Source organism: Hibiscus syriacus, unplaced genomic scaffold (assembly GCF_006381635.1).
Source record: "Hibiscus syriacus cultivar Baekdansim isolate YM2019G1 unplaced genomic scaffold, ASM638163v2 tig00116938_pilon, whole genome shotgun sequence".
NCBI classification, from domain to species: Eukaryota; Viridiplantae; Streptophyta; class Magnoliopsida; order Malvales; family Malvaceae; genus Hibiscus; species Hibiscus syriacus.
In genome coordinates, this window is record NW_024063476.1 from 71941 (window position 1) to 144029 (window position 72089).

The 72089-nt window shown below is 34.1% G+C and overlaps 2 protein-coding genes and 1 pseudogene across 2 annotated transcripts; all 3 read right to left on the bottom strand.

The window, feature by feature from the left end:
* Positions 1-1405: 1405 nt before the first annotated feature.
* Positions 1406-2590, bottom strand: LOC120188096 (annotated as a pseudogene).
* A 2896-nt stretch (positions 2591-5486) lies between these two features.
* On the bottom strand, positions 5487-5938 carry LOC120188097 (putative lipid-binding protein AIR1). The gene is made up of 2 exons (XM_039191621.1): positions 5844-5938; positions 5487-5747 (listed from the first exon to the last, which is right to left on the bottom strand). Exons 1-2 carry the CDS (start codon positions 5922-5924, stop codon positions 5487-5489), a joined length of 342 nt encoding a protein of 113 aa, XP_039047552.1. The 5' UTR covers positions 5925-5938.
* Positions 5939-11667: 5729 nt separating this feature from the next.
* LOC120188101 (putative lipid-binding protein AIR1) lies at positions 11668-12119 on the bottom strand. The gene is made up of 2 exons (XM_039191622.1): positions 12025-12119; positions 11668-11928 (listed from the first exon to the last, which is right to left on the bottom strand). Exons 1-2 carry the CDS (start codon positions 12103-12105, stop codon positions 11668-11670), a joined length of 342 nt encoding a protein of 113 aa, XP_039047553.1. The 5' UTR covers positions 12106-12119.
* Between the last annotated feature and the right edge of the window lie 59970 nt (positions 12120-72089).

Sequence of the window (72089 nt, forward strand, 5' to 3'; positions counted from 1 at the left end):
CCATAAACACAAACTTAAATCACTAAATCTAATATCCAAATTTCTAACTTTGATCCTAAATTTATCATTCTCGCCTTAAGTTAACTTTAGGGAATTATGGGGAGAAGGCATTTTTTTCTTAAAATATATATTTTTAAATAATATTTTAGTTTTTTAAAAATAAAAATTATGTGTGTCGCCTTAAGTTAACTTTAGGGAATTATGGGGAGAAGAAATTTTTTTCTTAAAATATGTATTTTTAAATAATAAATTATTATTTTTAAATAAAAATTGTGTGTCTGAAAAGTGTAATGTTGGAAACATTACGGACCTATTCTTAGCGAAAAATTCTTTATGCACATAAAGTTAGGGTATAGTTTGGACACTTATTTTTACAGTACATCAAAATATAAACATGACACGTGTTACTTAACAAATTTTTTTAACGGTCGTAATTATGTATGCACCTAAAAGTGTAATGGAGAAAACATTAGACACTTATTTTTAACGAAAAATTCTTTATGCACCTAAATTTAACTTATTGTATAATTTGGGCACTTATTTTTGCATTAAGTTTACATTTAATTAAGAGTTAACTGCATCATATGTCTTCAAACTATAAGTCTCATTTTAAATTGGTCCTTAAACTTTTGAATATTTTAATTTCATCCTCAAATTATAACTCTCATTCTAAATTAGTTCTTAAACTTTTGAACATTCTAATTCCATCCCTAAACTATGAACTTCATTCTAAATTGGTCCCTAAACTTTTGAATTTTCCTATTTCATCCCCAAATTCTTCCAAATATGTAATTGGTTTCAAACATAGTTCAACCTAAAATTTGTTTTTCTCAAACACATAACAATATAATTTGGCCTAATGATTTTATTAACGAGGGATGTAATTAGTATATAAGTATAGTTTGGATGAAATTGGAATTTTAAAAAGTTTAGGGACTAATTTAGTATGAAGGTAATAGTTTGGGGATGAAACTGCAATGTTAGAAGTTCAAGGACTAATTTAGAATGATAATCATAGTTTAAGGATAAAATTGGAATATTGAAAAGTTTAGGGACTAATTTAAAAAGATGGTCATACTTTGAAGACATATGATGCAATTAACTCTTTAATTAATAAAAACAAGGTTTGGTCTAGAATTTTGTTCCGTACACGTGGTTTCTTTCATAGATCAAAATCTGCTCAATGGTCAGAATAAAATCTGCTCTATAATTTATTGAACAAAATTTGATTGATGAAAAGGGTAACATACTAAATTTCATAATTGAATGAAAAATATTGATCTAATGTGGTAAAGTAGAAGTTGACATTTATTTAGAATTAGTGAGATACAGTAAAAAGACTTGGTGGGAAACGAATTATAAGATACAACAAATAAACAATAAAATCGAAGACCGGAGAATAACACTATTGAAGGCTGCAAATGTATTCAGCAGGAACACTTCGTCCACAATTATTGAGAACAAGGCTCAATGAAACAGGAAGGTTGATGCTAATGCCTAATACTCTTGCTCAGACAGTTGTGCAAAGGCAAACTGCAGCCTCAAGATCAGCCAAACCTTGGATTAGGCTACAACATGGTTTTACAGGAACATTACCAAGCTCAACGTTCACCAAACCCAATACATCAAGACACACACCGAGATTCAGGGGATTGCATGTACCGGACTGACCCCGGCCATTAGGGACAACATCTCCGGGATGAATAACAACGGAGATTCTAGATTTTGTTGCACAAGAAGAACCTTTTAAATTATTAGCAACAGTTTGAGAGCTTACCAAAGCAAAGAAAAGAAGGTTGAGGGAAAGGAATAGAGCAGTTGGTACATTGACACTTGAAGCCAATTCTGAAATAAAAAAGATTTTACGTAAAAAATATGAAACCGCTTATTACAAGATGATATTGTTGATGATGAAGTGAGCAAAGGGTTTTTATAGCTAGGACATGGATGATCTTTTAATTAAGATGTTCTACAACTAGAAAATGAGAGCCACTAAGTCAGATTTATTGGACAATTTTGATCTTGAAATATTTGTTTAGTTGGCAATTATATATAATAATAATTTGAAAATGATCTTTTAATTAAAATGTTCTACAACTAGAAAATGAGAGCCACTAAGTCAGATTTAATGGACAATTTTGATCTTGAAATATTTGTTTAGTTGGCAATTATATATAATAATAATTTGACTGTCCCAAAATGTTATTACGCTAAGCAACCTCCTGCTTTACATGTGTGATGTGATTCTCTTTTTGAACTTTGTTAATCTGCTTAATTAAAGGGTCTGAATAAGTACCCTTGTATAATTCTGATTTATTTTTGGTGCATGCAGCAAGGCTATTTTTCAAAGTTCTCAGTGGACATTGGACACATTATATGCTGCAAATGATCTTATTCTTAGCCATCATTGTGCACCGTTTTCCCTGACAGTTCGTTTGTTTGGTTAAAGTTAAACGAACGAACGAACATGAACATGAACATACCCTCGTTCGTGTTTGTTTAATTCATTTACAGGCGTAGGTTTAGTTGAGTGATTCATACGTAGACTTAGCAACTGGAATGTCCCAGGTTGAAAACCACTATAGTGCATTTTATGTCATTTAATTTTTTCTTTAAGATGCGAGATTTTACATTTCGCAACACGAATTTTTCAAATTCGTAACTCAGTTTTCAAATTGTCGAATTTAGATTTTTTACTGAATTTTTTCTACCGTTTTTACCTATATCGGTAATTGAGTTGCGAAATTGGCGAAATTCACGTTGCGAATAGTTGTGTTAACCTATATCGGTAATTAGCGTTACGAAAATTTTCATGTTCGAGTTACAAATTTCAAATTCGCGTTGCGAATAGCTGTGTTTACCTATATTGGTAATTAGCGTTGCGAAAACAAAATTTGCATTGCGAAAATTTCCATGTTCGAGTTGCGAATTTGGAAAGTGTGTTGCGTAATAGGAGTTTGCGTTGCGAATTTATTGGTTGTTTTTACAAATCTAAAAAAAATTAGTTAAAATCGTATATTATAAGACATTTTCGATTACTGAAGTTATTTTTTCTTTTTATTATTGCTGTTTGAATATTTAACAAGGGAAAAGTACCTATTCACTCATTAAAGTATAGGTTCGATTTTATTCTGATTGTTGAACATGATTATTTTTTCAATTAGGTCACTAATGTTTTAGTTTTGTGCAATAAACTCATCGACCATTATTAAGCTTTCGTTAGTCATTACAGGTGAGGTGAGATTGACGTACCTTTCTTTCAATTAGGATAATAACAATTTTAATCCTTCATATTTACACATTCAATTGATTTAATTCTAGTTATAAATAATTAACAAAATTAGCAACAACATTTTAAAAAAAATTCATTTTAGTCCAATAAACTCTTTCAAATTCTCATTGTTCATCTTCATCCCATTCGACACGTCTTCATCCTTATCCAAATTGAAGGTTATAAATTTACTGTTTCCAAGTTCATTAACGGCATTTAAGTGCAAATAAAGTAGATTCATAATATGTACATTGAAATATTCATGTGAAAAATTAAAGGAAAATAAGATAATATGTATATTGATACGATATTGATGAGAAAAAATATAATATGAGAAAAATAATAAAAAATATATTCATAAAAAAAATGAAAAGATAAAAAAAATACTATGTTAAACCATTTTAAAATAATAAATTAAACAAAATTGAAGTACACCACTATTACAAATTATTATTATTTTTTTGCTCGACAATGTTTATATTAAGACTAAAAACCACTAATAAAGCTAAAATTGGTCAAACTGGTATCAAATATGCATTGAAATAACCAAAAAAAATTAAATAACACCAAATACGCTTAAAATCAGGGTACACTATAGAAGAGAACCTACTTCCCGGGCGCAAAACCTACTCTGCGAGAGACAATCAACTGACATTGGTCCCACATAGTAACAATCTAAACATACCATCGTCAGATAATATATGTCACGTTTCACATCAAACTATCACAAATCAATTGAATCAAACCTCTATCATGTTAAAACAATTAAGTAAGCAACACCATATGAGATCAAAATCTTCTATATTTGACCATCACGTAAATTTAAAATAAATATAATCTCTGTATCAAATATAAAACCAAAACATATGTTAAACAACACATGTGATCAAAGCAACTGACCAATATGAACTTCACGAATAATACGTTCCAAGAACCATAATTACCATAATTAAAACCAATGACTTCTTAAAGATTTCATAATGCTTTGGAAAAAAAATTTAGGGTTCATTTTGATTAAATTTGAGTATTATCTTTAAATGAAAAAATAGTTCGACGAGTCACCATCAATATATGTTTAAGGTGTGATTAAATAACTCAAAAATATTTAATTTATTTAAGGGCATCTAATGTGAAAAAGTTGGCATTTCATTACTTCTAACTGAATAGTAAAAACCACCTAATATGAAGTAAGAAGGTGTTTCCTCCTTCCAATCGAAGTAGACAAATGTCAGTTTTCCCTAAAAATTTAGCATTACTTTTTGTTTAAATTGAAATAAAACACCAAGAATTCAAAAAGCTAATTAAAATTACCCATCCAATCTAAGACGAATTAAAAAAATTCAATTATTTACAAATATCAAAATCGAACTTTCAAGTATATTCAAACGGCTTTTTCCTGATATATTTAAATAAAAGAATATTTTTTCTGTCATCTTGATTAATTTTAAGCGTCATTATTTTCATTTAGTGTCATTGGAGGATATTTTCCTATTTAAAATTACAAAATATGACTACCAATTGAATAAGGAATTAATAGTATATGTGTGTTCTTCCCCATAAATATTTATGATTTGCCAATGCTTTCCATTCTCTCCCTTCTCATGGATATTGTTTCATTAATAGTTAATTTTTGTTTTTTCTTCAATTATTGTTTGCAAAATTACATGTATATTTTCATTTATGAGGATGAAGATGATGCATTTGTGTAATGAATTGATAGAATTCTTATATAAAGCGGATTAGGATTTGAGAGAGGTTATGTAGAAGAAAGAAATAGTAAATCGATTAAATGTAAAAACATGTAGGGTCAAATATAATGAGTTATTTTGAATCAAGATCATGTTGATAGGATGAGGACTAAAAACAATATTTTATTGGGTCATGGCACTTTCTTCGTTTGGTTTTGGACTACTAGTGGCTTGATTGACACCAAAAGGAAAATTTAGCGACCTTATTAATAAATGTTTTTCCTCAATGGTCAGAATAAAATCTGCTCTAAAATTTATTGAACAAAATTTGATTGATGAAAAGGGTAGCATACTAAATTTGATAATTGAATGAAAAATATTTATCTAATGTGGTAAAGTAGAAGTTGACATTTATTTAGAATTAGTGAGATACAGTAAAAAAACTTGGTGGGAAAGGAATTATAAGATACAACAAATAAACAATTGCACACTCAACACACAATAAAATCGAAGACCGGAGAATAACACTATTGAAGGCTGCAAATGTATTCAGTAGGAACACTTCGTCCACAACTATTGAGAACAAGGCTCAATGAAATAGGAAGGTTAATGTTAATGCCTAATACTCTTGCTCTGAGAGCTGTGCAAAGGCAAACTGCAGCCTCAAGATCAGCCAAACCTTGGATTAGGCTACAACATGGTTTTACAGGAACATTACCAAGCTCAACGTTCACCAAACCCAATACATCAAGACACACACCGAGATTCAGGGGATTGCATGTACCGGACTGACCCCGGCCATTAGGGACAACATCTCCGGGATGAATAACAACGGAGATTCTAGATTTTGTTGCACAAGAAGAACCTTTTAAATTATTAGCAACAGTTTGAGAGCTTACCAAAGCAAAGAAAAGAAGGTTGAGGGAAAGGAATAGAGCAGTTGGTACGTTGACACTTGAAGCCATTTCTGAAATAAAAAGATTTTACGTAAAAAAATATGAAACCGCTTATTACAAGATGATATTGTTGATGATGAAGTGAGCAAAGGGTTTTTATAGCTAGGACATGGATGATCTTTTAATTAAGATGTTCTACAACTAGAAAATGAGAACCACTGAGTCAGATTTATTGGACAATTTTGATCTTGGAATATTTGTTTAGTTGGCAATTATATATAATAATAACTTGAAAATGATCTTTTAATTAAAATGTTCTACAACTAGAAAATGAGAGCCACTAAGTCAGATTTATTGGACAATTTTGATCTTGAAATATTTGTCTAGTTGGCAATTATATATAATAATAATTTGATTGTCCCACAATGTTATTACGCTAAGCAACCTCCTGCTTTACATTGTGATTCTCTTTTTGAACTTTGCTAGTATGCTTAATTAAAGGGTCTGAATAAGTACACTTGTATAATTCTGATTTATTTTTGGTGCATGCAGCAAGGCTATTTTTCAAAGTTCTCAGTGGACATTGGACACATTATATGCTGCAAATGATCTAATTCTTAGCCATCATTATGCACCGTTTTCCCCCGATTCTAAATGAAACATGTCATTGGGCAGTTATAATAGAGGCTGGTTTTACCAAAAGGAGCACCGTTTCTGGCTCATAAGGTTCCCAACGTTGAGCCACCGGTCAAGACAAGCACGTACTAGAGGGTTCTTATCACTGTTTTGATCAGACCACATTTTGAACAGTCCGCAAGCTCAAACTGGGTCCGGCATTATTTCCAGAGTAAAGACTGCAGTAGAATATGTGGGTCACAGTTCTGTACAGCTAAATTAAGAAGAAGACAAAGTCTCACGTAAGACTTCTGTTAATGGGTTAACGGACATTAATTGTGGAGGGACTAAAATCGAATGGATCGATAACGTTACTGATCATTTACTCTGAATTTTTAAATTTGTGAAAAAGTCGATCGTACAAAAAACAAAGAGGACTATTCGCATAGTTTACCCAAAATCACAATACCTCATTGCTTGATTTAATTAATGTTTGATTTAATTATTTATAGTTTCTATTATTATTCTTTTATTTTATTATTTTTTTGGGATAAATTTTTATTTTATTATTGATCTCTCGAGACGGGCATTTTTATTATTGCTGTTTGAATATTTAACAAGGGAAAAGTACCTATTCAGTCAATAACTATGGGTTCGATTTTATTCTGATTGTTGAACATGATTGTTTTTTCAATTAGGTCACTAATGTTTTAGTTTTGTGCAATAAACTCATCGACCATTATTAAGCTTTCGTTAGTCATTACAGGTGAGATTGACGTGCCTTTCTTTTAATTGGGATAATAACAATTTTAATCCTCCATATTTACACATTCAATTGATTTAATTCTAGTTATAAATAATTAACAAAAATAGCAACCACATTTTAAAAATTTGTCATTTTAGTCCAATAAACTCTTTCAATTTCTCATTGTTCATCTTCATCCCATTCGACACGTCTTCATCCTTATCCAAATTGAAGTTGATAAATTCACTGTTTCCAACTTCATTAACGGCGTTTAAGTGCAAATAAAGTAGATTCTGACATCCGAAAAGTGTACGATTTTCTCTTTAGGAAAATTTTATTGTGCAAAGATGTGACCTTATACAATTTGGTGAGATGAACCCAAATCTCATTGGCTATCTTCTTCTCCTCAATGCTCGACAATACTTCATCTGGTACTGTTAGATGAAGGTTTGCCATAGCATTCCCGTCTATCTCATTCTATTTATTATCATCTGTGAAATTTGTCGATCTTTTAATGATAGGCACTAAACAACTATCTTTCCTTATGATAGCTTTTATCTTTAATTTCCAGAGTTAGAATTTCTCCCATTAAACTTTTCAAAATCAAATTTCTTTGCCATAACTTCTATCACAGATAACTCCCACTATTTCACTATTTGACGTGAACAGTTCCCTGGAACCTTCGAAGAATAGGTAATACATTCTTACTTTTTTATGTTGGAGGATCAATCTTTTAGTGGTAACCACAAAGACAAAAAGTATATATTACACACTCAAATCAAGCTATGATACCAATTGTCGCGGAATACAGTCGTCGGATAGAGCAAAATCGTAATTGATAATTTGAGAAAATAATAACAAAGATAAATAAGACACAAATTTTACATGTAAAACTCCTAAACAATATAGGGTAAAATCCATAGGAAAAGGTAGAAGAATTTCACTATAAGAAAATAGGAGTGAGTTACAACTTCTCTAGATTTAACAAGGAGAAAACAAGAACAATTTTCTCTTGATAAAAAGGAGAAAACAACTTAATAGAAACTCTATAAATTTCTCTAGTATAGGAGAGAAGAATTGAATGATTTTAAATATATGAAAAATGGAAAATGGCTAAGCTATTTATAGTTGAGTTTTAGGGACGTACTTTGTGAAAATTTTATGGACTAAATGAATTATTTTCCCTTTCTAATTTTCAACCAAAACTGATTCAATTATGAAGTTGTTTGAAACCTTTAATTTATACCAAATTGTGCATTAATGCACCTAAACTGTTTTTTAGTTTCAACACATAAAGCCAAAACATATGTTAAACAACACATGTGATTAAAGCGACTGACCGATATGAACTTCATGAATAATATGCGCAAAGAACCATACATATCATAATCAAAACCAATGCCTTTTTGAAGGTTTCATAATTTTTTGGAAAAATGAAAAAAAATGGTTTTAGGGTTTGTTTTGGTTACATTTGGGTTTTCTCTTTAATTAGAAAAAATGGTTCGATGAGTTATCATAAATAACTGTTTAAGGTGTGATTGGACCACCCAAAAATATTTAATTTGTTTAAGGGCTTCTAAGGTGAAAAAGTTACATTTTCATTACTTCCAAGTGAATAGTAAAAACCACCTAATATGAACTAGGAAGGTGCTTCCTCCTTCCAATTGAAGTAGAGAAATGCCAGTTTTCCCTAAAAAATCTAGCATTACTTTTTTTTAATCGACAATAGAATTTTATTAGAAAAGACTAACCTCGACTATACGTTTCATTAAAAACCTCACTAATCCTAAAAAGAGCAAAAGAGTACATATAGTCCGGCATTACAGAACACACAACAAAACATAAAAACCACTTCCAACATAACCAAAAAACTATGGAACACCAAACTGCTAACTCTCAGAAGTCAAATATAGAAAGAGTTATACAACGTTACTCGAAAATAAGAAACAAAAAAATATGGCTCCATAGGGAACACAAAATCCACCAAACCGAGAAGAGGATGAATTCTCGATAATCCAACATGCCAACCAAGTATTCATCATGTTGAGAGACCTCACCACAAATACAAAGAACACATTCCAAAGAATTCGACAAGTTCAACACATAGAAGCCATAACAAAATAACCAAGCACCAAACAGCTAAAAACCATAATACTCCAGCTCAAGACTGTCGAACCTTTATAGAAAGCTTCCACACCCACAAAACGACGGAAAATAAGACCGCTAACACCACCACGCTATGAACAAGGATTGTCTTTCATTTCACTACACTTTGAACAGCTCGCACCTTAACAATACAACATTTCAAGATGTTCTATGCTGCCATTTCGATTTTTTGGGATAATCTTAGACTACACCATAACCAACTCCCACGCCAACTGAACAAACTCAAAGAAAATTATTCACCATCGCCAAAGGAGAAGAAATAAAATATTAAATTTACACCTTAGATCAAAGCGATCGACAAAAAAAAATTCCCTTTACAAATTACGACACCACCAAATCTAGTAAAACCCGAAGCATAAGAAGTCAAGCCTTTAATTTATCTAGATCATCTCCTACATGAATCTATAACAGCCAAAGATTGAGATAACCTCTCATTAGACCCTCAAGCTTAATTTTTCATGTTAAAATACCTCATAGACCATCAATAAATTCCAAAATCCCATGTACCACTATAAACAAGCCAGTAAATCCACCCTTCCAACCTATAGAGAGAATCCAAAACCAAATGAGAAACACCCTTAAAAGCAACACCAATTAAAATTGAAGAAAAACACCATTTTGGGCTAGAACGAATCCAAGACCCATGATAAGACATTTTTTCAAACAAACCATTACAAGCAGAAAAATATGAACTCTTCTTAAGAGATAGTCACCCTTACAAGCATCACCAACCCCTTCAACACAACAATTATGGATCACCAATTAGAGTAAAACACTACTACCAAATAAGAATCACCTATGATCTGAGTTTACTTAATACCCCATCCTCGATGCAACTCTTTCTCTCTCACCCTGCCAAAACGACTGAAACAAATCGCCAACCCCATTAAAACTTTACATAACATGTCCCCTGAGGAGACCATACTTAACTTTTGCCCTCGATTCGTATTATATATACAATCCAATACACTCCAAGAATTAACCCACCATGCAACAAAGATTGGCAAAAAGCCTTATACTCTATATTCATATTAATTGACATACAATGTAAGTGACCACATAGTTTCTGAGAACACCTCCTAGTTTTAAGGCTTATGAATTCTCTTCCAAAAGAGTTATATCCCTCACCGCCTCGCTTTCATCACCTATGATTTGGATACCAAGTTTCTTTCCTAATTCAAGGGTTTTTCATACCTATCTAATTTTCATTTTCCACCGAGATAACATATCTGAATCGGAAAGGGAAGTACTTGATAATTCTGGAGATACATTCCCCTTTGTTTTTTTCTTCTCCTTTTTGGTAGCCCAGTCTCTCTTTTTCCTTTCCCGAATAGAAATAACTCTGTCTAAAACACCAAGAATTCAAAAGACTAATTAAAATTACTCATCCAATCTAAGACATATTAAAAATATTCAATTATTTACAAATATAAAAATCGAACTTTCAAGTATATTCAAACGACTATTTCCTTATATATTTAAATAAAAGAATATTTTCCGTCATCTTGATTAATTTTAAGCGTCATTATTTTCATTTAGTGTTATTGGAGGATATTTTCTTATTTTAAATTACAAAATAAGACTACCAGTTGAATAAGGAATTAATAGTATATGTGTGTTCTTCCCTATAAATATTTATGATTTGCCAATGCTTTCCATTCTCTCCCTTCTCATGGATATTGTTCCATTAATAGTTAATTTTTGTTTTTTCTTCAATTATTGTTTGCAAAATTACATGTATATTTTCATTTATGAGGATGAAGATGATGCATTTGTGGAATGAATTGATAGAATTCTTATATAAAACGGATTAAGATTTGAGAGAGGATATGTAGAAGAAAGGAATAGTAAATCGATTAAATGTAAAAACATGTAGGGTCAAATTTAATGAGTTATTTTGAATCAAGATCATGTTGATAGGATGAGGACTAAAAACAATATTTTATTGGGTCATGGCACTTTCTTCGTTTGGTTTTGAACGACTAGTGGCTTGATTGACACCAAAAGAAAAGTTTAGTGACCTTATTAATAAATGTTTTTCCTCAATGGTCAGAATAAAATCTGCTCTAAAATTTATTGAACAAAATTTGATTGATGAAAAGGGTAGCATACTAAATTTGATAATTGAATGAAAAATATTTATCTAATGTGGTAAAGTAGAAGTTGACATTTATTTAGAATTAGTGAGATACAGTAAAAAAACTTGGTGGGAAAGGAATTATAAGATACAACAAATAAACAATTGCACACTCAACACACAATAAAATCGAAGACCGGAGAATAACACTATTGAAGGCTGCAAATGTATTCAGTAGGAACACTTCGTCCACAACTATTGAGAACAAGGCTCAATGAAATAGGAAGGTTAATGTTAATGCCTAATACTCTTGCTCTGACAGCTGTGCAAAGGCAAACTGCAGCCTCAAGATCAGCCAAACCTTGGATTAGGCTACAACATGGTTTTACAGGAACATTACCAAGCTCAACGTTCACCAAACCCAATACATCAAGACACACACCGAGATTCAGGGGATTGCATGTACCGGACTGACCCCGGCCATTAGGGACAACATCTCCGGGATGAATAACAACGGAGATTCTAGATTTTGTTGCACAAGAAGAACCTTTTAAATTATTAGCAACAGTTTGAGAGCTTACCAAAGCAAAGAAAAGAAGGTTGAGGGAAAGGAATAGAGCAGTTGGTACGTTGACACTTGAAGCCATTTCTGAAATAAAAAGATTTTACGTAAAAAAATATGAAACCGCTTATTACAAGATGATATTGTTGATGATGAAGTGAGCAAAGGGTTTTTATAGCTAGGACATGGATGATCTTTTAATTAAGATGTTCTACAACTAGAAAATGAGAACCACTGAGTCAGATTTATTGGACAATTTTGATCTTGGAATATTTGTTTAGTTGGCAATTATATATAATAATAATTTGAAAATGATCTTTTAATTAAAATGTTCTACAACTAGAAAATGAGAGCCACTAAGTCAGATTTAATGGACAATTTTGATCTTGAAATATTTGCTTAGTTGGCAATTATATATAATAATAATTTGAAAATGATCTTTTAATTAAAATGTTCTACAACTAGAAAATGAGAGCCACTAAGTCAGATTTATTGGACAATTTTGATCTTGAAATATTTGTTTAGTTGGCAATTATATATAATAATAATTTGATTGTCCCACAATGTTATTACGCTAAGCAACCTCCTGCTTTACATTGTGATTCTCTTTTTGAACTTTGCTAGTATGCTTAATTAAAGGGTCTGAATAAGTACACTTGTATAATTCTGATTTATTTTTGGTGCATGCAACAAGGCTATTTTTCAAAGTTCTCAGTGGACATTGGACACATTATATGCTGCAAATGATCTAATTCTTAGCCATCATTATGCACCGTTTTCCCCCGATTCTAAATGAAACATGTCATTGGGCAGTTATAATAGAGGCTGGTTTTACCAAAAGGAGCACCGTTTCTGGCTCATAAGGGTTCCCAACGTTGAGCCACCGGTCAAGACAAGCACGTACTAGAGGGGTTCTTATCACTGTTTTGATCAGACCACATTTTGAACAGTCCGCAAGCTCAAACTGGGTCCGGCATTATTTCCAGAGTAAAGAATGCAGTAGAATATGCGAGTCACAGTTCTGTACAGCTAAATAAAGAAGAAGAAGTGTCATGTATCTGTCAATGGGTTAATGGACATTAATTAGAGAGACTAAAATAGAACGGATCGATAACATTAGGGATCATTTATCCAAAATTTTTAAATTTCTAAACAAAGTCGATCAGACAAAAAACCAAAGGAGACTATTCGCATAGTTTACCCAAAATCACAATACATCACTGCTTGATTTAATTAATGTTTGATTTAATTATTTATAGTTTCTTTTATTGTTCTTTTATTTTTATTATTGTTGTTTGAATATTTAACAAGGTCAAAGTACCTATTCAGTCATTAATGTATGGGTTCGATTTTATTCTGATTGTTGAACATGATTATTTTTTCAATTAGGTCACTAATGTTTTAGTTTTGTACAATAAACTCATCGACCGTTATTAAGCTTTCATTAGTCATTACAGGTGAGGTGAGATTCACGTGCCTTTCTTTTAATTGGGATAATAACAATTTTAATCCTCCATATTTACACATTCAATTGATTTAATACTAGTTATAAATAATTAACAAAATTAGCAACCACGTTTTTAAAATGTCATTTTAGTCCAATAAACTCTTTCAATTTCTCATTGTTCATCTTCATCCCATTCGACACGTCTTCATCCTTATCCAAATTGAAGTTGATAAATTCACTGTTTCCAACTTCATTAACGGCGTTTAAGTGTAAATAAAGTAGATTCATAATATGTACATTGAAATATTCATGTGAAAAATTAAAGGAAAATAAGATAATATGTTAAACCATTTTAAAATAATAATTTAAACAAAATTTAAGTACCCACTGTTACAAATTATTATTATTTTTTTGCTCGACAATGTTTATATTAAGATTAGAAACTACTAATAAAGCTAAAATTGGTCAAACCGGTATCAAATATGCATTGAAATAACCAAAAAAAACTTAAATAACACCAAATACACTTAAAATCATGGTACACTATAGAAGAGATGTAACCCCCCAGACCCGATCTGTAAGTTAGACCCAAACCTAAGTGGTCACATATCCCATTCAGAGGTTTTTTTTTTTTTTTTACAACTTATAGATATTAAACAAAATATAATATTACAGATATGTCCAAAAACGATAGCAATACATGTCACCAAATACTTAAAAAACATATAGAAATATATGTTCGTACAAAATAAGTATTGATCTCCCCTGATGCCAAATCTGCTAGCTTATGATCTGCTATTATCTGAAAAAGGTAAAACTATAGAATGAGCTAAAAAGCTCAGTGTGCTCCAAACAGTGTATAAAACGTACTAATAAATATTCCAGTAAATCAGTTATCAAACATGTTTTATATATATATACTACCCCCATCCATCAAGTCCAAATTGTGTAGGTTCCCCAGAACCATACACCCACCAACAAGTCCAGTAAGGTCCTGAGCACACAGCAGAGGAGCCGGTAAATAAGGTCCTGAGCACACAGCAGAGGAACCTCCAGGTATACTTCCTCCAATATTATTCCCCCCAAAATAATCATATTCCGCTTATAACAGATATATGTATATCAAAAGTAAAACATAATTCACGTCAAGTACAAAACAGAGTCCATGTCAAGTATCATATAAAATTCAGATCAAATATCATATCAGAATCCAGGTCAAAAATAAATATTTATATGATAGTTTAAAACAGTAAAAATAACACTGTCAGAAAACACACCTGTAACAGTCTGAGAAATCAGATAGGGAAGCCTATTACTGGGTCTGTCGATCACGTTCTGCTTGCAGCGCTAGATCCTACGAATTTGAAAAACCCCATATTGGAATCCTAATATAAATAATCTAAATATTATTTAAATAATATACAGAAACCTACGGTAATTCTCGTAGTACGCGGTTCAGGCTGATCTAACGAACGGATAATACGGACCTAATTGATCCTTGCTCAGGTGAAACACGAGTACCTTCATAAAATATTTTATGAATAAATCCTTGACCAAATCTCTTTAAATAATCAAAATATTAAAATATTAAGCCTTTGGGTTTACAAGCTCGATTCGGGAATTTCGGGTCAAATTTGGCAAAACGGACATCGGAATCAAATTCAGGACGTCGAAAAAACATAAAGTATGACCTTCCGAAATTCGAATTCTTGGTCAAAAATAAAGTCAACGGTTTGACTGACGATTTGGAGACTTTCGGGTTTGAATTTAGTAAAACGGACCCCAAAAACGGATTCGGGACGTCGAAAACTATCAGGATAGGTATTTGTGGACGGAAACAAAGGTCGTTTAATAGCCGGTCAAAGCCGATCAAAGCTGGTCAAAGGAGGTCAACAAACTGTCAAACATTTATACAAACAGCACCCTTTTTTTTTAAATTACCAAAATAGCACCCATTTCGAATTAATTCTCATAATAGCACCAAAACCGAATTAATTCCCATAATAGCATGGTCAACGGTCAAACGGGTCGGGTCGGGTACGGGTCGGGTCAAGGGTCGGGTAAACGGGTAAACGGGTCGTGACGGTCAAACCGGTTCAAAACGTCAAAACCAAAAACCGGTTAAACCGGTCAAAACGGTTTCCAGCGTTCACTCGCCTGCGGCGCGTGTGGGCGCGTGCGACGTCCTCCGGGCTCTAAAAATCACGGAAAATTTCCAAAAATTATTTGAGCGATTTCGAGATACTTACAAAGATCGGTTCAAATTTTTGAACGGCGGAGAGCTCGATTTCGACTCGGCGAATCTTTGACTGATCCACCTCCCCACGCGCGCCGTCAACGGAGATCGAGGATGACACCGGCGGACTCGGAACGGCACAAGGAACGATGGTGCGGGATGGTGTCGTAAAGAAGCAACGATCGGCGATGAATTTAGGTTTTTCTAGGCGATTGAGCTTAAAAAAAACGTCGATGCTTTGACTTGAAATTCACGACGTTTGGCAGCGTTTCACTTCAATTAAATTGAGGGGATTGTTCCTGACTCGATAACGAACACGATGGTACTTTCAAACGACGATCGGAATTCGGACGGTGTCAGAATCGTCGTCGGTCGGAATTGAGGTGCGTGGGGTAAAAAACTTAACAAATTGTTCTGTTATGAAACCAGAATCAATTTGCACGCATATAAGAAAAAAATCTGCGACACTCCTTGGAAATATTCAGTGATTGGTCATTGATTTCCTCCACTTTTTAAAATAGGCTACAAGTTTTAAAACTTCCATTAAATCCTCAAATTTAACCAATTAACTTAATTAAAACCTCAAATTATAATTATATTTTTTTTTCATTTTCCGGGTTGTTACAATTCTCCCCCTCTACAAGAAATTTCGTCCTCGAAATTTAACTTATGAAAATAGATGCGGAAATTGAAGCTCCATTGACTCCAAAGTCTCCCAAGTAGTTCTGAGGGGCTACGATTACTCCACTGCACTTGACCATTGGAATACCCCTATTCCGAAGAACTCGCTCATCCCTCTCTAAAACCTGAACAGGCTCCTCTCATATGACAAATCAGGGTCAGCTCTACCTCATCAACCTGAATGATGTGATTGGATCTGGACGATATCGCCTCAACATAGAAACATGAAAAACATCATGAATACGACTGAGCTGGGAAGGCAACTCAAGCTGATAAGCAACAGGTCCAACTTTCTTCAGAATACGATACGGCCCAATAAATGCGGACTCAGTTTACCTTTACGTCCAAATCTCAATACCTTCTTCCATGGAGATACCTTGAGAAAAAACTGATCTCCAACCTCAAACTCGATATCCTTACGTCGCTTATCTGCGTATGACTTCTGCTCAAATGCCTCTCTTAAGCGATCCACGGATCAGTCTGACAGTATCTTCAGTCTCTCGAACCAAGTCTGGACCAAAGTTTTCTATCATGCAACTCTGTCCAACATATAGGAGTACGACATCTACGGCCATACAGAGCCTCGTACGGTGCCATACGAATACTCGCCTGATAACTATTATTGTAAGCAAACTCAGCTAACGGCAAGAAATCTTCCAACTACCACGAAAATCATCACAACCCCGTAACATATCCTCCAACACCTGAATCACTCGCTCAGACTGTCCATCAGTTGAGGATGAAAAGCTGTACTGAAATTCAAACGAGTACCCAGAGCCTCGTGCAAAGCTTTCCAGAAACCTGGAAGTGAATCTCGGATCTCGATCAGATATGATAGACAACGGAACACCATGAAGTCTAACGATCTCAGAAATGTACCAACTAGCCAGTTTATCCAGAGAATAATTACCCGAATAGGGATAAAGTGCGCTGATTGGTGAGTCGATCAAAATCACCCAGATAGAATCCTTTTTGGAAGGAGTTAGAGGAAGACCAGTAACGAAGTCCATCGTAATACGCTCCCATTTCCACTCAGGAATCTTAATTGACTGTAACAATCCAGACGGATGCTGGTGCTCTGCCTTAACCTGCTGACAAGTCAAACACCTTGCCACAAAATCTGAAATCTTCTTCATAACAGTCCAAAAGTAGCGCTCTTTGAGATATTGTACATTTTGTCCCCACCAGGATGCATAGCATAAAGACATATGAGCCTCCTGAGAAGAATAATCTGTCTCAAATCATCTTTAGGGACGCGACCGTGAAAACACAAAATACCATCCTGGTCCACAGTATACTCCGAACTCGATCCTTGCTTAACTTGTTCAATAATGGAAAGCAACGAGTTATCAGGAGTTGTTTAGCCTTAATCTCGGCTAAAGTAGGTTTAACCTGTAACTCTGCTAAAAAACTATTATCATCAAATAAGCTCAAGTTGGCAAGTAAGGCTCTGAGATCTGATATCGCCTTACGGCTCAAGGGTCTGCCATACATTAGCCTTCCCTGGATGATATTCTATCTCAAAATCCATAGTCCTTTAAAAGCTCCAACCAGCGACGCTGTCTCAAATTTAATTCTTTCTGAGTAAGCAGATACTTCAGACTCTTATGATCAGTATATATAACACTTTTCTCCGTAGAGGTAGTGTCTCCAGATCTTTAAAGCAAAAACCACCGCAGCTAATTCCAGATCGTGAGTAGGATAATTACGCTCATGCGGCCTTAGCTGACGTGACGCATAAGCGACAACCTTCTTCTCTTGCATCAAAACACATCCTAATCCAGAATGAGAAGCATCACTGTAGACAGAAAAATCCTTCCCAGATTCAGGCTGAAATCAACACTGGGGCTTGAGTTAAAACAGTCTTCAATTTCTCAAAGCTAGCTTGTTGGTCCTCAGACCAGACAAATGGAACATCTTTCCTTAATAGTTTGTCAGAGGAGCTGCAATAAGGGAGAACCCCTCAACGAAACGACGGTAGTAACCAGCTAAGCCAAGAACTACGGATCTCAGAGACGTTTGGGTTGCTTCCAGTTCATAATAGCCTCCACTTTGCTAGGATCTACCTGAATACCATCAGCAGAGACGATATGTCAAGAAAAGTCACTTCGCTGAGCCAGAATTCACACTTGCTCAACTTAGCGTATAGCTTTATTCTCCCTTAGAGTCTGAAGAACAATCCTTAAATGCTCCGTTATGCTTCACTTCTAGATACACCAGTATGTCATCAATGAATACAACTACACAACTGGTCAAATAAGGTCGAAATACCCTATGCATCAGATCCATAAAAGCAGCAGGGGCATTAGTTAACCGAAGGACATCCACTAAAAACCATAATGCCCATATCGAGTACGGAAAGCAGTCTTCGGAATATCGAATCTTTCAATTTTAGTTGATAATAACCAGATCTAAGTCTATCTTTGAAAAGATAGAAGCCCCTCGAAATTGGTCAAATAGATCGTCGATTCTGGGCAGAGGATATTTGTTTTTCACCGTGAGCTTATTTAGTTTCCTATAATCGATACAGAGAAGTCCCACTCCCATCTTTCTCTTGACAAAGAGAACTGGGGCTCCCCACGGTGATACACTGGGTCGGATAAATCCCCTGTCCAACAACTCCTGGAGTTGGATTTTCAGTTTTTAAGCTCCTTTGGGGCCATACGATAAGGAGCCATTGACTGGGGTGGAACCAGAATAGACTTCAATCACACAAAACTCGACTTCTCTATCTGGAGGTAATCCAGGCAACTCGGGAAAAAACATCGGGAAATTCCTTGACAATTCGGATGCCTTCAATATCGGATTGCGATCTCCTAGTGTCCAAAATATAAGCAAGAAATGCCTCAGAACCCTTCCTGATCATCTTCTCCGCTACTAAAGTAGACACAACATTCGTCAGAAATCCACGTCGTTCCCGATCATTACAATCTTTCGATTATCTGAGGTCTTCAGAACAGCTCTCTTAGTCTCAAAATCAATATTTACTCGATGTTGTCCAACAATCTACGCGAGAATCAAATCGAACTCTTTAAAGGGTAACTCCATCAGGTCAGCCAGAAAAATCTCCCCATTGATCTCTATAGGGCACTCTCTAAAAATACGATCCAACACGATGGATTGGCCTAAGGGACTTTGAACTATCACTGAACGCTCAGTATTCTCAACAGGAATATTTAGACCCTCAGAAACGGAATGTGATACATAGGAATTGTAGAGCCACTATCAACAATGCAAAATATGGAACTGAATGAATAGTAACAGTACCTGCAGTCACATTAGGCCCATCTCGATCTTGTCGAGTCTAGCAGTGTAAACCAATGCAGGTTGTCTGGCCTCAGATCTGATTGGACCCGTCTGGCCTCAGATCTGATTGGACCCCTACTCTGAGATGCTCGGCCTCTATTAGCCGATCCAGGTGCTCTCTCCTGAGTACGACCACCTACAGGAGTCTGAACAGTACTCTGAGTACGAGCGGGAGTACGAGCTGGTGTCTGAAATGAACGATCTCGCTCTGGACAGTCCCTCAAAAAATGGTCACCAGAACCACACTTATAACATGTGCCCAATTTCATTCTGCATTCTCCAATATGATGTTTTCCATAGTAATCACATATCTTCAAAGGTTGCAACCCAGATGATCCACCATGTCTAGAAGAATGTACAATTGAAGAACCGGATGCAACAGGTCTGACACTCGCACCGCCTCTCTGAAATGAATCACCCCTGCCTCTCTTGCTAGGATGTGCAAAAGAATTAACAGAACCAGAAGGCCTCTTGAATCGGGTTTGAGCTCGATCACTATCTCTCATGTGCTCCATACCCAGTCGCTCTATTTCCTCAGCAGTCTTGGCTATCTCAACCAAAGCATCAAAATTCTTCTCTCGATGGGTAGCGACTCGACTCCTGATCTCATACCTGAGTCCATTCTCGAACCTCAAGCATCGATCTGTCTCAGTGCCCACAAGTCCAGGAGCATATCGGCTCAATCGGATGAACTCAACCTCGTAATCCATAACAGACATATTACCCTGCTCCAGATTCTGAAACTCCTGGCGTCGCTCCTGCAGATATCTCTCTCCGATGTAGCGACTTCGGAAGCGCGTCTTGAAAAGATCCTATGTTAATTGGTTCCTCGGAATACTACCAGAAATGGATTGCCACCATCTGAAGCTTTCTTTCTTCAACATAGTTAGGGCCCCCTTTAACTTTTGCTCAGGTCTGAGGTCCATCTCATCCATAATCCTTTCTGTGTCCTCAGCCAATACTCAGCGTCTGTCGGAGGTCCACCAGTAATACCCTCGAATGGTACTACACCAGCAGCAACCAGAGAATTTGAAATCTCCACTGCAGTCATGTTACTAGGGGCTCTAGCAGCTCTCTGAAACATGCGGAAGATAGCTCTATTAATGGCGTCTTCATTCATCTCAGAATCCTCATCTTCAGGACGGGAGGGTCTCTCATAGGAGTAAACTGATCATCATGAGAAAGAGTCGGATCTACTTGCGGAACAGGAGGATCACGTGCTGACAACGGATCGTCTATCATAACAGAAGGTCGAGTGACTCGCCCTCTACCACGTCACGTCCTGTCCTACGACCTCTAGCAGCATTCATCGTTGGATCTATAAGGCTCTACAGAAAGAATTTGAAACATGTGTCAGATTAGCATCAGGGATCTCGATAAAACTTTAAATCATAACATAAGGTGACATTTTTTTTATTTCTTAAAAATCAAGTTTAGGACCCATATACAGTCCGAGTGTTTAAAACCGAAAGCTCTGATACCACCAAATGTAACCCCCCCAGACCGATCTGTAAGTTAGACCCAACCTAAGTGGTCACATATCCCATTCAGAGGTTTTTTTTTTTTTTTTTTTTACAACTTATAGAATATTAATAAAATATATTAATATTACAGATATGTCCAAAACGATAGCAAATACATGTCACCAAATATAACTTAAAACATATAGAAATATATGTTCGTACAAAATAAGTAGTTGATCTCCCCTGATGCCAAATCTGCTAGCTTATGATATGCTATTATCTGAAAAAGGTAAAAACTATAGAATGAGCTAAAAAGCTCAGTGTGCTCCAAACAGTGTATAAAACGTACTAATAAATTCCAGTAAAATCAGTTATCAAACATGTTTTATATATTATACTACCCCCATCCATCAAGTCCAAATTGTGTAGGTTCCCCAGAACCATACACCCACAACAAGTCCAGTAAGGTCCTGAGCACAGCAGAGGACCGGTAAATAAGGTCCTGAGCACACAGCAGAGGAACCTCCAGGTATACTTCCTCCAACATTATTCCCCCCAAAATAATCATATTCCGCTTATAACAGATATATGTATATCAAAAAGTAAAACATAATTCACGTCAAGTACAAAACAGAGTCCATGTCAAGTATCATATAAAAATTCAGATCAAATATCATATCAGAATCCAGGTCAAAAATCAGATAAACTATTTATATGATAGTTTAAAACAGTAAAATAACACTGTCAGAAACACACCCTGTAACAGTCTGAGAAATCAGATAGGGAAGCCTATTACTGGGTCTGTCGATCACGTTCTGCTGCAGCGCTAGATCCTACGAATTGGAAAACCCATATTGGAATCCTAATATAAATAATCTAAATATTTTTAAATAATATACAGAAACCTACGGGTAATTCTCGTAGTACGCGTTCAGGCTGATCTAACGACGGATAATACCGGACCTAATTGATCCTTGCTCAGGTGAAACGAGTACCTTCATAAAATATTTTATTGAATAAATCCTTGACCAAATCTCATTTAAATAATCAAAATATTAAATATTAAGCCTTTTGGGTTACAAGCTCGATTCGAGAATTTCGGGTCAAAATTTGGCAAAACGGACACGGAATCAAATTCAGGACGTCGAAAAACATAAAGTATACCTTCCGAAATTTCGAATTCTTGGTCAAAAATAAAGTCAACGGTTTTGACTGACGATTTGGAGACTTTCGGGTTTGAATTTAGTAAAAACGGACCCCAAAAACGATTCGGGACGTCGAAAACTATCAGGATAGGTATTTGTGGACGGAAAAAGGTCGTTTAATAGCCGTCAAAGCCGGTCAAAGTTCTGGTCAAAGGAGGTCAACAAACTGTCAAACATTTTATACAAATAGCACCCTTTTTTTTAAATTACCAAAATAAACGGTTAAACCAAAAATTTTTTGAGCGATTTCGAGATACTTACAAAGATCGGTTCAAATTTTGAACGGCGGAGAGCTCGATTTCGACTCGGCCGAATCTTTGACTGATCCACCTCCCCACGCGCCGCCGTCAACGGAGATCGAGGATGACACCGGCGGACTCGGAACGGCACAAGGAACACGATGGTGCGGGAGGTGTCGTAAAAGAAGCAACGATCGGCGATGAATTTAGGATTTTCTAGGCGATTGAGCTTAAAAAAATGTCGATGCTTTGACTTGAAATTCACGACGTTTGGCAGCGTTTCGCTTCAATTAAATTGAGGGGATTGTTCCTGACTCGATAACGAACACGATGGTACTTTCAAAACGACGATCGGAATTCGGACGGTGTCAGAATCGTCGTCGGAAGTTGAGGTGCGTGGGGTAAAAAACTTAACAAATTGTTCTGTTATGAAACCAGAATCAATTTGCACGCATATAAGAAAAAAATCTGCCGACACTCCTTGGAAATATTCAGTGATTGGTCATGAATTTCCTCCACTTTTTAAAATAGGCTACAAGTTTAAAACTTCCAATTAAATCCTCAAATTTAACCAATTAACTTAATTAAAACCTCAAATTATAATTATATTTTTTTTTTCATTTTCCGGGTTGTTACAAGAGAACCTACTTCCAGTTAAAACCTACTCTGTGAGAGACAATCAACTGACATTAGCCCCCACATAGTAACAATCTAAACATACCCTCGTCAGATAATATACGTCACGGTTCACACCAAACTATCACAAATCAATCTGAATCAAACCTCTATCATGTTAAAACAATCAAGTAAGCAACACCATATGAGATCAACATCTTCTATATTTGACCATCACGTAAATTTAAAATAAATATAATCTCTCTATCGAACATAAAATCAAAACATATGTTAAACAACACATGTGATCAAAGCAACTAACCAATATGAACTTCACGAATAATATGCGCAAAGAACCATACTTACCATAATCAAAACCAATGACTTCTTAAAGATTTCATAATGCTTTGGAAAAATGAAAAAAATAATTTTAGGGTTTATTTTTATTAAATTTGAGTATTATCTTTAAATAAAAAAATGGTTCGATGAGTCACCATCAATATCTGTTTAAGGTGTTATTGGATCACCTAAAAATATTTAATTTGTTTAAGGGCATCTAGCATTTCATTACTTCCGACTGAATAGTAAAAATCACCTAATATGAAGTAAGAAGGTGTTTCCTCCTTCTAATTGAAGTAGAGAAATGCCAGTTTTCCCTAATAATTTAGCATTACTTTTTTTGTTTAAATTGAAATAAAACACCAAGAATTCAAAAAGCTAATTAAAATTACTCATCCAATCTAAGACAAATTAAAAAAATTCAATTATTTACAAATATCAAAATCAAACCTTTAAGTATATTTACAAATATTCAAACAATTTTTTCTTGATAAATTTAAATAAAAGAATATTTTTCCTGTCATCTAGATTAATTTTAAGCGTCATTATTTTCATTTAGTGTCATTCGAGGATCTTTTCTTATTTTAAATTATCAAAATATGACTACCGGTTGAATAAGAAATTAATAGTATATGTGCGTTCTTCCTCATAAATATTTATGAATTTACCAATACTATCCATTCTCTCCCTTCTCATGGATATTGTGCCACTAATAGTTAATTATTGTTTTTTTTCTTCAATTATTGTTTGCAAAACTACATGTATATTTTCATTTATGAGGGATGAAGATGATGCATTTGTGGAATGAATTGATAGAGATGGATTAAGATTTGAGAGAGGTTATGTAGAAGAAAGGAGTTGTAAATCGATTGAATGTATAAACATGGAGGGTTAAATTCAATGAATTATTTTGAATCAAGATCATGTTGATAGGATTTTTATCATGTTGAACCGATAACTTGGATTTTCGGGGTTTACAATTTATCTTTCAACTTATCAAATAATTTCAGTAGTAAAAAAATCTTTTTAAAATATTGAGTTTGAGCAAATATTACCTTATAATCAAACATCTTTTTTTAATAAAAAAATTATCTTTCACCGCATGTTAGCATGACATTTTGATTTATAAGAAATAAAATTTTTTTATGGTAAAATTATTAGAAAGTAAGTAAATTTATTTAATATATTATTAGATATATTATATACTTTAATTTTATAGTTGAAATAAACTATTGCTATTTGATCAAATACATATAAGGGTAAAGTACATAAATGGTCCTTCAACTATAAGACATTATTTTCTTGAGTCCTCTGACTATTAAAAGTTATAAATGGTCACCCGACTATTTATTATGTTCCAAACTCGTCACTTTCTATTAAAAAATTAACGGTTGTCTGAACTGGACGTTAACATGCCGACTGATATATGATAGTCGTTTGAGATTATAAGATTGAAACATCCCAAGTTTAATGAAATTACGGACTAAATTGAAAGTTTCGGAACCTTGTAACCTAGATTTGAACTTTTAAGGAGTTCATGGACTAAACTTAAAATCATCCCATTTTTTCTAGTCAGTGAAAAATGAAAATTTTAGAAATCCCCCGTGTTTGTGTTTCAGCCCCAAAACCCCAAACCCAACCAAAAACCTTTGATCGTCGATTTGCCCACCTCCGGCCAGTTGTAGACAGCACCGACACCACCGGTATCTCCAGCATCCTCCCGCAACCCAACCCTGTCTGTTTGCTCACCAAAATCGGCCACCGTTTGGCCTGTTTTGAGATAGCAGCCATTTAAAACCCCTCACCACTCCTCTGCCTCTGCTCATCGGTGAATGACACCAACCCTCAGGCGAATCACCATCGAATCCCGATCAAAACCCACTCACCAGATCGTTGAAAACAACTGTCATTCATAGTGGAAAGCCTGCCAAAGCATCGCCAAAAAATTACCCCATCACCTCGATTTCTCACGAATTTCGGTCACCTTGTACGTTGGCTCGTCTCACCGCCACCTTAGCTAGACTCCCCGCATCTTCCCGGTCAAGGCCCAACCGAAAGTCATTGTGTCGTCGTTGATTTCCCTTCATTACTGGCATGGGTAAGTCCCATATGTTTTCAGTTATTTTGGCTTGGTTTGGTTGTTTTTTTAGTTTAATTTTGGTTGGTAATGGTGTGTAGCTGCTCGTTGAGTAATCGAACGACTACCCCAAGCTCATCATCGCTATCACGCACCGTTACATGCCACCATACGCGTATGTGGCTCGTCCTCCAATTTTGGTATATTCTAGAACCGATCCAGTCGGTCTGGACCGGCCTGAACCGACTAACCCTATATGAACGAGTATGTTTGACCCAAACCGAGTCAACACGACCCGTTAACCATTGATCAGTATGCCTATTAAATTTGATCGGTCTGACCGTTTACCGTTGACTTTGACCCTCTGTTTTGAAAACCGGACCGGCCGGTTCAACCGGGAACCGTTGCTTAGTCCGGTTCAATCTAAACCAGTTGAACCGCTATTAGTGAACCGGCCAGAACCGCTGAACCGTTCAAACTGGACTGACTGAAAACTGGAAAAAATTGGGAAAAACAGAGATTTTTGTTTTTTTTAAAAAAAAATTAAACCAAACAACGTCGTTTGTTAAACGAGCCAAGTCGAACTCGAGTATTGCTGAGCTCGACTCGAACTTGAAAACTTTAAAAGTAAGCTCAACTCAACTCAAACTCACAAGCTAAAAATTATAAAGTTCAACTCAAACTCGAAATATAATATTGAAACTTGAACTCAAAAAAGCTTGAACTCAAAAAAAATTTAGAAGCTCGATTGAAGCCTAAAATTCGAGCTTGATTGAAGTGAAAGAATAGTTCACTCAATGCTCACCAAAAGGCTCCATGATTTTGAATGCCAAATTACCTCTATTATTTATAGAAGTTAGTTGTGATGCGCTTCTATGTTTCTTAGCAATGTGAGATTTGTTTTGTTCTCATATTTTTACTCTTTAGACTTTTGGGATACTCTTCTATGTTTCTTAGCCATGTGGGATTGTTTTTTAAAAAAAAATTAAACCAAACAATATCATTTTGTTATGAGTTTTTTTAACCAAATTTATTTTTTAATTATAGTTATAATTATATTTATTATTTAATATGTTTACCTTAATATTATGGATTTTATGGTTTTTAACTTATATATGTTATGACTTGCTTTGAATAGACTGTGATATAAAAATTATTTTTATTAAATATTTTTGGTATTTTTATTTAATTTTTTAAATAATTATGACATCGTTCGGTTCTTCCGACCGGTCGGATCGGTCGACCGGTTGAACCAGTGAACCGGTAGCATGACCGGTTCGCTAACCGGTCCGGTTCTGAAAACCATGCTTTGACCGATCTTACCGTTGAGTTTGACCAAAAAGTCAAATTTTCTAAAAGTCATATTTGTTTCGACGTCTTGAGTCCGAATCTGTAGTCTGTTTTGCCAAATTCGCACCTGGAAAGCCGTTTTTCAGTGCTTTATCTTCGAAATCAAATTTGGTTTTCTGATTAAGTTCAGTTTCTAACGTAAATTTGTTTGTTATGTATCTGAGAAATTATTGGACGTTGGATTCAAGTTCGAGAGTGATCGAATTAAGTTTAACTATTCAATCGATGGAGTACAGAAATCAAAGTAATACTTTATTACCTCTTTGCATGTTTTATGGAACATGTTGATAATGGGTGAATACATGGATGTATATGATTGGTCTATTATGCATGTTTGGTTATGGATAGATTCGAACCGAATACGGTTTAAGTGATAAATTGGTTAAGAGTCAATTAAATTACATAAAGGAATTGAAAGACTGATAAGAAATGATTTCAAGTACAATGATTAATCTGAAGAGCAAATAACCTCAGAATCTCTAAATTCTATTTATAATCTCTAAAAGCTTTAATATTGAAATCACTTGAGTATAAAATTAAGAAATTGCTCCTATGAGGTAAAAATGACCCAGATTGACCTGAGTGCGAAAGTACCATGAAAATTTGTATTTTAATTCGATAAATCACTATTTCATATGTTAAATTTCCGATCTGCTCGGATAGTCACTGTTAGGAAAGGTGTAAGACATATAATTTTATATTTATCAGAAAACACCTAAAGAATAAAATACTGGAAGTACTATTCATGTTTGAATTATTTAGAAAATTGAATTAAATGGAAATAGTAGATGGAAGGAAATGACTGGAATACCCTTGAATTATAATTTGACCAAAATGCTCTTATATTGTAAAAAGACCAAGACTGCTCTTGAAGGTGAAAAATAATCCAGAAATGACATTGACCAATTATCAGTAAGAGTGCATATGTTTAGATTGAAAAGAAGTACTGAAATGTCATCGAGCTGCAAAATAACTAAAATAACCTCTGTTATTCAAATTACTAAAGCTGAACAAAATGGAAGTGCTATATGTATCCAAATTGTGGAAAACGACTAAATTACTATGGAAACTCCGAAGTGATCGGGATAAACTTAACTACTAAATGAACTAAGTACCCTCAAAGACCTAGAATTAAGTGAATGACTTAGATAAGTCGGGAAACATTGATAAACCTATATGTTGTACCATCCATAAGGGGTTTGAACCAAGAATCAAGCATGCCGACATTTCATGATACCTGTTCGTTTCCGTAAGATCCATTCAACGATGATTGTGATGATGATCAATTCAATAAGAGTTGTCAGTATTAAAGCGTGAATACCCTTGAAGTGCATCGATTTGACCAGTTGATAGGTACCACAGTGTTGGGATTTGTTCAGTTCGAGTTAACTCAATATCATGATAAATCGACACGAATCTTAAATACCATGAATCATCATTTCACCCTTATTAGATCAAATTACAAAGAATTATCTAAGAACTAAATGTCCAAAATTCCCTTGATTTCCTGAATAATGGAATCACTCTTGTCATACATGAAATATCAAGTAGCTCTTATGCAAAGATTCTGAATACCTTCCTAGTTACTTAGTATCTACGAAAAATACCCAATTACTATATGATCTTAATAAATTACTTCATGAATGACTGATGGATCTGTCAGCTATCAAACCCCTTTTCAAACCCCTTTTTGTAGGGATATTATTTATAAATTTAATCAGTTTGGAGAAGTTTCGAGTTCCCTCAATTGATAATTGCTAAGTACCTTCGAAAAATAACTTGATCCTCTAGTGTGTTCCCTACGTACTACATGACTATTTTATCTGTTTTTTAAATGTGTTTCATCAAAATTTATGATTTACTGGCTTATGAACCATGGCTACATGGTATATGTTCTCTGATTACCATTTTCACTGGAAAATATAATCATTCATGATTCATGGATCATGTGATCTACTGGTTACTACTTGAACTATTTTATTGAGACATCATTTAGGTAGGATGGAGTATGAAGGTTCAACTCTGATCAAGCTGGTAATTCCTTACAGACCTAAGGTGACCCTTGGGGAGGCCCCGAGAAACTTTCTTGGGTAGGCTCTCAGGCCCTTAGGCACTCCATTGGGTAAATCATGGGACTGCATATGGTGTACGGGTAGAGGACTGTTATATGGTTTATTTTATTGTCACTCTTATGAGATTTTACTAGATCACGATCCTAATATTATTGTTTACTGTTAAATCTAATTTCTACTGGTTACTGTATGGGTAGGATTCTGGAGTATGGAGGTTTAGCTCTTATCAAGCTGGTAAATCCTTACGGTAGCTCATGTAACACCCCCAACCCGTACTCGACCCAGATACGAATCCGTGTCACATTGATTATTCAAAACATGTACATTTATAAAAACATAGAAAATTTAAAACTTCCATTCTATAAAGTTAATATTTTACATAAACATGTTCAAAACCTTATCAAATCCATCAGAGCGTATATTCTTAATAAGTTTGTTTACATGCCAACATACTAATTTACATAACAAAACATACTTTACAAAATATTTCTGATCTGACCTTCGAATGTAGATATGTTGTTCTGCTGGTACTACGCTTGATCCTCTTGCTTACCAATACCTATGTGTAAGACACTTACACGCTAAGTCGTAGACTTAGTGAGACATGTAAATACATAAAGTAACTAATAAATGCATGAACATATCATGTAATACACATCATTAACATATTATCATTATTTATTTCCTTGTCATTAATTCACTTTTATCATATGAGCATATGTTTGACATAAACATATAATATAAACTCCGACAATACATGAATAAATACTACTACCATATCATACATAATTATATATCATCTCATATCATATATACACATAAACACTTATTATTATTCTTATTCCTATTATCATATGATTCAGAACTTATTATTTATACATGTCATATAACACAAACACCATTTCACAAAGAACACATATATCATCATAACAAGTTATTTATTATCTTTAAAGCCCATGCACTCTTTTGAGAACTTAAGGTATGTGAGTACATAGAGATTGTGCACAAATGCTTTCACCACAGCTCGTATAATTCCCACTAGGGGCGCGTAGAATTTGTCCCGTAGGACCACTATGTCCCGTAGGACCACGTAGAACCCTCGACTCTTGGCATGCCAATTATACTTATAGCTATCATAACACATGACATGGGCATTATCTCTTATACCATTTCACATCTTCACATAGTCACATAGTTTACTTTCACATAGCATATTTCCATGTGAATCACATTCACGTATCATATAGCTTTTCACATTCACTTGTATTCTCTTTCACATATCCCATAGTCATAGGTCTTACCTCATAACATATACATGTTTTCATATATAATTTATATAATTTCTTATACCATCATATAATTCATTATAACCTTTAACATAACTTATTATACTATCATATATTCACATAACTCATTACATAGCATATCATGTAACATTATAATAAAACACATATAAGTCATATCACTTTCATATATCTTCTATCATTTATTTTATCTCTGACGATCACCTAACCTATTATCACACATACATACATTCACATAGTTCATATATAACAATGCACTCAAAATTAGACACATGCATTTACTCATATATACATCTAGCACTATATCACTATATGATTATACTCCGGAATTCATAAATATCATATCACCCCATGCTTGTATTCTTATACTCATGTCATCTATTATCGGAATTAGACTCATCGCAAGTCTTAATTCCTAGACATCACGTACTCTTAATATCATGTACTCAGCTGGTCTCAATGACCACTCTTAAGCTCTTGTTATTTCTTGCGTATCTCACTCTGCCGACCTATCCGAACCTTGCTTTCGATCAATGTCTACATAATTATTTATTGATACTTATCAGTATCCAATTGATATACTTTACTCTATCATTTCTTAGACTAAAAGAAAGATACATTTATATTTTCCCCTTAGAAGTGTATCGATACACACTATAGAGTATCAATACATCCCTTCACTGGTGTATCGATACACTGCCTATGTATCGATACAATAATTACATTTGATATTTTAAGGGTATCAATACACTCCTCAGTGTACCGATACAGATTCATATACTTACGCATATTCAACTCATGAGGTATCAGAGCTTAGGTTGATTCGAGTCTTTGGGTAGAACGGTCGATCGACTATTATAGGATGACTAGTCTGTACATGCCCCTAGATTATGATCGTACTCTCTGAGCCGAAACTCTGATGTTAAGAAATCATTTTGTAATAAGTACACTAAATATCATATATGTTATGACTTAATCTGTGCAAAAAGGGAATAATATCAATATTTGTCCCAATTTTGGAAGTTACCCTGCGAGTAACGTAGGAGATTATTCGTTCGAGAATTTTGACCTGTATGAGATTAAAGTAAATATTCGAATACTTGGTAAAAGTGTAAATCTAGATGTGATGCTGTTTGTATAGAAGAAAACTGTTATGTATACATGTTGCACTGAAAGTAAGCAAGTGTTGTTCTGATGTAGGATTTGTAATTAAGGTAAGTTTGGTTCTACGAGGAGAATTCTGTTCAAATTCTAAAATCTTGATAGGGAGCGTTTTACCTATAACTCTTATTTAACTGGTTAAGGTCTAGTAGAGAAATCACATACCTAAAAAGGATACCTGAGAGAATGAAGACTGGATGCAAGCTCAGTTTCTACATTTCTGTGACTTGAATAAATTTCGAGGATGAAATTTGTTTTAAGGGGAGAGAATTGTAACACCCCAAATTTAATGAAATTAGGGAAGTTTTGGAATATTGTAGCCTAGATTTAGTTTTTAGGGAGTTCATACACTAAACTTGGAATTATCCTATTTTTTTGGTCAGTGAAAAATAAAAATTTCAGAAATCCCTCAGTGTTCGTGTTTCGGTCCCAAAACCCCAAACCAAACAAAAAGCCTTGACTATTGATTCGTCCACCTCCAGCAAGTTATGGACAACACCAACACCACAAGTCGCTCTAGTATCCTTTTGTAACCCAACCCCGTCTTTTGGCTCACCAAAATCAGCCACCATTTGGCATGTTTCAAGATAGAAGTCATTTGAAACCCCTCACCGCTCTTCTGCCTCTGCTCTTTGGTGAGCGACACCGACCCCCAGGTGAAGCACCATCAAAGCCCAATCAAACACACCACTAGATCTTTGGAAGCAGCCGTCATTTTTCGTGGAAAGCTTGCCAAAGCATCGCTAAAAATTTCCCAATCACCTTAATTTTTCACGAATTTCGATCACCTCGGATGTTGGCTCACCTCAGCTAGACTCCGTATCTTCCCGATCAAGGCCCAACTGAAAAGTCATTGTGTCACTGTCGATTTCACTCCATCGCCAGTGTAGGTAAGTCTCAGATGTTTTCGTTATTTTGGCTTGGTTTGGTTTGGAAATGGAGTGTAGCTGTTATGGAGAAATCATCTGATCGCCCTGAGCCTGTCGTCGCCGCCACGCACTGCCGTACATGCTTGAGGCTTGTCCCCAGCATAGGTATCTTCTAGAACCGGTCCAATCGGTCTGGATCAACCTGAACTGACCAACCCGATCTGAATCAAGTCTATTTGGCTTGAAGTGAGTCAACCCGACCTAACCCGTTGACTTTTAACAAAAAAAGTCAAATTTTCTAAAAAGTTATATTTTATGTTTTTTGACATCCTAAGTTCGAATCCGAAGTCCATTTTGCCAAATTCACACTCGTAAGGTGTTTTTCTGTGTTTTTATATGTTTTATCTTCAGAATCAAATTTGGTTTTCCGATTAAGTTCAATTTTTGACGTAAATTCGTTTGCTATGTATCCAAGAAATTATTGGACGTTGAATTCAATTTCGAGAGTGATCGAATATAGTTTAAATGTTCAATCAGTGGAGCAAGAAAATTGAGTTAATACTTTACTACCTATTTGAATGTTTTATGGAACTTGTTTATAATGGATAAATATATGGATGTATATGATTGTTTTATTATGCATGTTTGGTTAGGGATGGACTCGAACCGAAAACTGTTTAAGTGATAAATTGGTTAAGATTCGATTGAATTACATAAAAAAATTGAAAGACTGATAAGAAATGATTTTAGGTACAGTGATTAGTCTGAAGAGCAAATAACCTCATAATCTCTAAATTATATTTATCATCGCTAAAAGTTTTTATATTGAAATCACTTGAGTATAAAATTACAAAATTGCCCCTATGAGGTAAAAATGGTTGGGCTGACTGAGAGCGAAAGTACCTTGAGAATTCATATTTTAACTCGATAAATCATGTTTCATCTGTTAAATTCCTGATCTTCTTGGATAGTCATTGATAATCGAATCCTAACATTCGTGAAGGTACAAAATATATAATTGTTGATTTATCAACAAGAATAAAGACTAAAATATTAGAAGTACTATTCATGTTTGAATTATTCAGAAAAATTAAATTAAATGAAAAGACTGGATGAAGGAAATGATTGGAATACCCTTGAATTGTAATTTAACCAAAATGCCCTTGTATTGTAAAAAGACCAATACCTTCCCTGAAGTTGAAAAATAATTTAAAAAGGACATACCTGACCAATTATAATTAAAAGTGCATATGTTTGCATTAAAAAAATTACCGAAATGTCATCGATTACGAAATAACTAAAATAACCTCTGATATTCAAATGACTATATCATATGACCAATCTGAACTAAATGGAAGTATTGTATGTATCCGAAATGTAGAAACGACTAGATTACTATGAAACTACAAAGTAACCGACATAAACTTAACTACTAAATGACCTAAGTACCCTCCAAGACCTATAATTAAGTGAATGACTTAGGTATGTCGGGAAACGCTAATGAACCTATATGGTGTACCATTTATAAGGGTTTTTAACCAAGAATCAAGCACGTCAACATTTCTTGATACCGTTGTAATACAAAAATAAAATAAATACCATTAGAATACTGTTCGTCTCCCTAAGATCCATTCAACGACGATTCTGATGATGATAATTTTGACAAGAGTTGTCAGTATTAAAGTATGAATACCCTTATAGTGCATCAATTTGACCAGTTGACAATTGTCAAAGTGTTGGGATTTGTTCAGTTCGAGTTAATTCAATATTCTGATAAATCGACATGAATCTTAAATACCATGAATCATTGTTTCACCCTTATTAGATTAGATTACTAAGAATTCTCTAAGAACCAAATGTCCAAAATGCCACTGATTTCCTGAATAATGGAATCACTCTTGTCATACCTGGAATCTCATGTAACTTTGATGCAAAAGATTCTAAATACCTTCATGATTACTTAGTGTCTCCGAAAAATACCCAAATACTATATTTTATTGATAAATTACTTCCTAAATGATTGATGGATCCGTAAACTATCAAACCCCTTTTTTATAAGGATATTATTTCTAAATTTAATTAGTTTGCAAAAGTTTCTGGTTTCCCCCACTTGATAATTGCTAAGAACCTTCAGAAAATAACTGGATCCTCTAGTGTGTTCTCTATGTACTACATGACTGTTTTATCTGTTTTGAAATGTGTTTCATCAAAATTTATGATTTACTGGCTTATGAACCATGGCTAAATGGTATGTGTTCTCTGATTACCGCTTTCACTGGAAAATATAATCGTTCCTGATTTATGGATCATGGCATCTACTGGTTACTACTTGAACTGTTTTATTTGGACATCATTTGGGTAGGTTAGAGTATGGAGGTTTAGCACAATTAAGCTGGTAATTCCTTACGGACCTAAGGTGACCCTTGGGTAGGCTATCAGGCCCCAAGGCACTCTCTTGGGTAAATCATGGGACTGCATATGGTGTACAGGTGGAGGGTAATTATGTGGTTTATTTTATTGTCACTCTTACGAGATTTTACTGGATCACGATTCTGATATTACTATTTACTGTTAAATCTGATTTCTACTGGATATTGTATGGGTAGGATTCTAGAGTATAGAGGTTCAGCTATGATAAAGCTGGTAAATCCTTATGGACCTAAGGAGACCCTTGGGTAGACCCATAGGCCCCAAGGTACTCCTTTAGGGTGGCTCCTTTGTTGTGTTCTTAGGGTAAGTCGTTATATGCAGTTCTGGGGGATTGTATAAAGGTGTTTGGTTGGAGGGTTCTACTATGGTTTTAAAAATATTTTAAAATTGTTATTGTCTTAAAAATATATTTACCTTTTCACTGGTTGGTTGTAACACGCTAGACATCCTATTCCGATCTCCTAAAAACTTGATTCTCTGAATGTTCCTCAGAATTGAAATCTTCACATCTTTTACTCGAAGAAATATCAGTGGAGTCTCAGCTCATCCCGAAAACATATAGACAACTGAATCAAAAGGAAATTTTTATGCATTCCTATTTTCTACATGTCCTTCAGCATCACTTAGTAGTTTTGTATTACTGAGCTTTCCAAAGCTCATTCTTTTACTTTCCATTTCAGGTTAGAAGAATCAAACCAATATAACTATCGACATCAGTAAAGAAGTTCAAACGTGTTGCTTGTGGAGCACAGTGCATGTGATTGGGGGCATGTTGGTTGTATTATGTTTTTATATCCGAGTATGAAACCTCTTTTTTTCTGGATATTGTTAAATTTTTTTTAATACATAAATTGTTTTACGATTTTATGTGCTTTAATAGAATTTTAATTTTCTGGGATTTTTATTGTTATTCATCCGGTAGCCCTAACGTGGCACCTCAGATCGGGTCACCCAGATCGGTCGGTGGGTGTTACAAAGATCATATTTTATCATATCTCAATAAGAGGGTTAACATCCATCTCAGACCGCCATTAATTTTTCAACGAAAAAGGATGAGTATGGAACATAATGAATAATCATGTGATCATTTTCTATCTTTTAATAGTTGAGGGAATCAACAAAGCAACTCTTATAGTCGGAGGACTATTTTGTAACTTTTAATAGTAAATGGACTTAGCAAAGCAAAATCCTATAGTCGGAGGACCATTTTGTACTTTACCCTATATATAATTACTTTAAAATATAGTTTATTAAATTATTTTTGTTAGAAATATTTTTTAAAGTAAATTTAGTTCTTTATTTTTATAAGGTAAAATTGCTTCACCTGTTAATTATGTTTCGATCTTAGAAGAATAAATTCTTATTTATGTCAAATTTGTTTTATATTATTATAAACAAAATCTTTTGATGTGTTTTTTTAGTGTTGATGTAGGTTGATACAATAGATCAAATTTTTGCGACTCAAATGGAATGATCTAGGAGTGCATGATAGCTGAATAACATATTTAACAACTCATTCTACATGATGTTTTGACATGGACAAAAGCCATAAAAAGATGTACTTGGCATTATTTGAAGGATATAGAAAATTAGTTTCAGAGAGAATAATGTAATTAGATTTTCCTTTAGTACTTTTGTTTTCTTAGATTTTCTAACTTACTAAATACTTTTTGGGGGCGATAACTCTTCTATTCTACATTGCAAATGACGAGAACTGAGGATACAAAAGGTCACTGGATCAAAATACGTAATAGAGCATCATTGTTTCATAGCAAGAGCCCGAGAGGGAGGAATGTGAAACCATTTTTTAAATAATAAATTAAAAAAATAAGTACACCACTATAACAAATTATTATTATTATTTTGCTCGAAAATTTTTATATTAAGATTAAAAATGATTATTAAAGCTAAAATTGGTCAAACCAGTATCAAATACACATTGACATAACAAAAAAATTAAATAACACTAAACACATTTAAAATCAGGGTACACTATAGAAGAGAACCTAATTATGGCTAACAAAACCTCCTCTGTGAGAGACAATCAGCTGACATTGGCCCCCACTAGTAATAATCTAAACATACCCTTGTCAGATAATATATGTCACAATTCACGCCAAACTATCAAAAATCAATCTGAAACAAACCTCCATTACATTAAAACAATCAAGTAAGCAACACCATATGAGATCAACATCTTCTATATTTAATCATCATGTAACTCTAAAATAAATATAATCTCTCTATCGAACGTAATGTTATGGAATACAGACGTCGGATAGAGCAAAATCGTAATTGATAATTTGAGAAAATAAAAATAAAGATCAACGAGTTACAAATTTTACATGGAAAACCCCTAAATAATATAGGGTAAAAACCACATGCAAAGGTAGAAAAATTTCACTATAAGAAAATAGGAGTTACAACTTCTCTCGATTTAATAAGGAGAAAATAAGAACAATTCTCTCTTAATAAAAAGGTGAAAATAACTTAATAGAAACTCTATAAATTTCTCTAGTATAGGAGAGAAGAATGGAATAATTTTAGATATATGGAAATGAAAAATGGCTAAGCTATTTATAGTTGAGTTTTAGGGACCTACATTGCAAATAGCCTAAAGTTTATTAACTAAATGAATGATTTTTCCTTTTCAATTTACAACTAAAACTGATTTAATTACTACAACCATTTGAAACCTTTAATATACACCAAACGGTTTATTAATGCACCTAAAATGCTTTTAAGTTTCAACAATCTCCCCATGAAGATTTAATTAGAACCATCATATCTCCAACCATTATTTCTTCCTTGTACCGTTCATGTTACTTACGTCTCTAACATGCCACAAGAGCATCGACACCAAGCAAAATTATCAGTGTTGATTACCTTTGTCATAAAATCTTCTATGTTGTCGTTGGTATTAATTTTCTGCATATCTACCGTCCTTACTTCCACTTTATCACGAATGAAGTGGTAGTAGACCCAAATATGTTTTGTTCTTGAGTGAAAAGTAAGATTCCTTGCAAGATGCAAGGCACTTTGACTGTCACAAAACAAAGAGACATACTTTTGTTTGTGCCTGAGCTCCTCCAATAGTATTTTCAACCAAATTGCTTATTTATTGGCTTGTGCAACTTCTACGTATTTTGCATCTGTTGAAGACCTAGCCAACCTGACTGTAGTTTTGAAACCCAACTTACAGCTCCACCAGTAACTTTGAACATATATCCTATAGTAGATTTACTTTTATTTAAATCCCTTGCATAGTCAGAATTGACATAACCATTTATAAGAAAGTTTGATCCTCTATAACAAAATGCAATATTTGAGGTTCCTCTAATGTATCTCATGATCATTTTCACTACATTACAATGCTCTTTGCCTAGATTCGCCATGTACCGATTAACCAATCTTATTGCTTGTGCAATGTCTAGTCTTGTGTATATCATAACGAACTTTAAACTTCCTACAGTTGATGCATACGATACTTTATACATCTTCATCATATATTCTTTACTCCTAGGACTCATACTAAAGGATAATTTGAAGTTAATAGGAAGAGTGGTAGAAATTGGCTTACAATCTTGTATGTTGAATCGTGACAAGATATTCTTCAAGTAATTCATTTGTGAAGGTCAAATCTTCCTATTACTTTTATCTTGGTGAATTTGCATCTCTAGAATCTTGTTTCTTGGTCCCAATTCCTTCATTTCAAATTTCCTAGCAAATTGTGCCTTCAATTCTTCAAATGATCTTTGTTGAGGCCTGCAACCAACATGACATCCACATACAACAATAATATAACAAAAACCTTATCACCAAACCTCTTGAAATAATCACAAGGGTCTACATTAAGTCTATTGTATCCAAGACACATATTGAAAGAATCAAATCTCTTATACCAACACTCATTGCCTACTTTAAACCGTAGAGATTTGTTCAACCTACAAATGAAGTTCTTTTTTTTTCTTCAAAACCTTCAGGCTGGAGCATATAAATTTCTTCTTCAAGATCTCCATAAAGAAAAGCTGTTTTAACATCTAGCTGCTCTAGATGTAAGTTCAATGTAGTATACATTGCCAAGATTACCCGAAACGTTGTTAGTCGAACCACAGGAGAAAAGATTTTATTGAAATCAATACCCTCTTTTTGAGCATATCCTTTTACCACCAATCTTGCACATACCTCTCCACTTGATCGTCACCATTTCGTTTGATTGAAAGACCCATTGTTTCCAATTGGCTTTCTTCCTTGTGGTAATGACACAAGATCCTATGTAATATTTTTATAAAGGGCTTCAATTTCTTCTTGCATTTTCGTCATCCACTGTGAAGCATTTGAGCTATTTATTGCCTCCCAAAATATTGATGACTCACTGTCCTATGTTAAAATTCAGTACGCAATATTACCGTCCATAGCATAATCTGAATGCCAATTGGGATGTCTATTCACACGATTTGATTGGTGAGTTATTGGAGTTTTAGAATTCTCTAGTTCTGGTTCCTCGTGTTTTGGTTATGCTTTAATAGAATTTTTTTGTTCAAACTCAGTTTCAACATGTACTTGTGTAGTCTCTGACATTTCTATTTCAATGCTATCATCTTCTTCTTTTCTTTATAGCTTATTTTCTACAAAGATAACATCCCTACTGATAATCACTTTACGGGCAGCGGAATCCCACAAGTGACACCCTTTTACTCCATCAGCATACCCCAAGAATTTATATTTTCTGGATTTTGGATCCAACATTGAAATTTCTTGGACATTGTTGTTGCGTGTTGTGAGTACTAATAAATTATACACAAATGATGTGCAAGTATATACAATCATAATAAGTAATATAATGATAAGTGAGTATCATCCTCTAGGATTGGTGGAAATTATAAGTTTGACCACAACACTACAATGATTTATCTATCTGTAGAAATGATATATATTGATGATGCTTCGGCAATGGAGATGTGAGGATGAATGTAATGATGGTAAAGAATGTGATTGTGTCGTGGCAAGAGAATAATTTTTAATGAGAAATGATGAAAATACCAAGGCAATGTAAAATGGTAAAAATAGAAAATAAATGAAATAACTTCATAATCCTCACATGGAAAATTACTTCGGGAATGAATGGTGGGGATTCACTTAAAAATCTAAAAACTTATGTTTATAGCTAATTTAATCTTCTAATTCTTTACATGATCGATGGAGTTTGCAAAAAGTGTTCTCGTTATCTCTAGTCTAAGAACCTAATAGAATATAATGCCACGACATCTCCTATCAGTCTCAACTATGGTAGACTACACTATTGAATACGCACTACCCCTCTTAGTCATTGAAATCCTAGCTTAGTCTCTATAGAGTACTAGGGGATTAGGTTATAGTGATTAACTATATCCCATTTCTTATGTTAATCCTTCTTAAGTTTCTCTCAAATACTTAAGAGTTAGTGACTAGGTTTCTCTTGAATATCTAGTCTTCATCTAAGATATGGTCACTCTCATGCCTCCTACAATCTTAGAAGATGAAAAACACATAAGAAAAACAAGTAAAAATAAAATATAAACATTCATCAACCATAAAAATGAAGTTTCAAGCATCCATCAAATGAACCCCACCAAATATAGCTTAGTTTATAGTGGGGTTCAAACAAACCATGGAGTATACGCAATCGTTCATTCGACCTTACAACCCAAATAAAGTTTCAAGCTTTAATAATGGAGTAAAGGTTGGAGAAAAAAGCACTAGGTGTGCACGACCAACGCTTCCTTCGAACCACCACGACCGATTATAGCGGGAGCTCCTCTAGGATGCTACGCCACTCCCTCGAGCTTCACCAAAGGAGGAACACCAATAAAAAATAGAGAAAGAAGAAAAGAAAAAGTTGTTGTGTGCGTTATGTAGGTGGAGAAAATGGAGAAGATGATGATGGATTTTTTCATCTTTCTCTCTTGTGAAGTGTCCTTTAAATAACAAATATCTAAGGGTATTCTTGGAAATTTTACACTCAAAATACCCATCATACCCGCAAATTCATTCATTGTGCGTGAATTTTATCTCCACATGTGGTAGTAGACCCCATTTAGATGGTTACTAGCAGCAGACACGTGCTTTGACAGTTGTCCTCTTGTGAAAATATCTTTTTTGTCTTTTTCTACGCCAAAAATATCAAGGCATTGTAGTATGCTTCAGCAACATGTGATGCAGTGACATTCTTCTTAGCTTGCCCTATGCTTTTTGTTTCCTGCACATAATTAAGCAACCATACCTTTCCCATCATATAGTACCTTAACAAAGTAAAAATAATATAACCACCACAAATGCAAATACATGAATATAAAATGACCTATATGAACCCTTAGACAAACAAAAACTTAAGGGAAAAAGGCCTTAAAAGTAGCCTTTTACAGAGTTATCAATTATACATCATATACGTAATACTTTCAAATAGATAGAGGTTTGAATAATCAATTGGTTTAACAGTCTACATCTCCATCAGTGCCTTCAGCTCAATTGTAGTTGATGGAGCTCAATTCAGCAAATAATAGGTTGTATTGACTACTTCTGCCCAAAATAGTTTTTCTAAACTTACAACCCTCAACATTGCTCTTGTTCTTTCTAACAAAGTTATGTTCATATGCTCTGCCACTTTATTTTGGTGAGGAGTGTATACCGTTGTAAACTGTCTTTTGATGCCATCTTTTATGCAAAAGTTATCAAATGCATCACTTGTATATTTACCTCCATTATCTAATCTGAAACACTTGATTTTATTTTCATAATCAAGTTCCACCCGCGCTTTAAAAGCTTTGAAAGTTGAAAACACATCTGACTTCTTTTCGATAGGATACACCCAACATCTCCTAGAGTAGTCATAAATGAAGGAGACAAAATACTTCGCTCCACCTAGGGATGTAACCGATGTTTTCCATACATCAGAATGAACCAATTATAGAATAATATTGCCTATAGAATTCGATGTGTTAAATTTTAACCGATGTTGCTTACTTGTAATGCAATGTTCACACAATAAAAGTGATACATTTGTTAACCCTGGAAGTAGCTTTTTCTCTACAAAGACTTTTATTCCTTGTTCTGACATGTGTCCAAGTTTCTGATGCCATAACATAGTAGAATCTAAACAACATGACACAAAAGAGGATTTTACTTCTTGCAAATTCTCTTCCTACAACATGTACAAATTCCCTGCTATATTTTCACTTTTCGTCACCATAAACGCTTCATGGAACACTTTCATGATTGATTTCTTTGTTTCAATCTTGCTTTCTTTATTATCCAACAATTCGTAAGATAATAATTTTTTTAGGCTTTTCATGTGTCTCACATCTCGAACAACGTTAATTGTTCCATCATACATTTTCAATTTGATGGTTCCAACGCGAACAATCTCCAAGGCATTATCATTGTAACTGTACACAGATCCTTCTGAGATAGGTTCATAATGATGGAACCATTCTCTTCTTGAGGTCATGTGATTTGTGGCTTCTTAATCAATAAGCCATATATATGAAAATATCTTTCTACCTTTCATGGTTGTTGATGCTTCACAACATAGAACATTTTCATCATCTAAAGTGTTTGCAATATTCCTTGTGTATTGGAGTTTTTAGGTAAACTTCAACAATCCTTCTTCATGTGATCATTCTTTCCACAATTGCAATACTTTAAATTCTTCTTACTTCTTGAATTTGACCTATCATGGTCATGATCACTACTTTGACCACGTTCTGTTGATCTCCCTCTCAGCACTATCAATGCCTCTACTTGTTGTAGATTCACTTGCCTGTCTTCTTTGCTCTTGTATCGAAATTTATTCGGTTTGGTTAATATTTTCGAAAAAAAGTTCGGTTTGGTTAACGGTTAAAGAAAAGAAAAGTTTGGTTAATTCGGTTAATGGTAGTTCGGTCGGTTTGGGCACCGAATTAACCGAATGAACAGCCCTAGCAGTTGCAACATCATCAAAGATTAGACACATAACATTGCTATTTATCAATTTGATGATGAGTTTATCATACAAATCAAGTAAGCTTTAAAGTACAAGTTTAGCACATTCTTGTTCTACTATTGTACAACTTAATGATATAAGTCGAGAAATAAAGTATTTAATGCGTTTAAGTGTTATGTCAGTAAAGTATATTCTGACATCCGAAGAGTGTACAATTTTCTCTTAAGAAAAATTTTATTATGCAATGTTGTGGCCTCATAAAATTTGGTGAGATGATCCCAAATCTCCTTGGTTGCCTTATTCTCCTCAATGCTTGACAATACTTCATCTGCTACTATTAGATGAAGGTTTTCCAGAGCATTCTCGTCCATCTTGTTCCATTTGTTATCATCTGTGAAATTTCTCGGTTTCTCACTGATAGCTACTAAACAACTATCTTTCCCCATGATATCCTTCATCTTTAATTTCCATAGTGAGAAATTTCTCCCATTGAACTTTCTTATGTTAGAGGATCCATCTTTTAATGGAAACCACATATACAATAAGTAGATATTACACACTAAAATCAAGCTCTGATTCCAATTGTTTCAGAATACAATCGTCGGATAGAGCAAAATTACAATGATAATTTGAGAAAATAAGAATAAAGATAAATGAAACAAAAGATTTATGTGGAAAACCCCTAAATAATTTAGGGTAAAACCAAGAGAAAAAGGTAGAAGAATTTCACTATAAAAATAGGAGTTACAACTTCTCTCTGTTTAACAAAGAGAAAATAAGAACAATCCTTTCTTGATAAAAATGAGAAACAACTTAATAAAAACTCCATAAATTTCCCTAGGTCAAGAAATCAAGAATTTCCTTCACATGCTAGACATATCAAGATTTGCCTTGTGGTTGTGGTTGTGAGTGCATGGTTGTATCTAATCTATACTTAACAATCTAGGCAATTTTAATTGAGTTACCTAGTTTTTCCATGACATTTACTCATTATTTAAGCCAATTCTTGTGGTTGTATCTAATCTATACTTAACAAATCTAGGCAATTTCTAATTGAGTTCCCTAGTTTTTCCATGACATTTATACTCCATTTTACTTAATACACAAAATTTATTTATTTATTTTTTACGCTATTACAAGGAGAGTCAGCCCATCACAACTATGGTCTATACTTTTTGTGGCTTTCATTTATTGAAACGCGGTATATGTGCATTGCCTCAATAGTGCAAACACGTAGAGTCATCCCGTGACTACTTTCATTCACTCGTATGCGTGTGGCTTCCATTTATTAAAGAAAGTTCCAGGCAATGCCACGACAAAGAGGAGTGTCCCTTTACATCTATGCCGAAGCATTTATTCATGATTAACCAAAATTCAGATATAAGGGAGTTCTTTAAACAATGATTTATCATTTAAGAACAATTCCAAATTTTAATGCCAAGGCTAACCAGAGTTCTTTCATAAAAACTTCCTAAATTCCTTAAGCATGAACATACAAATCGTGTAAGAATAATTCACAAAGCATCAAGTCCTAGAGTCAGTTCTATCATTCTCAACAGTCATTTACATTCAATTTCTAGCCTGAAAAATTCATCATCGTCGGTTATCACCAAAACATTTCATCTTACTATCCTACCAATTACTGATGTCATGGCATAATGTTATGATAATACAATCATGCACATGTTCTACAAAGAACACTACCTGCCCCAAACTTGAGAGAATCATCACCCTTAATGCTTAAAATAACTAAGTAACTAATGAAACTAAATGCAATGTCATGCTATGCAAAAATGAATGAAAAATGAGGTACCTCGGTTTCTATAGTGGTGGCGGTGTTATAGTGGAGGTGCTTGCAGTTTCACGTCTGGTGCGCTTCCTTAGAGGGGTGGGGCTAGATTCTGGAGATGTTGAGTAATATGAGGCAATAGAGGTGTTGATGTACTTCGCGAAAGTCTTGATACGACGACTGGTTTTTCACGTGAAATGAGGCTTTGATGCTATATCTTGGTTGGGGGCTGCATGGGATGACTCATCAAGAACAACATGATATGGAGGCTGGGTTACGGGGTCTTGCACAGCTCAACATCAATATGATCGACATTATCAGGCTCAGGGTTGCCTCGACATCATCAAGTACTGGCAAAATTTTATTTGGGAAACTCGAGAAGTTTCATTCCATGTAAGGGATCATCTCCTGAAAGATTGAGTCCACGACAACATCCCTTTGCTGAACGTAGCAAAGAAATTCTTTAAATCACCCGTGAGAGCACTCAAGTGAGTCCTTGTTTGTTGGACAAATTCTTAAAGGGAAATCAGTCTTGCCTCAACATTATGGAGTTTATCTTTCTCAGACTCCTCGATGTTGGCTGCCTTAGATTTGGGTTTAACCAATCCCAACATAATGGGCAGTCTTGATGTCGTGATACCCGACACACTAGACAAAATCTCATCAAAACCACTTTCAACCACCTTCTTTTTTCGTCATAATATCGTGATAAGATTTCCGAATACCAATGCACTAGATTTATTTCCTAGACACTCATAAACTTGCCCAACAATTATATGGCCCATATCAATTGAATGAGTAACCATAATAGAATGTAATAACATTAGACATAGAAGGATTACTGTCGTGTTATTGGCAGTCAACATTAACTTGTGTTTCATGAAGTGGTTCCGTAATTTAGTGCGAGGTTGGAGACGCTCCCGGTTGACAAAATAATGGCTAGCTTGATGGCCATTTCATTCGGTGTTCAGAAAAAACAAATCTTTGAGTATACCATCATACGTTGAACTATCAGTTTCCTTTTCAAAATCATGTTGATCGATTACGTCCTGTAAGTGAAAATAACGGTTAATCTCCAACGATGTAAAATGAATAGATTGACCCCTAACAAAAAACATCATGTTGGTTTGGTTTCGAGATATTCTCCTAAAACTCCTTAACCAACGAGGCATTGACGATGCCGTGATGTCACGTAAACTTTTTCCATTTACGGGGCTTGATGATGTCGATGATAATCGGCCCAAAACTGTCATCTTGCTCTTTGTTGAAAATAAACCCCAATTTTCATCTTTTAAAGTTTTGGAACCATTCCTTCGTAACTTCATCCATGAACTGTTGAGGAAGAGTTGCTTCGTCTCTTGAAGGTCGAGTGCGCACCATTTTTATACTGATTTGGAAAAAGAAATAACAAAAAGTTGAGAGCTTTTGTTGCTTACAACAATGGGATCTGTGTAGAGGGAAAGAGAGAAGAATAATAAGAAAAATTAAAAGAAATAGTGAAAGAGAGAAAATGAGTGGACGGTGGAAAAGAGGTGAGTGGATGGGGTTAAATGGGTAGGTGAAAAAGTAAACAATAAACATTAAATAAGGGGTAAATGGACAAATCAAAGAAGGAAAAAAAAATAAAATAAAGGAATAAAGTGTAAAAAAAATATTTTCCTCCTAATATTTTCAACAAAGCAGTAGTATATAGTCCGAGAACCATTTGTGTACTTTACACTATATATAATTACTTTAAAATAAAGTTTATTAAATTATTTTTGTTAGAACTATTTTTTAAAATAAATTTAGTTCCTTATTTTTATAAGGTAAAGTTGTTTCACCTGTTAATTCTGTTTCAATCTTAGAAGAATAAATTATTTATTTATGTCAAATTTGTTTTATATTATTATAAAAAAACTTTTGGATGTGGTTTTTAGTGTCGATGTAGGTTGATACAATAGATCACAATTTTGTGACTCAAATGGAAAGATCTAGGAGTGCATTATAGTTGAATAACATATTTTACAACACATTCTGCATGATGTTTTGACATGGACAAAGGCCATAAAAAGATGTACTTGGCATTATTTGGAGGATATAGCAAATTAGTTTCAGAGAGATTTATGTAATTAGATTTTTCACTTAGTACTTTTCTTTTCTTAGATTTTCTTACTAACTAAATACTTTTTGGGAGCGAGAACTCTTTTAAATCAACATTGCAAGTGATGAGAATTGAGGATATGAAAGGTCATTGGATCAAAATTTGCAGTAGAGAAACATCATTTCATAGCAAGAGCCTGAGAGGGAGGAATATTAAACTATTGTTTAAATAATAAATTAAACAAAATTTAAGTAGACCACTATTACAAATTATTATTATTATTTTTGTTCAATGATGTTTATATAAAGATTAAAAACGGCTAATAAAGCTAAAATTGGTTAAACCAATATCAAATACTCATTGAAATAACCAAAAAAAATTAAATAACACCAAACACGCTAAAAATCAGGCTACACTATAAAAGAGAACTTAATTCTTGGCTAGCAAAACCTCCTCTATGAGAGACAATCAACTGATATTGGCCCCCCACATAGTAATAATCTATACACACCCTCAACAGATAACATATGCCACGATTCACACCAAACTATTAAAATCAATTTGAAACAAACCTCCATCATGTTGAAACAATCAAGTAAACAACACCATATGAGATCAACATCTTCTATATTTCACCATCATGTAACTCTAAAATAAATATAATCACTCTATTGAACATAATATTACAGACTACGGTCGTCAGATAGAGTAAAATTGCAATTGATAATTTGATAAAATAACAATAAAGAAAAATGAGATACAAATTTTATTTGGAAACCCCTAAATAATATACGATAAAAATCACAGAAAAAAGGTACAAGAATTTCACTATAAGAAAATAGGAGTTACACATTCTCTCAATTTAACAAGGAGAAAACAAGAATAATTCTCTATTGATAAAAAGGAGAAAACAAATTAATAGAAACTATATAAATTTCTCTAGTATAAGAGAGAAGAATGGAATAATTTTAGATATATGAAAATGGAAAATGACTAAACTATTTATAGTTGAGTTTTAGGGACCTACTTTGTAAACAACCTAAAGTTTAAGGACTAAATGAATGGTTTTTTCTTTCCAATTTTCAACCAAAACTGATTCAGTTACTGCAGCCATTTGAAACCTTTAATATACACCAAACGGTGAACTAAAACACCTAAAATGTTGTTAAATTTCAACAATCTAACACTTGAAGATTTGATTAGAACAATCATATCTTCACACTATTCTTTCTACCTTGTATCGTTCATATTACTTACGTCTCTAACATGCCACAAGAGGATCGACACCAAGCAAACTTATCAGTATTGATTATCTATGTCATAAAATCTGCTATGTTGTCGTTGGTATTAATTTTCTGCATATCTACTATCCATTCTTCCACTTTCTCACGAATAAAGTGGTATTAGACCCAAATGTGTTTTGTTCTTGAGTGAAAAGCAGGATTCCTTGCAAGATGCAAGGCGCTTTGGTTGTCGCAAAACAAAGAGACATACTTTTTTTTGTGCCCGAGCTCCTCTAATAGTATTTTCAACCAAATTGTTTCTTTACTGGCTTGTGTAGCTACTACATATTCTGCATCTGTTATTGACGTAACCACAATTAATTGTAGTTTTGAAACCCAACTTACAGCTCCACCATCAACTTTGAACACATATCCTGTAGGAGATTTGCTTTTATCTAAATCCCTTGCATAGTCAAAATCAACATAACCATTTATAAGAAAGTCTGATCCTCCATAACATAATACAACATTTGAGGTCCCTTTGATGTATCTTAGGATCCTTTTCATTGCATTCCAATTCTCTTTTATTGGATTCTCCATGTACTGATTAACCAGTCCCACTACGTGCACAATGTCTAGTCTTGTGCATATCATAGTGAACATTAAACTTCCTACCGATGATACATACAGTACATGTGACATCTTCATCCTCTATTCTTTACTTCTATGACTCATACTAGAGGATAATTTGAAGTTAATTAGAAGAGTGGTAGAAATTGGCTTACAATCTTGCATGTTGAATCGTGACAAGATCTTCTTCAAGTAATTCTTTTTTAAAAGTCAAATCTTCCGATTACTTCTATCTTGGTGAATTTGCATCTCTAGAATCTTGTTTGCTGGTCCCAAGTGTTTCATTTCAAATTTCCTAGCCAATTGTGCCTTTAATTATTCAATATGATCTTTTTTGGGGCCTGCAACCAACATGACATCCACATACAACAACAAAATCTTTATCACCAAACCTCTTGAAATAAGCACAAGGGTTTTCATTAAGTCTATTGTATCTAAGGTACATAATGAAGAAATCAAATCTCTTATACCAACACCTTAGCTCATTCTTTAAACCGTATAGAGATTTGTTCAACCTGCAAACCAAGTTCTTCTTTTCTTTTTCTTCAAAACCTTCAGGCTGGAGCATATAAATTTCTTCTTCATGATCTCCATGAAGAAAAAGTTGTTTTAACATCTAGCTGCTCTAGATGTAATTTCAATGTAGCATGTATTTCCAGAACTAGCCGAATCATTGTTAGTCGAACCACAGGAGAAAAGATTTCATTGGAATCAATATATTCCTTAGCATATCCTTTGACCATCAGCCTTACACATACCTCTTCACTTGATCATCACCATTTCGCTTGATTTTGAAGACCCATTGTTTCTAATTGGATTTCTTCCTTGTGGCAATGGCACAAGGTCCGATGTATTATTTTTATGAAGGGCTTCAATTTATTCTTGCATTACCATCATCCACTATGAAACATCTGAGCTATTTATTGCTTCTTGAAATGTTGATGGCTCAACGTCCTTCGTTAAAAGGTAGTATGCAATATTACCTTCTATAACATAATCTGAATGTCAATTGGGATATCTTTTCACACGATTTGATTGGTGAGTTTTTGGAGCTTCATAATTATCTAGTTTTGGTTCCTCATGTTCTGTTTCTGCTTCAAAAGAATATTTTTGTTCAAACTCATTTTCAACATGTACTTGTGTAGTCTATGACTTTTTTTTTCAAAGCTACCATCTTCTTCTTTTCTTTGTATTTTATCTTCTACAAAGATAACATCACTATTGATAATCACTTTGCGGACAGTTAGGATCGCACAAGCGATACCCCTTTACTCCATCAGCATACCCCAATAATTTACATTTTTTGGATTTTTTATCCAGCTTTGAAATTTTTGGGCATTGTTGTTGTGTGTTGTGAGTAATAATAAATTATACGCAAATGATGTGAAAGTATACACAATCGCAATAAGTAATATAATGATAAATTAGTATCGTCATCTATGATTTGTGGAAATTATGAGTTTGACCACAATACTACACTAATTTATCTAAGTATAAAAATGATATATACACTGATGATGTTTCAACAATGGAGATATGAGGATGAATGGCATGATGGTAAAAGAGTGTGATAGTGTCATGGAAAGAGAACAATTTATAATGAGAAATGATGAAAATACAAAGGCAATGTAAAATGGTTAAAATAACAAATAAATGGAATAGCATGATAATCCTCACACGGGAAACTACTTAGGGAATGAATAGTGGGGAGTCACTTAAGGACTGAAAAACTTATCTTTATACCGGATCTACTCTTCTAATGCTTTACTTGTTCAACGAAGTTTGCTAAAAGTATTCTTGCAATCTCTAGCATAAGAACCTAACAGAATAGAATGCCACGAAATCTCCTCTCAATCTTAACTACGGAAGACTACGCTATTGAATACATATTACCCCTCTTAGTCGTTGAAATCCTAGCTTAGTCTCTCTCAAGTACTAAGGGATTAGGTTATAGTGATTAACTATACCCCGTTGCTTACGTTAATCCTTTCTAAGTTTCTATCAAATATATAAGAATTAGTGACTATATTTCTCTCGAACACTTAGTCTTTATCTAAGAAATGGACACTCTCATGCCTCCTACAATCTTAAAAGATGAAGAACACATAAACAAAAAACTAAAAACAAAATATAAACATTTATAAACCATTAAAATAAAGTTTCAAGCATCCATCAAATGAACCCTACCAAAAATAGCTTAGTTCATGGTGGGTTCAAACAAACCATGGAGTATACTCAATCGTTCATTCGACCTTACAACCCAAATAAATTTGCAAGCTTTAACAATAGACCAAAGTCTGAAGAAGAAAGCACTAGGTGTTACGTTTCAACAATGTGAGGGTAGGTTTTATTAGATGCTTATAGTACTTATTATCTTGTTTTTTTATCATATGTGTACTAACCCATTTTTATTTTTTGTTTATTTAATTTGGTTTTAGTTTCTTGCATTTGAATCTTCATGTCATCCAAAGGTGTTAATTCGTAAGTGATTGACTAAATAGAAGGTTGTTTATAAAGATATTTGGAACTCTTAGCCATGTAGTTAAAACTAGGAGATCTAAGAATATTCTAAATATCCATGAAGAAAGACATTTGATGAATGAAGAAATTTGAAGCTGGTTGAAGACTTCTTTTGAAGGCACCAAAACTAAGATGCTTTCTTAGGAGATGCGATTAGATAAAAAATGAAAAGACTCTTTGACAACAAGCAATCTAAGGGAATCAGACATCATCAAATGTGATAAAGTACACCGATAACTTTGGGTGCAATGTCAAATACCTTGAAGAGTACGACTCAAGGAAATTAAGAAATGAAGAATCACAATTTTATTTTGACTATATGGTGTAATGAAACCTTGTTGTCTAAATGAAGGTTGTTCTATGGTGGTCACTTATGGAATTAACACCTTTTTCATTTTGCATTTTGCATATACATTTGCATTCGCACTGCTTTAATTTAAGCATTTTACATGCATAAATCTTGAAGTAGGGGGAAATTTGTGGAGAACTTCGTGAAGAAAATATTGAAGGTAAATTGAAGTCACCCCATTCGTACCTAGAGAAGAATTCAGAGCCTTGGATATGAAGCTTGGGGCATGCTACGAAGAACTATAGGGCAATGAAAAGAAAGGTTCAAAATTTTATCGATTCAGGGGTATGGACCTTTAATGAGTAATAGGCATTCTGATGCTAATCAAGAAGAAATCATTTCCATCCTTCATGAAGCTTTATTGCATTTGCAATATTTTGTTTGAACTTGTTTGTGTTTTTTCTCTTTATTTACTTAATATATTTTGTAAAAAAATTTGGTGATTGAACTTATACATTCTTCTCAGGTTATAAGGAATGAAAGAATTTTTAATCTTGAAGTTCTTTGAATATTGATGAATTAAAGATTTTTTTAAAATTTTCAATAATTATAGATCTTTGGCAAGTGACAAGATTAGACCTTTCGTATCCCGTCCAAAGCCAAAAGTACAATCACTTGATTATTTACCTTGACATTACCTTTATTCCAGACTCCAAAGTTATACCCTTACCTTTTTCGAGGCACTAAATTCATACTTTTACCTTCTTGGGTAGAGCCGATCTTTTTATAACACTAACATTCTCCATATATACGACTTCAAAGTTACACCCCCATCTTTTCTGACACAAAATCCTCTTTTGATGCCAATAAAACCTGAACGCCTTAAGTGCAAAACTTTCATTTGTTCGTGAATCTTCCTGCAAGAAGAGATGAGATGGGACATCCTAGATCAAGTTCTTGAAGATGAGCTCGAATAATTGGAGCATACCATAATAAGGAAGAAGAGGAGAAAATAAAGGGAATGATTGAAATAGTTCTATCATGTATTAATTATATTATTTTCATGTAAATAAAAGTTAATCCTGAATATTCATCCCCTTGAGGATACCTCTTTTTGCAATGACTTATGTGTATGAAATGATGAATTTCTCACCATTTGAGCCTGAATTATTTTTCTTCTGATTCAAACCTAACCAAGGATCACCCTCCACACTGGGGGCAAAGGTGAAATATATATGCTCGTAGGAGTAAAGACCGTTAGTCCATATTTTATTACAGGGGCAAGTCTCCTTGAAATAAAGATGAATAACATGGAATTGCAAGGTAGATCAATTGCAAAGTGCTTGGATATCAAATCCAGTCGAGAACAACAAAAGAAGTTCTAAATGCAAAAATAAATAGGATAAGAAGGTGCTCAAAGCAATTGAAGTCATAAATTCATCCAATAAATTCATATTCAAGACCAAGAAAGAAAAGAGAAAATATAGAAAAAGAAAAGAAAGAATGAATGAATGAAAAGAAAGAATGAAAAGAAAAAAGAGAAGAAAAATAGAAGAAAAATAGAGAAGAAAAAATGAAAAGAGAAGAAGAAGAAGAAGAAGAAATAGAACATATTAAGTACTTCAAGAGGAGTGAATCATTAAGCCCCAAGCCACAAGGTTGATCAACTACAAATAGTTCAAAGATCCAAATTCAACAAGAAGAGCGAGAAATGTTGAAGATATAGGAAAATTGAGATGAACTCTAAGGTGTAAAACCCAAAAATGGGCAGTCTAGATGGATCCAGAAAAAGCAAAATAAAATAAAAGACATATTGCAAGCAGATTCAAATCGAGCAAGGTAAGATTTAAGACATCAAAATGAATTGATCATTCGTTCAATAACCCTTAAACACTTATTTGATCCTATTTATCCATTTTTCGTAATCGTGAAATGTAGCCTACATTTTGTGCCTAAAAAGTACCTTATAATCATACATGGAGTTCTAAGCAGAAGAGACAATCTTCAGATTTCATTCCACATCTCATGATTAATTTTTATTTGAAAAATGTTTTCTAAAATTTTTAATGCATGATAGGAAAATGACAAAGGGGGTTCAAGATGTAAAATTTTGAATAACTTTTTGAAACCAAAAGAGGATTCGAGTTTAAAACCTAAAAAAAGAGGATCAGATGTGAAGATTGTGCAGTTGATGAACATGAAGCGGTCTTAAATCTATTGATAAGGCACCGTACAACCCAAATGCGCTCACGAGAGTTAAGAGCTGGAAAGCACTTCCAGAAGATGAACATAGAAGCTACTTCATTAGATCATTGAACATTAGAGAAGTGGAGATGCTAGATCTAGACCAAAGGGCCAACTCGAGAGACCTTACCTTTCTAGAATCAACCTATACCTCAAATTTGTCATTAATATTGACACTTATCAAAGGGATACAATTCTTAAAGAATCAAAAGAGTAATAGATTTGTTTGATACCCAATGAACTCTTGTTTTATAATTTGTTTCAATTGCGAGCCCAATGTATGGGGCACCACTTTTCAAAAATTCTTCATCAAACATTTTCACATTTTAAAAATTAAAAGAGGAAGAAAAACATTTTCAAACAAGATAATCACTCTGGAGTAGATCTTGGAAAATGAAAAGTGTAACTTAGACATAGAAGCTCATTATCAAAACTAGGGCAAAATGAGCTAAGACAGGTAGAACAAGTTGGCACAAGTCAATAATTACAAGGGTACACTCTAGTGTAGAAAAAGAATAAAGACAACTGAACTAGGAAGAGAATGAAAACTTCTCTTGCAACCATTCCCACTACAGATCAATAAAACATGCATTTATATATGTTACATGAATTTGTATCATTGCATCATACATTCATCATTTCAAGCATACATGATAAATTTTGATTTACTACTCATGAGGATGTCTGTAATCTATTTTGAAAAACCATTTTGTTTTTTCTGAAGACTGTTTCCTTAGAAACCTCACTCTAGTCCTTTTTAGGATGGTTTCTCTAGAAATTTGTTAGAGTTATTATTAGAATTGTTTCTCTAAAAATTGATTTTAGGCCTTCTTAGTATTGTTTCCGTATAAATCTCAACTTGCCTTTCTCGTGAATAGGGGTCAATCTTTTAGTGATGTCATTCTTGACTTTCTCGTGAAGAGGAATCAATATTTCAGTGTTTCAATCTTGAATTTCTCGTGAAGAGGAGTCAATCTTTCAGTGTTATCATTCTTGACTTTCTCGTGAAGAGGAGTTAATCTTTTAGCGTTGTCATTCTTAACTTTCTAGTGAAGAAGAGTCAATCTTTCGATGTTTTCCTTCTTGACTTTCTCGCGAAAAGGAGTAAACCTTTAATGATGTCATTCTTGACTTTCTCGCAAAGAGGATTCAACCTTTTAGTGATGTAATTCTTGACTTTATCGCGAAGAGGAGTCAACCTTTTAGTGATGTCATTCTTGACTTTCTCGCGAAGAGGAGTCAACCTTTTAGTAATGTCATTCATGACTTTCTCACGAAGATGAGTCAACCTTTTAGTGATGTCATTCTTGACTTCCTCGTGTGAAGATGAGTCAACCTTTTAGTTATATGATTCTTGACTTTCTCGGGAAGATGAGTAAACCTTTTAGTGATGTCATTCTCAACTTGACTTTCTCGCAGAGATGAGTCAACTTTTCAGTAGTATCATTCTTCAACCTAACGTTTTCATGTAGAGAAGTCAAATATTGAGAAAAAATGGTCAGATCTCTTCAATGTGGTTGATCAATGTCGTCTTCAGCACCAAATTATCTTCAGATTGATCTGACTTACCCAACAAGAAGGAACAATGTCATCTTTCACAAACAATTTACCTGAAAGGGGCCATATCTCTTCAAAGTGGATGAGCGGTGTCGTTTCCAACATAAAATTCCCAAGAAAAAAATATACGATCAAACGAAAATTATTACTTTGTTGTCTTTGCCCTATTTGTGTCTTCACACCAATGGTTCATGCATTTTACATGAACATGCATCTGGGCATCATCCATCATTTCATCAAAGCAAGAAGAGTTTATCCTCTCATGAGGATGTCTTTAAAATCTATTTCGAGAAATCATTTTGTCTTTTTTATATAAGATTGTTTCCCTAGAAACCTCAACTTTAACCTTTTTAGGACTTGTATCCCAGAAAACTCAATTTGGTCTTTCTAAAGATTGTTTCCCAAGGAACCTCAATCTTGATTTTTTTTTAGGTTCATTTCTCTGGAAACCTCAATTTAGTATTTCTTAAAATTGTTTCCCTAGAAATCTCAACCTTGTCTTTCATAAGACTATTTCTTTAGAAACCAACTTTATCTATTTTGGGTTGTTTCATTGAAAGTTCTAATTTTGTCTTTCTTAAAGACCTTTTCTCATTTTCAAAGGAGTAAAGATAAATGAATCGCATCACTGCATTCATGAGAACATTATTCAGAATAGCAAATACGTTACACTTTCAAGATGAATATTTTATAGGTTTTTTTTTAGAAAACTAAAGATTTATGACAAGAAGAACTCATTAACTAGTTCAAAACCTTCAAGGTGGAGGAGGGGAAAAGTCACGAGATTCAAGACAGAGCTTAATGTTTGTTGAATTGAAGATGAACTTTCATACGAGAAATTGATTTTCGAAGATTTCTTGAATATTAACCTTCAGATATGATATTGTCAAATTCTAGAATATACACTGACAAGTAATTTTGAAATACAGATTCGATCTTCCATGAAGGGCAACTAAACATATCATCTTTCTCCATATTTGATCTTCTTTGAAAAACAATGAAGCAAATCAACCTCGATCCAATCTTCCCTGAAGAGAAGCGAAGTGAATCATCGTTTCCAAATAAGATCTAACTTAAAGAGTAGCGGAGCTGGTCCCTTTTTTCATATATGATCTTCCCTGAAGAGCAGTGAAGCAAATCTACCTCGATTCAATCTTCCCTGAAGAACAGTGAAGTGAATCAAAGTTTCCAGATTGATCTACCCTGAAAAGTAGTGGATCATATACCTTTTGTAGATTTAATCTTCCCTAAAGAGCAGAGAAGCAAATCAACCCTGATTTAATCTTATCTAAAGAGCAGTGAAGTGAATCAAAGTTTCCAAATCTGATCTACCCTGAAAAGCATCAGAGCTTACCTATTTTTAGATTTGATCTTCAAGAATCTCTCTTGAGATATTTTTCATTTCCAGTTTCATTGGAGACAATATCAAACTTCAAAGCATAGATGGAACCGGACAAAAACTCAATGTCTCATCATCTTTTCCCTATTCTTGTTAACACAAGAAAGGGAAAATAGGGGCACCTGTAGACACCTATATGGGTTGAAACCATTTTATTATTATTATTATTATTATTATTATTATTATTTTATTTTACAGATTATAAGGCCCAATGACCCGAAGCCCAACAATAAGCCTAACAACAGCCCAAATTGCAAAATCTTAATGGCCCGTCATGTTAACACATTGGCTAACCCTAACTTAGGGTTAACCACCTACTGTCACCGCCGTCACATCATTTTAGCTGAATCACCCCTGTTTCAAAATCATATCAGAAAATTTTTAAAAAAAATCAACAAATCAAGACTAATCCTAAAAAAATCTAGGGCATTCAAACCCATATTTTCCTCACCTGTTTTCCACACTCTTATCCATGCAGCCTAGTCCCTATTCTCACAAAACCACAAGCATGCACCAACCATAAAAGAGAAAGAGAATAGTAGATAAAGGGGGTTCAGTTTGAAGAAGACAAAGAGAAAAAAAGAAGTTTGAAAATGGGAAAATAAGAGAAAACAGAATAAAAAAAAGTTTGAACGAAAAGGAGAGGAAAAAAAGGAGTTTTACCACTCGAGTTCGAACACCTTCACTTTGCCAGAGATGAGAAGACCTTATGAGTACCAAAGGTAGCCTTTCTCTCTTTCGGGTTTTGTTATCTAGGGAGTGAGAGGAGTCGAAGTAAAATTTTGAGCGCTCGTTTTGGATCAAGGTTTGAAGGGAAATATTAAATAAGGATCATCGACCTCTCATCAGGGCCGACCATAGGTAACCAAAGAAGTTATTTCTTCTCTCGGTCAAGAGAGGAAAAATGAAAGAGGAGCGAGGAAAGAAAGTGAAGGCGACGAGAAGTGAGAAATTAAATGAAAATAGGACTAACCAAATCTCATAAAAGGGAATTTAACAATTACCCAAAATGACATCGTTTTAACCCAGGGATTCCTCGTTTAGTGAAAAAGGTTAAATAGTGCTCTAGGACCTTGTAAGTCGATAATGTTCTCATTTTAGTCATTAATTGAAACTTTTAAATGTTTTTATTTGAGTATTAGCTTTTCTTTATTTATATTTTAGTCATCGTGTTTAAGTTTAATGCTTAAATAATTTCTTGGCTTTATTGGACGATAGTCCTTGATGTTTCGATTCTGTTTGAATTTATTCTTTTTTTTGTAGAAGTTTATTTATTATTCAGTTAACCCATGTTTTTTAATAAGTTATGATTTAATCCTTACTTGAACTTATTGATTCTTTATATTTGATACATGATTCTTTCTGTTATATTATTTTAGTCTTTATCTATGAAATTTGTTTTGCTTGTTGATATACTGTAATACCCTAATTTTGTCTGGACATTTTAATTTCATTTAAAGATGATCGGGAAATAATTTGAAGGTGTTTGTGCACGATGAAGAATTAATTCAAATGATGAAGCGTGGAAGTTTGCTTTTGGAATCTTTAGGTGCTCAATTGGAATTGTAAGCGTATATGGAAATCGAGACACATATTGAAATTCGATGCAAATTAAGTTTTTAAAGTCCATTTACATCTTACAAACCCAGCTAGAGTACAAATAATTACAACAACAATTACAAGACCCGAGCCCACAAAGCAGAGCAGGCCCAAGTTTGACCTAGTTACAAGACCCAACCCATTTTGCATCATTTCAAGCTCCCACGTGCAGCCTCCTACGTGAAATCTGCAAACAAGAAACCTTAAGTCAAAACCAAACACATAACCCCAAAAATTAGGAGATGATTTCACCTAATCCCATCTTAATCTCAACAACCAACAAAGAAAATATGCAAGAAGAGGACAAGGGGCTTTTGGTGGAAAAAAGAAATAGAACGACCAAAAATCAACAGCAAGAAGGGGAGGAAATATCATATCACAGGGGAATCCTATTCGAAGGACTGGTAACAAAAAGAGGGGTGTTTATTTTTTCTTGAAGAAAACAACTGTAATAGGGGAAATATTTCATCTCTCCATTCGAAAGCAATAAAATCATTTTTAGGTAATCCTAGTTTGGTTTTCAATTTCCAGTATATGTTCTTTATTTGTTTTTTATTTCGAACCCAAATCAGCAGTAGAACAATATGTTCTCTATGTTTGTAATTATTTTCATATTCTAGTAACTAACCCAAAGAAATCAATGCATGATTCGATCATAAGCAAAATAATTAAGTCAATATAAAAATCATAATAAACAAAGATGATCTGGGATGGATTTACCTGAGTCTTCAAATTCCATCGGTAATTCCATGCTATGGTCGTTCGAGTCTAGTCGCCAAAAAGAAAATAAGGTGAGATGTTGTTTGGAAGAGGATAAGCGGCGCATAGAGTGGAGAAAAGTTTAGGTTTCACGTGGTTTTGTTTTAAGTTAAAATATTAGTCTTTAGTGGTTTCACGTGGTTTTGTTTTTAAGTTAAAATATTAGTCTTTAGTTGGTATATCAAAACAACAGTGTTTAGTCTAGGGGAGTTTGATTATTTGCGTATGGGTTATCTATTTTAGGGGCCATCCAAATTTTCAGTTTCACGCGTTTTGATCCTTAAATCATTGTTTTCGTGTCCAATTATGTCTCCATATTTTACCGTATTCAATTCCAGTCCGTGTATCATTATATTTAATTATGGCTGTTTTAGACATTTAACTTTTAATTTTCTGCATTTTCTTTTTACGTCCTACATATTTAAGGTTATTTTGATGTTAGTCCCTTAGAATGGTATTATGTTTTGTTTAAGTTCCATTATTATTTATAGTATACTATTTATTTTTTTATTATTTGTTTACATTTAAGATAGTAAAGTTGTATTTAGTCCTTATTTTAATAAGTACAATTATTTTCTAAGATTTATAATTTGAGATGTTATGTTTTTATTTGGTATGTTTAAGTCACATTTATTTATTACATATTAATATATATAGTTTATAATTTATAGTATAATTAAAATATGTGTATAATTTTTGTATTAAAATGTCACATTATATGATAATTTTAATATAAATACTTGTTTAATTAATTTTGGCATGCATCCCTTTTGTACAATTTGTATGTTACCCTCATGTACATAATTCAACTTGATCAGATAATCCGATTAAGGGTAATATTTTTTTTAATTTAAAAATGTCGGAATAGCATTTCTTAACTTAGGAAAGTTGTTCTTGACGATTTTAAATTACAAGTGTATCCCGTCATTGTCACTAAAAATTTTGACTCTTCACTTTAAAATTTGGGAGTCAAAGAAAAAGAAATGTTCGGCTATTTAAATTTTGAGAAAAGGTCGTTAGAACTGACCTAAAGATCTAGTCTCAATATTTTTAAATAATCGAATATTTTTTATCTTTCTAACGGCTTGGTAATTTTAATTTAACATATTTCGTTGCTTTTGAATGTTTTAAAATTCACATTCTTGTTGTTTTAAGGGATCAAAAATTAAATTAAAAATTTGAACTTATGAAATTCGTTGCAAAGACATTAATTAATCGACTAGGTACCGATTTATGGCGTTGTGGGGGTGCTAATCATTCCCCACGCGGAACTGACTCCCGAACCCATTTTCTGGTAAAACAGACCTCAATTTGTTGTTTTAATTAAAATTAATTTTTATTTAAAATTAATTTTTATTTAAAATTAATTTTTATTTAAATGACAATGTTTTTGGGTGCCCAGTCATACCCTAATCAAAGATTGGTCGCGACTCCTCAAACCATATGTTTTTTATCGTAAAGGAATTTAAAAATTTTTGAAATGAGAGGTTTTCTAAAATTGCATTGTTTTTAATTAAAAATCAATCACAGAGAGAATAATTAAAAATGACGTGGTTTTCAAAATCTCGCTCGCCCCACTGAAAAAATCGTTTCGACAGCTTGTCGACTCCGCTGGGGACTTTTTTTATAGAGTCAGGCCGATAGTTGATTAATTAGTCTTTGCAAATGAAAGTTATAATTTCGTTTAATTTGGTTTTTGATCCCTAATTTGTTTTAAATTTTTGTTTGCATTTTAATTTGTGATTTGTTTAGCAAATAAATAGTTGTACTAATGTGTACATGTTTCAGTTTTCTGACCTTCACTTTAGTTTGTTGTGTTTCTTGGATCGAGGCAAAGCATTATGAGTTTCCCCTCACTGTTTCTATAAACCTTCAATATTTAGAGCCTTCTAACTGTGCTCTGTCCCGTTAGGTAGGGGTGAAAGCTACGCTTACGTGAGAAAAATTATTTTTCACCGTACGGGCTTTAGCTAGTAACCTCTGAGGTACATGCCTTATGTCTACGAAAAACATTGAGTTTCCTCATGGTTAGGGAAATGTATCCTCTCGAATTGAACTTGATTCGTTTTAAGCCTATAATTGGTGAGAATCAAGGGTCTGGCAAGCCCAAGGGGGCACCAGCAAAGGATAATTCGAGGACCCTGTTAGTGATACCAGAATTCTACCCATTTTATACTGAACATCTTCCCGTCTTTCTTCGAAGGTCACAAGGGGAAAATTATTCTATCATTTTCCTCGAATCTATTCATTTTTACAAAAAGTATGCGAACTAGAGATCATGTGGTTAGGTTTATTTTTCGAACAAGCATGTGAATTAGATACCATACGGTTAGGATTTTTTGTGAACAACAAAGTATAAGGGTAGATATCATGTTGGGTAGGATCTACTAAAGCATAATTGGGTAGCTAGCATGTAAAGGTAGGTTTTATTTGATGTTTATATTACTTAATTATCTTGTTGTTTATCTTATGCGCACTAACCTATTTTTGTCCTATGTCTATGTTGTTGTGATTTTATTGCATTTGAATCCTCATGTCATCGAGGGGTGTTAATTCGCAAGTGATTGACTAATAAGAAGGCTGGGCATATTGAAGCAAGACATTGTCATCCATGTAGTCAAAATCGGGAGATCAGAAGATGTTCAGGCGATCCATGAAGAAGGGCACCCGATAAGTAAAGAAACCTGAAGCTGATTGGAAAATTCCTTTAAAGGTGCAAAGGCCAAGATTCTGACTCAGAAGATAGATATAGCCATACCAAGGACGAGAAGACCCTTCATAAAGACATGATGACCACTTTGCATCGGAGGCAAGAATAAAGATTTCAAGATTCAATTTAAGAACATCTGACGCCATCAAAGGTGATAAAATACGTCAACAACTTTGGGGTGCAATATTGGATTCCATGAAGAGTACAACTCAAGGAAGTGAAGAGATGAAGCATCACATTTATATTTTGACTACATGGTGTAATTACTGAATTCTTGTCATCTAAATGAAGGTTGTTCTATAAGTGGTCACTTTCGGAATTAACACCTTGTGCATTTGCATTTGCATTTGCATTCTTATTTTTGCATTAGCTTATTAATTATTTTGTTATTGTTGCTTTTTGTCATTTTGTTATCCTATTCGTACTAACTTGTTTTTATGTTGTTTTTCTTTTTGTCTGCATTGCATGATCATGACATAATCAAAAGGTGTCGATTTGTGAGTGGTCAGCATAATATAAGGTTTTCATGATGGATAAGGGGTTTCGTCATCAAGCAGATGATAACACAGATGAGAAATGACATCCTAAGAAAGCTTCGAGAATAGTGGAAAGATCTACACCCGAAGATCGCATGGCTGAGGAAGAGCAAAAGGAGATAAGAGAGATAAAAGAGCATATGTACAGGATGATGGATAGGATAGATGCTTTGTCTAAAGGAAGAGAGACTTCTATAACAGAGCTCGACAGAAGCAACCTTGAGGTGTCAAATATGCAAGAGACTACTTTAGAGCCTGTTGATTCTAGCCAATATGAGAGGTCACACACAATCATTGTTCGTATCAACAAGCTATTTGGAAATACCAAAGAAATAGGGGAAACCATAGAAGTTCAGAAGGATGAAAAGAAGCCATGCAATCAGAACTCGTTGGTGTTTTATAGTCTACTCCCCATATCATGGGTATTAAAACGGGAAATTCCAGTCCAACCTAAGTCGAGAGGTGGCTCTCCTTTTGATTCTATCCAATATTATAAGGAGTTGTATGATGCACTGTAGAAGCCCAGAAATGGCCCCATATTATTGAAGCCTTTGCAGCCTCCGTATCCAAATTAGTATGACGTCAATATTCATTGTGAATCATGTCGGGGTTCAAGGACATTCCATTGAGAATTACACCGCCTTCAAACATCGAGTCCAATATCTTTGGATCATGAAGTTTTGGAGTTCGAAAATGAAAGGTTGATGGGTTTGGTGACTGATTATCCATTAAGCTAGAGCCAAAAGTGTTCAAAGGTAAGGGTATCAAGAAGGACATCCAAGAAATAGTTTGCCAAGATATGAAGAAGATCGTCATTTAAGGAGCGAAAATGATAGATTGAGCAGAGAGATGGAAGTCATGCGGGATAGTTTTCAAAGGATCAGCCAAGCCTTTAAATTTACTGACATAGGAAATGTCCCAGAGGAGTGGATAGCAGGAGTTTCTAAATTGAATAATGATGTTAAACAGTGGAGAAAGAATTGCAAGGTGCATGAAGGCCGAGCGGATAAGTTTTCTTATGATTTACAATTGCAGAGAAAAGTGTGATACAACTATCAATGATTTGGGTAGATATCAAGACGAAAATCAGACGCTGAATTTTTCCATAGCCAATATGGAAATTTCATATCAACGCCACAGGCGGGAGAATGAAGCTGAGCTAGAAGCCACTAGAGCCAAGAACCAGAAGTTGATGAAGATGTTGGCTGATTGTAGTAATCTTATGCAAGAGTTTCATAACCATAATGACTTTCTTACAAGGAAAAATCAACAACAGTGTCTACAACTCCAAGAATCAGCACTCAAGATAGAGAAAATGGACAACGTCATGAAAGAAGCTATGACCCAAGCAAGCAGTGCGGCTCACAAATTGGTTGATTTAGCTGGCTTTGCAAGAGAATTGAAGCAGATTGACAACTCAACCCCCGAGCATGAGTGGAGGTTAAAATGGCTTTTGAAGGAGATAGAAAAGTTAGGAGTGAAGCTTGTCCATTATCTGTAAAAGTTTGTTGATGTACCGAAACCTTTGTGTTCAATAAAAGTTATTTTAAACATGGTCACTCTGGAATGACACCTTTTGTACTTGCATTTAGCATTTGCATTTGCATTGCATGTATTTATTTAAGCATTTTTTATGGATTAATTATGAAAACATGGAAATAACTTATGGAAGATTATATGGTAGTAATAACAAGATCATTCATTCATATACTTCATCGTCATCATGGACAAACAAATGGAAGCAATGGAGCAATTTAATAAGGAATCGCAAGATCAGTTGCAAGAGCAGTTGGTCGGGTTACAACAAGGTACGAGGAATCAAGTATCGGGTCTGCAAGGCACATCGAATCAAATGATCCAGGTGTTGGCACCATGAGCAGTTGGTAAAGAAAAATTGGATGATAAAGGAAATCAATGTCAGCATACTAATGCCTCAAGAGTGATAATTTGCCCTAGAGCATCTAACTCAAATTAAGGGAAGTGTCTCGTCAATTTTGAGCAATTTGAAGATGAATTCAAGTGGTTGAATGAAGCCATTAAAGATATGAAAGTTTTTAATGCCTCCCACAAGGAGTTAGAAGCTAGAGAAATCAGTCTGGTCCCTGATTTGGAAAATACGATTGGCACTAGTTGTCCCCTAATACATTTGAGGATGTTTTGTAGAAGATGGAAGGGTACTTACATAATGATAATTTACTGATTCATTTCTTTCAAGATAGTCTCGCTGGTCCTGCTGTAGTATGGTATAATCATTTGAACAAGGAGCAGATCAAGACATGGGTCAACCTAGCTGATGCTTTTCTGGGGTAATATCAATATGTTAAAGGCTTAAGCCCAAAACGTCACCACCTTCAAAAGATGAGAATGAAAGCTACTGAGCTTTAAAGAATATGCCCTAAGGTAGAGAGTGGCAGTACAAGTTCAACCTCCTTTGCTGGAAGTAGAAATATCATGTATGTTTCATAATTCTCTCCCAGCTCCTTCTTTGAGTTAATGCTGGGAAATTCAACGAATGGCTTTAAGAACCTTATGCTGGCTGGAGAGTCAATTGAAGATGCAATCAGCAAGGGAAACTTGAAAGTCACTTCCAAACGCCCAACCGATCAAAAAGAAAAGGCTGATGAGGTGAATGAATATCACATACAGAGCTCCCACAGCCGCAAAAGAAAAGGGGTAGCAGGTTACTCGAGTCATCCAAAAAGTCCCAAGATCAAAAAATACTTTGAAAGTGTTCCAAATTCTATCTCGGATCTGTATCTCCATTTGGTTAAAGGTAAATACCTCACACCGAGGCCAGTGAAAGTGAAACTAGACCCTTCTGCTCACAGCTATGATCAAGATAGTGCATGTGATTTTCACCTAGGGGCATTGGGGCATTCTACGGGGAATTGTAGGCCGCTGTTGAAGGAGATAAAGATGCTTGTGGAAAATGGGACGTTGACACAAGAATTGGTGAACAGTGGATGACGAGCTCAAGTGGGCACCAAAGCACAATGTGTAGCACCCGATCGAATCAAACACTACTGCATCATAAGAATAATGAAGCATCCTGACTGCGCGAAAATTATTTCATTCATCATGAAACTTTATATTGTGTGCAACATCTTGTTTGAACATGTTTTTTTGGACTTTCTCATCAGTTTTTGTGATATTTAAATGAATTCATGTTACTTTAAGGATGGTGAGCATTGAATCAAACTTATGACTTGAAATTCTTTAATATTAATTGAATTAAAAGTTCTTTAATAATGATGAGTTATAAATCTTTGACAAGATGACAAGGTTGAAACCTGATAAAACAAGGACCCTGGACCTTACCCCCAGAAGATACACTCGAACACCATGCCTTTTATTGCAGGGACCGATATAGCCTTCTCCTATCATAAAGATGAACCATAGGCTTGGTATTTAGGTATGCATAAGAGCGGACAACATGAGGCATCTTTGTATGACATCACAAAACTGTCTAGACCATACTTTTGTTGACAACGTTCAATGATTATTATCTTTACGGATGGAATAGTCGAGTAGATGAATCTAGTTTAGGTCATTTGCTTGGAAATTGAGCTCTAACGATGATATTTTCTGACTTTCCACAACACTTAGACTATGACAGATTCTTCTTGACAAGCTTAAGAAATTGAATCCGCATACCCAACAAAATATATATATGTATAATATATGTGTATACAATAAAGCTGAGCTATTCCACTAAGGCAATTGGTTATAGAGGAAACTCGAAAGCCCTTGCTTTATGAATAGATTATATTCAAACCATGACCTTGATCGGGTACTGGCAATTCGGTGTATGCTCCACTGATTGTCAAGTCAAAGACTTTGTGATGAGATGAACCCTTCAGCTAGCCCGAATAAAGACAAATTACAATAAAGCTGATTCCAGCTAGCCAGAAAATGGCAAATTAAATCAATTTATGAAAAGAGTTTCGGTAAATGACTAAGGGAGTTAAGGAACACCTTGTTATAGTTAATTTTACACGAACACTCAGAATTTCATTTTTAGATCGATATTTCTGCACGCCTTGGTTAGAGAAGTCTACGAAGTTCGAACAAATAGAAGATTTCAGAGAATTGAAATAGAAGTGTTCTAGAGAGTCTAGTAAGGATTATGCTAGTTGCGGTATTTTGTCCGCATCCGATTAAAATACCAAGCCAAGTTAATTTTACACGAACACTCAGAAATTTCATTTTTAGATCGATATTTCTGCATTGCCTTGGTTAGAGAAGTCTACGAAGTTCGAACAAATAGAAGATTTCAGAGAATTGAAATAGAAGTGTTCTAGAGAGTCTAGTAATGGATTATGCTAGTTGCGGTATTTTGTCCGCATCCGATTAAAATACCAAGCCAAGAAAGAAGGGCATGTTGCGATATTCACAATGATCAAGAAAGAAATGACATTCTGGTGGTCGAAACCTTAAAAAAATGAAGCCAACCTCTCAATTTTGACACTTATCAAAGAGCTATAACCCTAAAAACATTAAAGAGTTATTGATTCTTTTGATATTTTGTGAACTCATGTTTATGATTTGATTTGATTATGAGCCTGAATTAGGGGGCAATGTTTTATAAAATTCTTTTATTCTCTGATCCCTAAAATAAGAGAAAAGGGAAAAACATGTTCGAATATAATAGTTTCAAATGTGAAAGATCCTTGAAGCTGGTGAGGCTCATTGTGCCTCTATTGGAGAAGAAGAATAAACAATGTCAGAATACGAAGCATTCCACAATCTTTAAGTAGATGGTCTAAAGAGATCATAATAGATGAAGAATAAGAGCTTTTAGCATTTTCCAAATGACGTTGTCAATAACCCATCAAGAAGTAGATGCTCGCCATATTTGAAAGGGGCAAATATCTCAGCCTGAATGAAAATGCAAGACATTGTGTTAAAAGGGTTGATCACTTCTTAAGTAGCATGAAGAAAAGCCCTCAAACTATTTGACAACACTACTGTGTAGTGACACCAGAATGAGAACATTTAAGTTATGATATGTTGGGGCCCGAATGAACTCATTTCATGTTGAGATGACAAGATTCAGAAGAAGGAGGCATGAAGAATGAGCCTTACAATTTGAGGTAGTGGGGCATTTTGAAGGCCTGTACCAGTATAAGATAAGGTTGAGGCATGACTGAACCCACGTCATGATGAGAAAACAAGATTCAAACCAAGAAGTTATTGAGAATGAGTCTCGCAACTTGAAGTTTCAGGGGTAGACTGTGAATTTGAGCAGAGCTTACCTTGTAAAGCAAATCAACTAAGCACCGATCAATGGCAGAGTCCTAGAAGAACAACTCTGAAAGCATAATTGAGCCAAGGACGGAAATGGGGAAACACAGTCGTATTTTTGACTATAGCGAGATGTTGAGAGAGAAAACACTTTCTCCGAAATGAAGATAGAAAATAAAGATGATAAGAAGATAAAAGAAGATCAGAGGGCTCTTCCAAAATGCAAATTGAAAATTATGAGTTGCTACACGGGTATATGAAGCAAACCCAGGAAAAGAATGATCAAGTAGAAGAAGACTGAGTTCACCACTTTGAGGGCAAATGAAGATTAAATCGACATTTATACATTCATGAGAATATCATTTGCATAAAAGATAATGCATTACACTGATACATTTAATTGCATTCATGTTTCATGCATAAACACATGATTTTGACAGGTCTTCCATTGAAAAGAGAAGTTGCAGGATGTTAAAATCCCAAGTTGAAATGAAGATTTCAAGCCTCAAATGCAAGGAGTTATGTTTAAAGAGGCATACCCTGAATAACAGAGAGGTATAATCCACAGAAGAAGCATTGCTTTAAAGTGAAGACCATCAGGTGTAGAAGAAAAACAAATATTTTCATGTATGAAGAGAGACTTGCACACATGAGATTGGAGCAAAGTCAATCTTAAGCCTTCACCGAAAAGGAGTGAAGCAAATCAATCTTAAGCCTTCACCAAAGAGGAGTGAAGAAACCATCTTAAGCCTTCACCAAAAAGGAGTGAAGAAAACCATCTTAAGCCTTCACCAAAAAGGAGGGAAGCAAATCAATTTGTAAGCCTTCATCGAAGAGTAGTGAAGCACCACCTTGAGCCTTCACAGAAGAATAGTGAAGCAAACCCATCAGTAAGTCTTTCGAGCATGATGCTTAAATCCTTCGGGACATCTGTAAGCCTTTAGAGCAAGATGATAAGTCCTTCGGGCCATCCATAAAACCTTCGAGTTGGATGTTTTCACATGAATTTGAAAATGAAAAAAATGATGTTTTAAGAAGATGTAATTTTTTAAAACGAAGAATGCGATTTTCAAAATTTCACAATTTATAAGTCCTTCAGGCCATCAGTAAGTCTTTTGAGCATGATGCTTAAAACCTTCAGGTCATCTGTAAGCCTTTAGAGCAAGATGATAAGTCCTTTGGGCCATCCATAAGACCTTCGGGTAGGATGTTTTCACATGAATTTGAAAATGAAAAATGATGTTTTAAGAAGATGAAATTTTTGAAAACTAAGAATGCGATTTTCAAAATTTCACAATTTATAAGTCATTCGGGCCATCAATAAGTCTTTCGAGCATGATGCTTAAATCCTTCGGGTCATCTGTAAGCCTTTAGGGCAAGATGATAAGTCCTTCGGGCCATCCATAAAACCTTCGGGTAAGATGTTTTCACATGAATTTGAAAATGAAAAATGATGTTTTAAGAAGATGAAATTTTTGAAAAATAAGAATGTGATTTTCAAAATTTCACAATTTATAAGTCCTTCGGGCCATCAGTAAGTCTTTCGAGCATGATGCTTAAATCCTTCGGGTCATTTGTAAGCCTTTAGAGCAAGATGATAAGTCCTTCGGGCCATCCATAAGACCTCTGGGTAGGATGTTTTCACATGAATTTGAAAATGAAAATGAGAAAATGATGTTTGAAGATGATGAAATTTTTGGAAACTAAGAATGCGATTTCCAAAATTTCACACTTAGTAAGTCCTTCGAGCCATCAATAAGTCTTTCGAGCATGATGTTTAAATCCTTCGGGTCATTTGTGAGTCTCTCGAGAAAGATGATAAATCCTTCGGGCCATCCATAAGATCTTCAGGCAGGATGTTTTTCACCAAGATAATAAGTCCTTCGGGCCATTTTAAACCGTCTCGGAAGACTGTTGGAGCAAGCCGCCATATCATCAGACGTGGAAGAAAATCGAAGATTCTTGGGTACAAAGAAGCAGAGCAATCGATTAAAAGTGTTTTGTGCACGTGAGATGGAGGCGAAAGTCAATAAGAAGACTGAAGAAGGAATAGATGCTACTGTCGGACAAAATTAAGTTATTTTTTTTGTCTTTGCCACGTTCTTGTGTTCACAACAACGAGCAAAAAGGGGCAGCTGTAATACCCTAATTTTGTTCGGATATTTTAATTCCATTTAAAGATGATCGGGAAATAATTTGAAGGCGTTGGTGCTCGATGAAGAATTAATTCAAATGATGAAGCGTGGAAGTTTGCTTTTGGAAGCTTTAGGTGCTCAATTGGAATTGTAATCGTATATGGAAATCAAGACACAAATTGATATTCGATGCAAATTAAGTGTCTAAAGTCCATTTACATCTTACAAGCCCAGCTAGAGTACAAATAATTACAACAGCAATTACAAGACCCGAGCCCACAAAGCAGAGCATGCCCAGGTTTGACCTAGTTACAAGACCCAACCCATTTTGCATCATTTCTAGCTCCCACGTGCAACCTCCCACATGAAATCTGCAAGCAAGCAACCTTAAGTCAAAACTAAACACATAACCCCGAAAATTAGGGGATGATTTCACCTAATCCCATCTTAATCTCAACAACCAACAAAGAAAATATGCAAGAAGAGGACAATGGGCTTTCGGTGGAAAAAAGAAATAAAACGACCAAAAATCAGCAGCAAGAAGGGGAGGAAATATCATATCACAGGGGAATCCTATTTGAAGGACTGGTAACAAAAAGAGGGGTGTTTATTTTTTCTTGAAGAAAACAACTGTAACAGGGGAAATATTTCATCTCTCCATTCGAAAGCAATAAAATCATTTTTGAGGTAATCCTAGTTTGGTTTTCAATTTCCAGTATATGTTCTTTATTTGTTTTTTATTTCGAACCTAAATTAGCAGTAGAACAATCTGTTCTCTATGTTTGTAATTATTTTCATATTCTAGTAACTAACCCAAAGAAATCAATGCATGATTCGATCATAAGCAAAATAATTAAGTCGATATAAAAATCATAATAAAACAAAGATGATCTGGGATGGATTTACCTGAGCCGTTCAAATTTCAGTCGGTAATTCCATGCTATGGTCGTTCGAGTCTAGTCGCCAAAGAAGAAAATAAGGTGAGATGCTGTTTGGAAAAGAATAAGCGGCGCATAGAGTGGAGAAAAGTTTAGGTTTCGCGTGGTTTAGTTTTTAAGTTAAAATATTAGTCTTTAGTGGTTTTACGTGGTTTTGTTTTTAAGTTTAAATATTAGTCTTTAGTTGGTACATCAAAACAGTAGTGTTTTTAAGTTTAAAGTTTAGATTATTTGCGTATGGGTTATCTATTTTAGGGGCCATCCAAATTTTCAGTTTCACTCGTTTTGATCCTTAAATCATTGTTTTCATATTCCAATTATGTCTCCATATTTTACTCGTATTCAATTCCAGTCCCGTGTATCATTATATTTAATTATGGCTGTTTTAGACATTTAACTTTTAATTTTCTGCATGTTTCTTTTTAGTCCTACATATTTAAGGTTATTTTGATGTTAGTCCCTTAGAATGGTATTTTGTTTTGTTTAAGTTCCATTATTATTTACAGTATAATATTTATTTTTTTATTATTTTGTTTACATTTAAGATAGTAAAGTTGTATTTAGTCCTTATTTTAATAAGTACAATTATTTTCTAAGATTTATAATTTGAGATGTTATGTTTTTATTTGGTATGTTTAAGTCACATTTATTTATTACATATTAATATATCTAGTTTATAATTTATAGTATAATTAAAATATGTGTATAATTTTTGTATTAAAATGTCACATTATATGATAATTTTAATATAAATATTTGTTTAATTAATTTTGGCATAACAATCCTTTTGTATAATTTGTATGTTACCCTCGTGTACATAATTCAACTTGATCATATAATCGGATTAAGGGTAATATTTTTTTAATTTAAAAATGTCGGAATAGCATTTCTTAACTTACAAGAAAGTTGTTCTTGACGATTTTAAATTACAAGTGTATCCCGTCATTGTTACTAAAAAATTTGACTCTTCACTTTAAAATTTGGGAGTGAAAGAAAAAGAAATGTTCGGCTATTTAAATTTGTTGAGAAAAGGTCGTTAGAACTAACCTAAAGATCTAGTCTCAATATTTTTAAATAATCGAATATTCTTTATCTTTCTAATGGCTTGGTAATTTTAATTTAACATATTTCGTTGCTTTTGAATGTTATAAAATTCACATTCTTGTTGTTTTAAGGGATCAAAAATTAAATTAAAAATTTGAACTTATGAAATTCGTTGCAAAGACATTAATTAATCGACTAGGTACCGATTTAGGGCGTTGTGGGGTGCTAATCCTTCCCCACTCGTAACCGACTCCCGAACTCATTTTCTGGTAACGCAGACCTCAATTTGTTATTTTAATTAAAATTAAAATTTATTTAAAATTAATTTTTATTTAAAATGACAATGTTTTTGGGTGTCCAATCACACCCTAATCAAAGATTGGTGGCGACTCCTCGAACCATTTGTTTTTTATCGTAAAAGAATTTCCAAATTTTTGAAACGAGAGGTTTTCTAAAATCGCATTGTTTTTAATTAAAAATCAATCACAAAGAGAATAATTAAAAATGACGTAGTTTTCAAAATCTCGCTCGCCCCACTGAAAAAATCATTTCGACATGTACCATTAAGGTTTTTGTTCGCATTATTTAGTCTCTATACTTTTTATTGTTTTGTTTT

Excerpts from the sequence above, each read along its gene's own strand:
- LOC120188097 (XM_039191621.1), bottom strand. The coding sequence starts at position 5,924 with ATGGCTTCAAGTGTCAACGTACCAACTGCTCTATTCCTTTCCCTCAAC. Across the intron at positions 5,748-5,843 it reads CTTTGGTAAGCTCTCAAACT|TCCGGTACATGCAATCCCCT; the intron begins GTTGCTAATAAT and ends GGCCGGGGTCAG.
- LOC120188101 (XM_039191622.1), bottom strand. The coding sequence starts at position 12,105 with ATGGCTTCAAGTGTCAACGTACCAACTGCTCTATTCCTTTCCCTCAAC. Across the intron at positions 11,929-12,024 it reads CTTTGGTAAGCTCTCAAACT|TCCGGTACATGCAATCCCCT; the intron begins GTTGCTAATAAT and ends GGCCGGGGTCAG.